The sequence below is a fragment of the Thalia democratica genome, chromosome 1 (genome assembly GCF_965202585.1).
Source record: "Thalia democratica chromosome 1, ktThaDemo2.hap1.1, whole genome shotgun sequence".
Lineage (NCBI taxonomy): Eukaryota > Metazoa > Chordata > Thaliacea > Salpida > Salpidae > Thalia > Thalia democratica.
In genome coordinates this window covers 66225176-66278011 of record NC_139165.1, presented here as the reverse complement: position 1 = coordinate 66278011, position 52836 = coordinate 66225176, and the positions used below count along the sequence as shown (strand labels likewise).

The window sequence follows — 52836 nt, the reverse complement described above, 5'->3', positions numbered from 1 at the left end:
AAGAAAACAGTTATACGTTTTATAAAAAAAGTAACTTAGTAGCCCAAATTGTATACATGTCATATTATACTTTAAGTAATATGAAATAGTTGCTGAAATTTCTATAAGTTATTTCTTAAAAGTTTAAAAATATTTAACAAATGAACCTTTTAAGTTTTTGATTATTTAGCAAAACTAGGTTTAAAAGGGGAGGCAGAACTATTTTATTTTTATCAAAAACTATCTTGTTAATTTTTTTGTCGAATTTTTGAAAATCGAATTTTCCATCACAATAATACAAGTTAAAATCTCAATGAAAGTTAGATTTTATAAAATTGAATTTTTTTCACCTATTTGCTTTCTTCTTAATTTATTTTTACAATAGTTTTTATAAAAATATTTTGAAAAATAAAAGTTTTATTGATCACACAAATTTTGATTCCTCATATATTTTATACAAGTTTCTTTAATTATTTTTTAGGCTTTAAAATTTATTTCGCTAAGAATCAACAAAATAGACGAACTACTTGAAAAAAAAAGTAAGACCCCTGTGACCTTAAGAAATACCTAGTTTTAAAAGAATCATTTACATGAACAATAATTTATGAAGTACACAACAGTTTCTTAGATAAAACTTAATTAGTGATTTCACACTTACTAAAACTACAAAATTCAGTGATGTTTTCAAAAACTTTAATTTTCCAACTTTTTTTAAATTTCCATGACTAAAAATGATTATTTATATCTTATTAGCTTACGTTGTCGTCAGTTTTGCTGTCATTAGTGTTTAAGCAACTTTTTTCTTTGTATTAATAGTTTCTTAGCTTTCTTTTAATCAGGAATGTCAATATATATATAGAATAACAATTTAGACAAAAAAAAATTGAGAATTTTTATAAAAACACCTGGAATTTTGAACGCAAATCACTAAAAAAAAAAAAAAAACTTCCAAACAACTTTTACATGTGAAATTATGTAACTTAGCTTAGAAACGAAAAGTCTATAACATAACTTTTTTTAAATTTATTTAAATTTTTTTTAAACACATTTAAAGTATTAAAACAGTGTCTTTTCAACATTTTTATACCTTACATTTAGTATTATACTAAAAATAGACTAAAAACCTTGAATTTTTAAAAACCTGTTAGAAGTTCAGAAAACCTGAAAAAAATTTCAAAAAACTTTTGGCAACCCTGTTTTATTTATACTTTAAAATTCACATTTGTTTAAAGTAGCTTTTTAATTCATTAGTATCAAAAGTTTAAGTTGAAACTTATTTTCAACAAATGCTAACACAAAATTTCTAAAATTTTTCTCCAGTAAACGTTTTGAAATTGAATTTATCTCTCAGCGTTTACAAACTAAGTATAAGTGCATAAAAGTGAAATTTTTCAAAATTAAAGAACTCAAACAAAAGCAGTTTAATTTTGAGAGCCATGATGTACTGTAACATCTTTTTGTACTAACTATAAGATAATTATTTTAATTAATATTTTAGGTTTGTTTCGTGCTGGAAAATAAATATTTTTTTAAATGTTTATAAAAATGCAAATCTTTATTAAAATAACAAAATAAGTTCATCAAGTTTTTGAAACTAACTGAATTGTATAATCGGGTGAATTATACAATTGAGTGAATATTTTATTACTCTAAGTAGAAAAAAAAAGTTATTTTGTTGTCATGTAATGCTATTTAAATAAGCTATTTTTAATTTGTTATAAGTTAAAAGTAATAATTATTAACTGTTTTTTAGAGAACGGGTCAAAGTTGTGTGACGATCGCTCGGCCCTTCGGTACTTTCCCTAAACGGAGCCGGCGGTCGAGACTTCTCTGTTTCGCTAACAACGGGTTCAGGCGCGTTGGCTGACTCAGAGCGAGTAGTCATTTTGGCCAACTTTTTGGCAACTTGTTTCGAATTCATATCGCGCTATTTATTGATTAATATACCGCGAATGAATGGTCAAGTAATCTAAGTTAAAACACAAAAACGTTTAAACACAATTATTTATTAAAAGAACTCACAACATAAAATATAAAACACCAAATACACTCTATAATCGTAAATAAATGAACACAAATATAATATAATACTAAACTAGCAAAAAGTAAACACTGACTTTTGTATACTCGTCTATGTGATCAAGAAGCGCATGCGATAAAAAGCATGCGATACAAAAGCGACGTAATCGTTCATGCGTAGTATATATAGAGTGCTTTAACAACCCCTTTTTCCCAATTCTCTCAATTTATAACAGAGCATGTCTGTTAGACTGCTACACTCCGTCTAGCCCGAAGAAGAAATGACTGTGGAGGCTTAGGGATTTCAATAACGCATTTTCCGAGCGCTCCCCTTCCCCCACTCCAGTCAATTTTTTTTTTGAATTAAATGAGAGTATGGAAATTTTAAGGATGTTATTATCACTTATACCACGAAATTCGATTACGTGCAATACTAAACAAGTTTAATACACAAAGCATAAAGCTTAAAATAACGTTGATGTAGTGTTTACTTGTAATGTAAGCTAAAAAAAACTGTTTTGAAAAAAATTAAAGCTATAAGCATAAAAAATTAAAAACACGAAGGAGTAAAATCTTAAAGCTTACGGTTCCTTCTGTTAAAAACGTACCAATAACATGTTAGTAGTGTAAAGCATGCACTTATTTAAAACTTGACATTGCAAATTTAAAGTAGCAGTTAATAATGTAAAATTAATACTTGTAACAACACACATAAAAATTTACTTTCGTGTACAATTTCTATTTTATTTTTAAAGTATTATAATTATTTTTATTTATTTTTTTTTTTTTTTTTTCATATACAATAAAAATGAATGTCACATACTAATTACTTGAAAAAAGTAATAGAAAAATAAAAAAATTAAAACTTAGTTGCAAAATTTGTTAAATATTTACAAACCCTAAATGTTATACAATTTGTTTGTACTCGGCAACTTGAGTCAGTTTTAAAGTTCTGCAGCCAAATCTTCCTTCTTTCCACTTCTCATCAAGACGAAACGAGTGGTGCTTGCTATGAATATCACAGTTGTAATGAACAAACCGGATGCAAAAACAACAATTAATTTCCACTGAATGGTAGGAAATGTTAGCAAGGTCTTATCTACATCGTGATCCTCGTGGAAAAATGACGTATCAGCAATTTTCAGTGTTTTCTCACGTTCAAGAGTATTGAGTAAACAGGCAAATCTCCATTTGCTAGCAAAACAAGAATTGTTGTGACAACTGAGTTCTTCAAACGAAAGATGAAAGTGTTTCTTCATGGTGCTATATTTAACGATTTTAAAATATGCTAAATGAAAGTTAACCGTTTTAATCTCTAACGTCATTGGCCACCGAAACGTTGGCTTAAATCTGTTCGTAGTGGCAAATGTCGCGTTACTTACTGCGACTAAATTTCCTTCTTTGCTTCGTTTGAAACTTGCTGCACGTTTGCATGACTCTGTATCAACAGTGGTTCTGAACGTTCGAAGTCTGACACATTCTTTTTGACCAAAAAAGAATTTTGTACATTTGTGCACAGAAGTTTCAAGACAGCATGCGAGGGCTATAACTTCTCCATAAGCTTTGGGTGTTTTCAACCCAAACTCAATCGGTTTATGTTTAGAATTTTTATCTTCTGGGATTTTGCTTAAGAGAAGATTTGTCTCATTTGCAGTACAAATAGGTAACACAATGTTGTTAACCTTAAGTTCTGCTTTCACACATAAGAGCGATACCAACAATAGCAGAAAATGTACAGTTTTCATTTCTGTTTCCAACTAAACAATTTGAATAGTTATAAAAAGCGTTCCATTGGATATATAGGCAACAGAAGAAAAAAAGAATAGATGAAGTGAGAACGGGAGTAGTGTTGATCGTGACGTCAAGACTTCCAACCATTGTGATTGTTTATTTATAATCATATAAAAAGAAAAAAATGTTAAATATAGCATAAACATTAAAATAGTTTAATAAAATAGTTTAGTTTATTAACCAAACACTGTATTTATAATGGCATTTACTATTTTTATCGTTTATCGTAAAAAATGAAGTAAGCACTGATGTCATACAATAACTGAAAGAATGCTTCAACCGGCCGATATAATTTTTGTTTTAAAAATTTAATTGCAGTCTTATTGTTTTTGAAATAACTTCAGTTTTACCTTTTTAACAGTTATCTAAATATCACAACAATAATTAGCTTTCAATTTGCTTAACGAGGTATAATATTTATTTAACAATAGCAACAATTATTGCTACACGTCGTAAAAAAACCGTTAAAGTCGTTAAGTCGTTAAGGTCGTTAACAATAGCAATAATTATCGCTGCACGTCGTAAAAAACCTTATTGTTGAAGCCTTCTCGCAATATTACGATTATACAAGAAAAAATGATAATTATGGCAAACAGGTTAATAATTTACAACTCGTTTTATTGACTTTGAACTGATACAGAAAAAAAAAACTCTAACTGATTTTTTAAAGACCTTAACAGTTAAAAAAATTCATTTGTTACAAAAAAGTTTAAAAATTGTGTTTTGGTAAAAACACTGCTCCTAATTAACTCAGTCAGAATTCTCATCGATCGCAGTTCAGAATTATTGTCGCATAATTTCACTACAACAATGCAGGATTTTGTGACTGGATATATTAAGTTTGAAATAGGCTTCATTTTAATTTCATAGTATATTTACTTTTTAACTTATTTCATATAATCAGAAGTAAAACAACAATTAAGAAATAAATTGTCAAAAAACATATTATAGTATATAAAATGTGGGAGTTAAAATCAAAGCACTTGTTTTGCATTAATTTTAAAACAAATACAGGAAATAAGTTGTTTTGAAACAATAATTGAACAACAACTCCTATTTATTTAAAAAATATATCAAAAGTAAACATTTGATATTTAAACAAAAAAGTCTTAATATATGCTTGTTTACTTACGTACATAGACTTATCATATTTTCTTACATGACTTGTTTAACAATTTTATTTATATATAGCATAATTTTGAAATAATAAAAAATTTGGTAATTCAAGGTAAAAAAGAATTCTTAGTTACTACACTTGAAATTTGTAACAATTTCAAACCTATTTAAGGCTCAATTCTATGTTAAAAACTGTATAACAAATAAAAAAATACTTTTTACGTTTAAACAAAAAGAAGAATAAAAATATTAATGTTTAAGTAAAAATATAAAAAAAAATTAACACAAACAATAAACAACACTGACATTAATTGAAATTAATTTTTAAACTTTGCAAGCATTTTAAAGGAAACAGACTAATTTCTAAAGAATGTAGATCATAATACAAACAAGGAAAATAACAAACATGTATTCAACATTTTCTTAAAACTCGACCCTTCATTCAAGGAAGAAAAAATGCGTTAATTTTGCTAAAAGACTAAACTTGTAAGTAACGTTTCTTTTTATTAAGAAAAACATCAACGCGTGTTTGATAAGTTGCAAGTTTAAAATACACGACCTTAAATGTGAGTTTTTGTTTTGCTGCACATAGCTAAACAAAAACTAAATTAGTATTATTGCTCAACGCTAAAACTCAAGTGCCGCTGAAAATAATTTAATTGCTTTGTAGAATTAGTCATCGCTCGGTTCGTCAGCGTAATTAATCGTGAACTTGTATTTTACGCAAACTTATAAGGTTGGCTTATTTTATTTACTGGCTCATTGTAAATAATGTTTCGCTGCTGATATCGCTTAAGATGACGTATATTTTTAAATGGTTTACTTGTGGACGAATTATTGTTTACAAGTAATGAACTTGAATTGTAATTATTTTTAGAAGGATTGATACAATCTGTATTGTCAATAACTTCAGAATTTTGATACGGTTCTCCGGGACGTTGTTTTTTTAGCTCGTTATTGACTATATGCGTTTCTGCACTTGTCATATTAACGGATTTTACGGTCGGCACGGGTAGCCTTTCCACAGTCGAAGGCTGCTTTGTTATGACGTCACAATAGGCTTCTGCGCTATTAACCTCGTTACTATCTTCAACCGGCACGAAAGACGTCGACTGTTGTTCAGCATCAACCTGAACATCATCTGTCTTGCTAAAATTTTCTGACTCTGTTAACTCGTTTTCCGATTTTAGAGAAGTCTTAAGGTTACTAATATCGCCGCTAAGGTGCGTTAACTCGGTTGATTCTGAGTCGGAATCAGTTTGCTCAGATGTTTTAAACACACAGCCGACTGTCTTAACAAGAGGTGGATCTCCCCTCTCCTCCCTACCTCTTACTGTTGGGAGGAGGGGTGCGCGTTTTTTGGATTAAAGGAGCCCTGCCGATTATGAAAATTTTGGTTGTTTGGGGGATGCCCTTGACTTGGTAGGTTGATTTGATTATTAAACGGAGGCCCTTGATTATGAAAACCTTGATTAAATGGAGGACCTTGTCCCTGGAAATTACTCGGACCATTGGTATACCCTGAATTATTATATCTATTGTTAACCTGAACGGGTTTCTGGTTAAAAACTTGGCCGTTTGGTGGTATTAAATTCTGATACTGCATATGGTTCGGCTGAACGTTGCCGAACCCCATGTTATTGTTCGCTACGTTCTGATAGTTTATATTACTGTCGTAACGCGCGTTTTGATTATTATAATCGTTTTGTTGATCGTATTCAACTTGATTACTTTGATTATGTCTATAAGGGCGACGCGAAGATTGCTGTACATGCGAATTTTTATTATTATTTTGTTTCTTTTTATAAAAATTCTGCGATCTTTGCTCGTAACGAAATTCTTGAGCTTTTTCTAGAATCTCCGAGTGAGATCCATTGTAAATCTGTTCTATTTTCACTAAAAAATCATCTATTTTAAGCGTAAAAGCTTCTTCAACTTTCTTTTTTAGTTCGATTGGACATATAGCTGACATAAAATACTTTATCATACTATCCTTATCAGCTTTAGACAACTTTTCAGCTAGGCACTTATCTGACTGGAAAGACGCCTGCCCTAAGGTACTCTGTTTAAATCGAAGTATGTGTGGCAAACTAGATTTTTTGCCAATAAGATAAGTTTTTAAATTAGAGTAGTTGAAATGACACTCGCTATTAGTTTCGCGAAAATTAATTATGTCATCTCGAGGCCAAATATGTATTAATAACTCAAGTTTCTCACGATCACTATCGATATTAAACGACTTACAACGTGACTCAAATAATTCGAGTTCCGCGCGAGGTTCCGAAATATTTCGAAGTTGTCTAAATAGCTTAGCATTTTCTACTATCTTTCGGCGCAATCGATCTTGTTCAGTTTCAACACATCGAGCGCCATTTTCTAAATTATAAACATTGCTATTATCTGACAAGGATTCTGTCATTAGCGCACGTAACTCATTACGTAAAGCGTTTGTGCGACGATTTTGTTTTATCGTTGCTATTCTTAGCTCTAAATCTGTTTGGCTAAGGTTGTCTATATCGTCCTGCCTAAAACTAAGGTGCGGACTAGCTTGAACACTTTCAGCTGTGTTTCTTGGATAAAGCGAAGAGTGCGAATTTTCTACGCTCGCTGTATACAAATCGTGCGTATTTTGTGGACGCAAAGAAGCGTTATAGTCCTCCTTTGCTCCTGGTACGCTATTAATATTTTGTTGCCTCTGCAACAGATGCCTCTGCATACCCGCTTCGCAATTCTGTCTTCTCGATAAGGTTTGCTTTTTTGTTATAAAAACGGGTTCGGACCCGGGGAGGACGCCACTGTGACGATCGCTCGGCCCTTCGGTACTTTCCCTAAACGGAGCCGGCGGTCGAGACTTCTCTGTTTCGCTAACAACGGGTTCAGGCGCGTTGGCTGACTCAGAGCGAGTAGTCATTTTGGCCAACTTTTTGGCAACTTGTTTCGAATTCATATCGCGCTATTTATTGATTAATATACCGCGAATGAATGGTCAAGTAATCTAAGTTAAAACACAAAAACGTTTAAACACAATTATTTATTAAAAGAACTCACAACATAAAATATAAAACACCAAATACACTCTATAATCGTAAATAAATGAACACAAATATAATATAATACTAAACTAGCAAAAAGTAAACACTGACTTTTGTATACTCGTCTATGTGATCAAGAAGCGCATGCGATAAAAAGCATGCGATACAAAAGCGACGTAATCGTTCATGCGTAGTATATATAGAGTGCTTTAACAACCCCTTTTTCCCAATTCTCTCAATTTATAACAGAGCATGTCTGTTAGACTGCTACAGTTGCACTAAGACAAAATTGCACGAGAGGACTAAATTGCACGAAGACATTTTTGCACGAGAGTAAAATAAAAATAAAAAAAGAAAATGTATAAAAAAAACAGAAAAAAAAAGATAAAAAAAAAATTACTGACCGAGGGTAAGAGTTAGGGGTAACAATGAAAGTAAAAATGAAAATAACTAATAAAAAAAAAGTTACCGACCCAGGGTTAGGGTAAATAGTGAAAGTAAAAAAAAAGAATAATAAAAATAAACTAGAATAGATAAAAAAAATAATTAATTAACCCTTGCAGTTTAGTCCCCTCATACAAAAGTGTCTTCGTGCGTAAGTATCTTCGTGCAATTTAGTCTCCTCGTGCAATTTTGTCTTCGTTTTCGGCAAACTCGGTAAAAGTATTTTGCGATATCAGATAAAAAAATACGTTCTGTAAAGTTTTAAAGCTTGTTATTCTTTGAACTTTGATTATTACAAGTAAAAAGTTTGCATTTTGAGAAACCTGTTTTTTTTTTTCAGTGGTAAGTAATTGAATGCGTGTTTATTTGTTTTACTTTTAATTTTACTAATTTATTGTTTAAACGTAAGTATACTTTGTATGAAGTTTTTATACTTTTTTTCTTAATACAGGTTTTCTCTAATTTTAAGCTTATATTTAAAACAATATCTCATAAAGTTGTAGTTGTGTTTCATTTTAACTACAAAAACAGCAAACAGTTTTGAAATATATATACGCTACTTTTTTTTTATTACCTTCCTTTGTAGTATATGTATATATGTTTTTAAAACTTAAATCAAATAAACAAAACAAAAAAAATATATTCGATGGTTATTGTACAGCAGAATGCTTTACCGTATCAATAAAAGTTTTAAAATCGATTAAGCATCGAAAAATAGTCAGAATAAAATATAAACTTTATGAGGATAATAACAGCGAGAATGCAGATTAATTTAAATAAAGAGTTTTATAGTAAACAAGGCATTAAATACTTTTATAAGAAAAATTACTTAATTTTTATTGTAACATTTTAAGCTGAAACATAAAACATTTTATTACGTTTTCGGAATCATCTATTTGCGGTATTCTTGTGCTGGACTATTATATTATTAATAATTCATCTCATATATATAAAAATATTTTCACTGATTTTGAACAAAATGTTACGACAAAAAATGGTGTTTTTATCACTATACATAAACTAAAATTCAATTTTCAATTATGTTTTCTAAAGTATATTATTTCAGTTTTTTTTTGTAAAATTATGATACAAGTTTTACAAAAATTTTGTAATGTTGACGGGATTCCACTTAAACTTTAAAAACTTCAGGAGGCCGGTTTACTCTGCGGGCCGGATCCTGCCCGCGGGCCGTACGTTGCCCACCCCTACTCTAAACCGATTATGCTTATAAAATTTGAACAAATTGAAGTATAGAATAAGTTTAAAGCTGTTTTTATAGCTGTCGAAAGCGATACCACTTCTGCATGTGAAACTTGAGAGACTGTATCTCAAAATAACAATAAGATAAGTTTGCATTAATTTTTAAAAACGAGTAGGGACGTACGGTGATAAAGTTGGAGCCGAAATTGTATAATACTTTACTTCTGACTCACATTTATTTCTAACTTCATATCTTTTAGCTTTGTACGTTTCTTCTTAGTGAGTCTTATAATTAAGACTAGTTAGTAGTTATTAATCAATAAATATAATAGCATTCATGTATTTTATTCTAAGCTAAGATTTTGTTAGTCTTTTATATAACACATAGTCAATTACTTTTTCAATATCACTGTATTTTACTTTGATACACTTATTTCTAAGGTAATTTATTACCCAATAATGTAAATAGATCTGCACTTAAATGCATGATTAACGTTTTAGAACAAATCAAAATTATTTATGTTTTATAGTATTATTATTGAAAAGGTGATTAAAATTTTTGTAGATACAACGTGTTTAAAAGTTATAGAAAATCCACTAGAAGTACTACTTTGGTATATCTGGTATGCAAGAGAATAGTTGAAATTTAGTTTTAAAGGAAATAACAGTGAAGAATTTGTATGTTTATTAAAATATTACGGAGTGTTTTTGGGTATTATAACATTTTTAACTAATAAAAGATAAATTGAATGTTCCCATAACTTATAAAAAAGTTTCAATTTTCCCGCAGATCTTGAAAGCTGGTTTAAGGTATAGAATCTTTAGAATAAACTCTAAAAATCTATTTCGTTTGAAAACTATTATTAACTTGTAATAAGAATTTTGACCATCGTCGGCAAAGCCAAGATGTTTTCCCGCCAACACAATTGACAACAAACTGAACTTGAAACCATGGCAGAAAGTCACATGGATTGGTGTTCATAGTCGTGCGGTTCAGTTTATTACTTTAATTTAAAAAAATACATATTCCACATTAAAACAAAAAACTTTTCTACAACTTTTATTAGACTTAATTAAACAAACAAGCTTTTTGTGTCGTTTATGATCTTAATGGTTTTATACAAGAATAATTTTTAGTTGTTTATTAAATGCAATATGCAATATTTAATGCAATAATCTTATTTAAAAACTAGTATCCGGTTGGATCCAGATAATGTTAAAAAGTTAGGATCCGGATCTAAAAAAGGCATAATCCGGTAGATCCCTCATTCAAACGCTTCGGCCCCAAAAGGACTAAAATTTTACGGTTCCGGTCTGCCGATCAAAAACGTTGCCCACCCCTAGTTTAGAGTAACTAACAATACTTAGCTAACTGTAAGTAAAAGTGTCAAGAAATTAAAGTTCTTAAAAATGTTGCTTTTTATGTTAAATTAAGAATAATTTGAATATTTATAATACGAAAGAGTTAGTCGTTAATAGAAATTTATTTTTTAAGACTATTTAAAAAAAAAAAATTTTTTGACTAAGTTAAGTTTAATTATTGGCATGATATTTTTAAATGTTTAATTTCAAAGAAGTCTATTTCAAAAAGAAAATAATATTTGAAAAAAATAAAATAAAACAAAGTTAAGAACAAAAGAATAAAAATAAAAAACAAAAAACATATTTGCATTTATCTCCTTTAACTCAAGTTGAGAACCCGAATAGTTGCAATTAAAACTAAAAGTACTTTATGATATTTGTAAAAAAATATTAAAAAAATCATTACTTTCCTTTAAAACAGTTAAAATGAGAGTATCAAGGTATGTTTTTTGAAATTCTTACATAGGTTATTGTTTTAATGACCATCAGAAATTCTAGCTATTCATATTGAGATGTATGTTTAATTCAATACATGTTTCATAATATGCTGAACCCACAAAGATACAATTATAAAAGTTCTAATAATTTTACAAATGTTAATAAATGGAAACTAAAAATTAAGTTTATTTAAAAAAATGTTCTCTTTTATTTACATAATTTATTTTTCACTTATAGAACAGTCAATGCTTTCAAAATTCAGTGAAGAAAAATTCAAAAGAAACAACTTTGTATAACGCACAAATAAAAAAAAAATCTTTTTACATCAATTTTACAACTTACTTTCATGCAAATACGAAATAACGTAAACTATTCTTTATAAAACATAAATTGTTCCGTTTTTAATCTTTTTTTGTAATACTTTGTATTTAGGTCAAACAACTATAGTTCTCAACTTAAAATTTAGTGAAATAATGTGCGAGACTTATTATTTTAGAATTTATAGCAAAACCGAGTAACACCTAAAAGATCATCAGTTACTAAACATTTTTTAATTAAACAGAAAAAAAAATTGTTTAATAAATTTAGACCTATCATAAAAACCTAAATAAAATTGATCTAAAATAAACAATCTAAAACGGCAGTTAAACTTTTTTTAAAACGGACACTTTTCTAGAATAGACTTGTAACATAAATTTATAAAATATAATACATCAAAATTAAACTACAAATAATAACGTTAAAATGAATTAACTAAATAAATTTCCTAAAATAATATTCTTTAGTTAATATAATTAAAAGCCTACTCGTTTTTTCTTCTTTTTAACTTTTGACTTTGTATTGGAATCCATAGGCCTTTTGATGGACTGTTTTATAAGAGGTAAACTGTTCATCAAAACATTATTCCTTGGTTTGAATTCGCTATAATTTCTGTTAAAACTTTGCAAAATTTTATTATTTATATTTTTTGTAACAACACTTGTTCTTTCTTCGGTTTTTTCAACAATTGAAACCTGTAGATCATCGTTTGTCCAAGCGTTTAAAAGTTTTTCTCGCTCAATATCTTGCTGATACTCATCCAAAGAAGCATCGATCAACTTTAACTCGGGCTCAACAATTTCATCAAGACAACTGAACTTAGTTCCATCGAGATCTAACCTCAACATTTTTCTATGCTTTTTGGGTACTTCAACGTAAGCAAGGTGCTCTTTATATTTCTTAGATTTTTTGGCTTCACTACAGTCAATATTGCTTTCAGTATGCAATAAATTTTCGGAAGCATACTTAAGCATATTGTGTTTGTTATTTTTATCGACTAAATTCAATCTTTGTTCAATAATGTTTCCAGTTCGATCAATTTGCAGAACCTTCCAACTTTCATCAGACGTCTGGTATGCTGTAATCCCTGTTTTTTGATTATAGCTTGTTATCGTGTTTAAAGCAGGTAAACTTAAAGTATAAAGTAATGAGAAATAAAAACACATTTTGTGCTTTAAATATTTATAACAAGATGAACTACAAGTGATAAAACATTTAATAAGTCAACTTTAACTTTTATAAGATAAAGAAGTCGAAAAATTTGTTATAAAACTATTTCAAACTACATGTAACTGAATTAAGTTTAATTGGTTAGCTTAAGTTTATATGCTTGGTGATTTTTTTGTAAGATAGATACTTGTAAGATAAGATACAACTACAGATTTTTGATCTTGTTTAAAATTATAAAATAAAATTACAAACTCTTAATAATCAAACAGCTGTTTGAAGAACATGATTACTAAAAACATCTTAAATAGTTTATAAACTGTAGATATAAAAAATAGATCTACCTGTAGTCATTGGTACAGCTTCTTTATATGATCGTGCAAATTTAAAAGAAGCAATTTTGAGGGGAAGAGTTGACTTCATTGGGGGTAAAACTTGGTTTTCATTGCAACCCCAATCGTAGTGTAGACATCTGACATGATGACGGTTACCCATAGCTACTATGATGTCATAGTTATAATCGTATTTGCTTGTTTTTCTAAGTGTTGAAGTGCTACACATTTGCTTGCACGGATGGCTGTTTGGTGTAATGCACAAAGTTCAATACAATTATACTATTATAATTAGTATAACTATAATAGATTAATTATTACTACGCCTATTTGACTGAACCGTTTTTTTTAATGTAAACCTGCTAATAAACTTTAAAGTTTAAAGTATATCTTTAAAAATAGTAAAATTTTATTTAATTATTTTTTTCTGAAAACTTTTATAATTAACTTTTATAGTTTAAGAAAAAAAAAACTTAAAAGCTTTTTCTACTACTCATTACTTAAAACTGAAACAAACTATTTTTAGCTTACATCAGGGATCGGCAAAGTGCATCCCAAAAAGTAAATTTTGCAACTTAAACTAGATATTCTGGAGTTTGAAACTATAAGTAAAAAAAGCCTTCTGTAGAATTTTAGCAAAGCTTAATATTTATACTAAATATTTCGGGGTCTTTAATAAAGATTAAAGATTTAACTTTCAGCCCGCGAATATTTTATTTTCGAAGTTTGGCCTGCGGCCACTAAATGCTGGCCGAGTCGGTTTTTTTTTTTACTAAAAAAAAAACAATCAAGTACCTTAAATACAAAAAAAAACTAAGATAACATCATTAAACTTTTAACTTTTTTTTAATATGTTTTGACAAAATATACTTTTAGAGAATAATAAAAGTTTTAAAATAGCCATTTTAAACTTTATATAAAAGAACTCACTCCGTATTAACTGCCCACTTTAGTAGCGAGTGGCGTGGGTATCTTTGATCAACGAGATGCAAATGATCGCAAGTTGAAACGAGTAGTTGGTAGGAGCAAGCAATATTGCAACCTCCTTGTATTTTATTGCCTGGTAAAATCATCCTGATGTGATCATCTGCTGAGTTGAATATGGACCTATATTTTTATTTTTTCAAAACTTAAGTCTACAGGTTAAGTGTATCAAGAAAAACAATTTTATTTTTAATGATCTTTATTTATTTTTTCGGAGATAAAAAACAGCACATATTATTTTTACTTTTTGAGCCAATTTCAGCTAATTTAAAATTTGGACTAATTAAAAGTTAATATCTACCGAAGTAAATAAACTAGAATTTTGCTGATATTAAACTAAAAAGTTTTAGTTGTAAAAAGTATAAACCTTTCTCTGAGATTTTTTCCTCTTACATCACACAAAAACACATCATTTTTATCACTGAAATATAGTTGCCTTGGATTTGAGGAAAATTCTACTTGTAAGTTCAACTTGTTTTTGTTATCATCAAAGTTTCTTATCACCTAAGAATCAATTATTTTATAAAACCAGTACTTCAATTAACTTTAAATAATAATCAAGTAATTTTTAATATATAAAACAGTAACTTTTCATTATATGGCTTGTATTAAAATTCAATGAATTAGTTTAAAGTTAAAACTACAAAATGAACACAAAAATAAAATATATACAATAATAAAAAAAAATATAATAGTATTTTTCAAACGTAAGCTAATAGAACTCGCGATAAAAGTTATCCTTAAAAAACTTAAAAACATTTAGAACAATTTATCAAGCAAATATTGATATAAATACAGATCTCTAACATGTTATTACTATATATCTCAGGAAAAACCCAGACTTTGCTAATTATTTAAAATATAAATAACAATCTACTTAAAGGAGCTACTAGTTGTTATTATAAAGATTAAAGGCGGTAATAATACTGTTTAATGAATTTTTTTCTATAATTTTACTTAATACACTTTGGATAGCAGTTTATTGGTTTTGTTCTTATCGTAGAGTTTTGTACTTTTTTTTAAGTTTTGTTATAGTTACGATTTTTTTTCTTCACCTAGAATCTCAGATTACAACAATACAGAATTGTCTGCAGCTTGAGATTAATAGTATGTATAATCATCAGTATAAAATTTTTTTTTTTTTTTTTTGTCTTTATATAATGGTAATGTTCAGGGACTTCAACTGTTGGGTTTATTGTACTTTTAATAATCGTTCGATTTACTTGTTGATACATTCTGTATCTGAAACAAAATTCACTTAGGCAACTTTTCGCTTTTTATGATTAACTCAGCTGGCTAAACACGATTAGCATGCACACTGTGAACCAAAACCGCGCTTAACAAGAATTATGAATTTTTGAACTTGAAATTATGTCAAATAGAACATAATTATAAAATCGTATCAATAATTAAATTACAGTTAGCTTTAAAATTCATTAGAGCCATTCTTAAAAAAGAAAAATTGTAAATACATTCACAAATGTCTAGATATAAATAACAATATAACTAATAACCAAAAATAAATGAACTCGCACCAAAGAGCACTAATTTATTTGTAGATTTAAATTTTTAATTCGTTTGAGCTTCTGAGCTACAGGACTTTATGATAACTAACTTTCAAAAAAAAATTTAAAAAAATACTTAATCTATAATTTCCACTTTAGGGTTCACAGTGATGAATGTAGTATTTTACTAGTTTTTTTGACACTGTAGAAGTATTATATGGATTAGTGCAAATAATAACACTCTTTTAACTTTTACTTTTAAAAATGACCAAGTCTAGTTCTTTTCGAGGTATTATGGCAGGGGTCGGCAAACTGCGGCCCGCGGGCCAATTGCGGCCCGCGAAGGGTAAATCTGCGGCCCGCGAGCATGTTATTTTTTAGAATGGAATGCGGCCCGCGAAAGAAATTTTTGTGGCCCGCGAGCATGTAAATGTGGCCCGCTGAGCAAAATTATATTTCTAGTTAAATTTTTTCGGTAATTCGACTAAATTTGATTAGTTTGATTTTAAGTCTCTCTATAAGATTTTAAAATAATTTCAAGAAATTACTGCTTTAGTTTAAAAATGTGAAAAAGACAGATTAGGGTTCTAACAGGATATGTTTCTCAGTTTCATAATTACTTCTTTTTTACAGCAGTAAGTAATTATCTGAAAAAAGAGTGTCAAGAGTGCTTGGATTTAATAAGTCGGTTATATAATACCTATTTTTAAATAAACTAAATGCAAATATTTTCCATTTTTTGCAAAAGTAATGCACAGTAATTAACTAAAGTGTTATTTCTTTACAGCTTAGATATTCTTTTTCAATATTTTTTATACCTCAGTTTCTTTTATAATTTTTTTATTTGTAAATGTTATATTAATGTTATATTATAACATTTAAAATAACATAGTAATAAGAAATAAGGTTCATTTGATTTTTGTTTTGACACATTTTAATTTTTTATAAGTTTTCTATGCACACCAACTTCAAAAAATGCTCATACTTTAAACCACTTTTTTTTAATACTTTAGTTAGTTTAAGTTTAGTTTATGCATACTTTTCTAACATTTTATTTATACATGTCATATCTAAATTTGTACAGACACATTTAAAACAATATATATGACATAAGTTAATATAATTTTTGTTAGGTATACATTCCATTTTTCAAACATTGTTTTTTTCAAGCTAAGTTAATTTTTATGCTTTGCATATCAATACACACAATTGCTGTTTTTTGGAGCTACCTATTTAATATAAACTAGATATAGGAATTGTAAATTTATAAAGTTTGTACATTGTTAATCAAAATAGTTTAAATTCAAGCAAATAAACAACTAAACATTGCCACACATCACTACTTGAAGACTTCAAATCTCAGGCCAACTAAGCCATTTTTTAAGTTTTTGGCTAGAATTGCTTTTTGTATACAAAAATATCTGGAATGTTTTTGTTGACTCAGGCTGGCTTTTTTGCTTTAAAGAGTGGAAAATTAAACTTATGATGTATGTTTTGCTCAATCCACAGTGTTAGTTTGAGTTTTAATATATGTAAAATTTTAAGTCTTGCAGCTGATATAATTCAAATATTATTTATATTATTGTGTACATTAAAGAATGAACAATCAGTGTTGCCAAAAAAGTTGAATCCCGGAAAAGCTTTGAATTTGTGAATATACGGTTAAAAATTCTAGAAAAAAACTTGAATTTGAGAATTTTTGAAAAAACCTGGAATTTCAAACAATTTTTACATAAAAAGTAATGAAATTTCGATTTGACTCAAAAAAAAATTACCAAATAAATGTTTTTTTTATTAAAAAATATGTTATAGTAGCTTAAAATTATTTTTTAATATTGATAAATGTTATAAGACATCTTTTTAAACTTTAACTAAACTTTATACAAAAAAAAAAAAAGGAATTGTACTTTCAAAAACTCCGTATTGGTACATCGCACCTTTACTTGAAAAATTTCACCGATTGTTGTGCTTCGCGTTGGAACTAAACCAAGAAATTCTACTAAAATGTCAAAGTTAGTAAAAATATCTCTAATAAAAATTCTCAGATGAGCAATAGTTTTTCTATCAGTGCTCTCATGTTAACAGTTTGATTAAAGTCCTAATTGGATTTATGCGACTTTATAACCTTAATGCATTTCCTAAACATGACTTCATGTTGTCATTGAAGAAATAAACAAAAGTTTTTCATTACCGCCAACATCAATTCTTTATAAAAGTTTTCAATTATAAACGATATCTCATTTTAGGTAATAAATTTTGCTACTTTATTACTTGCCTTAACAATTTTTTCTGATTATTCTGATGTTACTGAAGATAATAATAACAGTCGAAAATGACTTAGTCGAAAATGAATTTGGTGATATTTTTATTGTTTCTCGCAATAACTCCTAACTAACGCTTTTTTTATTCTTGTAGCTCGTCTTATATTTTACAGTTAATATTTTTAAATGCAATACTCTTATTGCAAATAAAGAATTGCTATCATGGTTAATAAAAAAAAAATTCTACTTTGCTAATGACTCAATAAAATTTTATACTTTTGTTAAACTTGTTTAAGAAACTTAATTGTCCATTCCAGCTGACTTATATATTTTTGGCATGTTTACTTTATATTAACTGGGTTGCTACACAAACAGGTTATTTTAAAAGCTTGAAAACTCAGGTGTGTGTGAAGCTTTTATTTCAAACACTTTAAAGAAATCTTCCAATTCTCAGAATAGTTTTTATGACTGTTGTGTAGTTTACTAACTGCATTTTTTTTTTGTTTTTTACACTTTGTGTACTTTTTGATAATGATGATATTTTAACTAGGTATTTAAGCCTGATTAACAACTATTTATTAGATTTTTAAAATTTTAATAAATTTAAGCTGGTTTGATGCATCTCAGACATTTTTGCTTTTTAAGTGGAAACCATGTAAAAGTCTAATTACTAATAAGATATTTAATTATTAAAGTATTTGAGAATAAATTATCTTAAATTATTTGTTTTAGCTTTCTGGAATACAAACAGGTATTAATTTTATTATGTTAACTAATTACTAAATTTCTTAATGAGTGTAAATTATTTAACTCGCAAAAACTTTTTTCGAAGTAAATATTCTTAGAAATATGAAAAAGTGTTGATGATATAACAAATGTATAAAAGTAACCCATAAATTGACTTTCAAGTTAGGTTTTTATAGAGAGTTAGGTTGTAAGTAAAATTAATAAAGTATTAAGTTTAACTTATTAAGTGCTTATGAAAGTAAACACTTTATCAACAATATTAGTACATATTTATTAAAGTATATTAGTCAATGTGAATCATAATCAATATTAATTTAAATAGGCATTCTATGTATAGCTAAAAGTCATTTTAAATAATAAGGTGAATAAAAGTAAAATTTAGTGTGACTAAAACTAAAACCATAAGATTATTGAAATGTCACTAAAACTAAAATTGCGGCCCGCGAAGACTTTGGAAACTTAAAATTTGGCCCGCGACCACCAACTGCCTGCCGACCCCTGTATTATGGTATGAGTTGAACAATATCTAAATTCTAAACTATCATTTTTTAAATCTTAAAAAAAAAATCCTGCTGTTAAAAAAAGATCAATCCTTAAGAACTTTTATTTATTCCGAAAATTAATCAAAAAAATACTGAGTTTTTTCAAACTTATAGCAAGAACTTAAGCTAAACCGTGGTTAAACAAAAACAAATGAAATACAAAAAATGACACACTATTTGCGATTAACAATTTATATCAAGTTTACTAACAGTCACGGCCTCTTCACTACAGCCTCTATTTACATCCCACAACCTAATAGTGGAATCTTCTGTCATGCTCAGAACTTCTTGCATTTTCCAAGGGTTCAGTGAAAAATGAGAAAACTGTTTGTTTGTAACAGTTGGGTGTTGTATTCGCGAGCTACATTGGCCGGGACTGAAAAAATACTTTAAATAAAAATTTAAGGTGAGAAATAAATAGGCATGAACAAAGATAGCAGTAAAAGAAACAAATAAAGTTAATTAAAAACTAAGAAATACTTCACTTAAAATTTTTATTAAATTAGATGAAGTTTTATTTCTTTTTATATAAAAACATTAAAATAAAAACATAAAGTAAATTGAAAATAACAGTAAAACCTTTTGAAATCATCCACAAAAAAAATTTCGATAAAGTATTGTGTTCTTGCTGCAATACTGATAGCATTTTTATTCCACTTTGAAATTTCTGTTTGTCGTATTTCTGACCACTTATCTTTTAGTTGAAACCTAAAATTAAAGTTATTTGAAACTGTTATCAAAGATAATAGAATTCCCTTATTTCAACATTTTATCAAAAACAATGTTGGAAAAATTTAATAAGAATACCAGCTAATTCAAGTAACAATGCTGCTTGCTCAAAACTCTTTGTAATTAAATCTATAGTTGTCAAAACCTTTTTAGGCTGTGTATAATAAATTACTAGATATGAAACCCTATTCTTTTTTAATAATTGAAATGACAAAGATTGTTTCAATGCAAACCAACAATACTAGTATTTCTATTCGATTTATCTATAAATATGTTAGAACTTTAAATAGATAGAAAAGCCTTTAAAAGCGAGAGGATAAAAATTCAACTCCGTAAAAAATAGTTTTTATACTCATTGAGTTTCATGTAAGCATTACAATAAATTTGTGTATAGGTTAGAATAAAGAGAAAAACTGGTGTATATCAGAAAAAAAACTTACTTTTTTATTTCTTCAATTCGATTACTGTTTCCCAAGCTTTTCTGTAAAAATTGTTTTACTTTGTTTATAATATTTTTATATGCATTAGAAATAAAAACTAGCTTTTTATCAGTAAAAAAAAATTATACTTTTTAAAATAAAACATTATAATTAAAAACTATGTAAAAAGATAACTTTTTTAATCTTTTACCAATATCACTTTTAAGATAATAACTTTTGAAACTAAAATAAATTTTAAACAGGTAACAAATTTAAGTGTTTACTAAAAAAGAGTAGGAATTTGTTTGTTCCTAAAATTTATTCCTAAATCAAAGCCAGGAAGTTGTAAATCATATATACATTGCAAGTTGTAAACTAATTTGTTTGCTTAAATGTTATCAAAAAAAAATCATATGATTTAACAAAAAAGTAGAAATGTTCATCACAACTTAAACTCAGGTTTAACTTAACATATCATAATACTGTAGAAAACTTAATAGTTAGAAATAAAAATGTAGGAAAAGAAAAAAAATCAAATACTAATAAAGATCAGTTTGATAACTTATTTATAATAATAGTAAAGATAAGTTTTATAACGTTTACCGTCGATTAAACTGTAAGTTTAGTTGTAATCTTCAATAAAGAATTCATTTATTAAATATTTCTTTAAGGAAAAAATTACACCTACTAATATAAAATTATAAAATTAGGTGTATATGATACTATAACTTTAATAAGATATTTAACCTATCTAACTTACAAGTTCATTTATCCGTGAAATACTAAGATTATCCATGTTTTCACCGGAAGGATAAACAATGTACGTTGATTTGTCAGGATTGCAACTGAAAACATATAACTTATTTTACATAAACAATTCATCTTGTAGTAACACTTTAATGAAAGAAAAAGATTAATTGTATTTTGAATTGTGATTGTATATTAAATAGATTAAGGTACATACAAAATGTTTATAATTTAAAAAGAAACCTTTATTATTTCAAAAAGTAAAATTTGACTAAATCCAATATTTATAGTTAGTAGAAAAGTGTTCTCATAAAAGTTATTGATTTTTTTTATATAAACAAATACAGTACTAGTGAGTAAAGCTTAAAACATTTTAGACAATCACCCTTTAAAAAGTCTTTCAAAGGTTTAATGAATGTTATTTTTAAATGGTTTAAAAAACCAACCTTAATGGACTACTTATTTAAAAACTATGTAGTTTTCATATAAAAAAATATTTATTTAGTATTCATTACTTCTATCCTCGCTATTTGTATAAATAAGACAATAAATCTAATAGTAAATGTAGTAAATTATAAAAAAAAATTAACGATATATACTTAAACGAAGAAATATAACATTTTTTTTTGAATTAAGGCAATATAGAATAAAAGCATTAAAAAATAAATAACACTTTTATATAAAAGCTTTAAGTACTATTACAAATAACTTTTTATCTAACATATTAAAAAATTAACTAAAACTTGACGGTTTAGTAAATATTTAAAAAAGTTCTCTAATAACGGAAAATTTTAAGTAAATGTCTTTTAATTTTTTTTCAAAACTAAACTAAAACTAAAAATGTTGGTTTTAAAACTCCAAAAAATTCTCATATCTACTAAAAAAAGTGACCTTGTCTAAATTACTAAAATTTTGAGAAAAATTTACGGAGAAAACTAGTAAAAAATAACCTGTTAAAATTTAAAAAAGTATGCTTAAAAAACAAGGATAAAATTAAAAAACATCTTTTTAGTTCATTCAATACATCACCTATTAAACTTACCAACTTAAATTTGTTTTATCTCAAATTTTTTTTGATTCTATTACCTTGTCAAAAATATCCGGTAGCTCAATTAAAAGTACACAAATACGATGTAACAAAAAGTAGAATTCAACTATGGTTTCAACAACATGATTGTGAAAAACAATAGAAGTGTCAATTAAAACAAAATAAACTTTAATTGCGTTGGCAAGGTTGCCACAGATCGAGCTAAAAAAATCCCTGACTTTTTGATCAAATTCTTTATTAAAACTGTTTCATAAATACATAAACAAAGATTTGAAACTATGTAAAGTTTCCATTATCAATATATACAGGCTAAAACAACAGTTATTTCGCTGGTTTCAATCATCAAACTTCCATTGCACCATTTGAACCATCTGTGTATGATCGATGTATGTGCAATAAACAGCTCTATTAGAAAAATTCTTTACCACATAGTAAATACACAGGTAAGATCAAAGAAAATTTTAATCTATTCAAAAAATTCAACAAGAAGCTGAAAAAAAATATTGCAAAAGCAATCTTCTTTTGAAAATAACATTAGCAAAAATCAGTTTATTATGATCATAAAAATTCTTATTTAGAACATGTTTATATCAAATTTCCGGACTTTTCCTGACATTTTTTCCAAATTCCTCATTTTTTCCAGACTTAGTCTTTTTTTTTCATTTTTCCTGACTTTGTGGAAACACTGCGTTAGTATCTATACTCTAATAAACTAGTTGAATAAAACGAGTTCCTAAATAAAACAAATCTGTAAATCTACTAAATGTAAGTATAACAAAAAACTTTATCAAACTAAGATGAAAATATTTTATTAATACAAAAACTTAATAAAACAATATAAAGCAAAAGCGGTTGTAATATATTATAGGAACTATAATAAAATTAATTTTTTATTTAACTTACTTGAAACTTTTTATGGTACCGCCATTGTATGACTGATCATCATAAATATTTACAAAATCACTTTTGACCTCTTCTTCTAAAATATCACAGAGCAATTTTTTAGGAACATCGAAAATAGTATCATCAAATTGCAAGTGCTTGTGGCCAAATGTTGCGAAATTTCCTCCACTTTTGAAATGCTGACTGCATTTTTTAACAGAATTGAGACCAGTATTTTTGCGCATGTAAACCTGAAAATAATCAAATACTGTTATATCAATTAATAAAAATTCTCAGTTTGCTCATGTTTTTAATTTTATTTACTATATAAAATATAAATAGTAGATACATCATTTGCAACATATATAGGGTTGCCAGAGGTTAAATTTTTTTAAAGGTTTTGGAAGTACAAGTTTTTTTTTGTCCACTTTTAGTATTAAATTAAATTCAAGATAAAAACTGTCTTAAATAGTGTAAAAGTTTTGAAAATATACTGTAATGGTATTTTAAATGATTCTATTGTCGGAAGGATTTTTATTATATTTAGTCACCACTGGCAACTTAACAGCAATATATCTTTAATTAAATTGTAAAACTTAAAGCCTTTTGAATCTACTTGATTCTTTTTCAAATGTTAAACGAATTGTAAAATTGTTTTAAAGATTGATATAAAAATTTAAACTAGCTATGACGTAGTTATACAAAGTTATTAAAAAAACTTGCTAGTAAAACAAAAATTTATAACAATAGTTCCAGTTAATATAGTGTTAGTTTAGTAGAGCTACTTTTTCATTTCCGGAAAATTGCGTATTTTGTTTTGATTTTTCTTATTCAATAAGCATTGATTCCAAACTATAAAGCTCACCTAGAGTAAACTTTTTATGACTTAAAAATTATCATCCGTATTGCAGTTTTTACATTGTATTCAATGATGCAAGTGCTCGAAAATAGCACTGCGGGAGACCTCGAGTCAAAAGTTTAAAAGATTTACTGACCACAAAGGAAATGATAAACGCAGTGCTATTTTTGAACACTTGAACTATTGTATACATTAAATTTATAATTAAAGATTCATCATTTTACATATAAAATTATTAAAAATTTTAAGACTTTCGAAGATTACAGGTTTTATGACAACCCTGATAATAAAATTATAAAAAAAAGCTTTGAGTTTTAATTAACCTAAAAACGATATAACTAACGCTTATAAATAAACAATTAGCTTACTAAAACGGTAAAGAAACTACTAATTTGAAAATAAAATAATATAATTTTGAATAAATTGTACATTACTGCAAGTGCACTTAATTTTCAACATGCAAAATGAAACCAATTTTGAATTTACTGCAAGGAAAATTTGTAAAAAAATTACTTACATATAATAAATCTATAAAAGCAAATATTTTTTTCAAGTTTATAATGTTTAATCCAAGGGTTATGTTATTTTTAGCAGAAAAGGAACTAATATCAAATCAAATATTATATATACTTTTTGACATTTAGTTAAAGATTGTAAAAAAGATAAAGGCAGGCAGTTATGTAAAAAATAAAATTTTAAGGTTAGAAACATCAATAAGGTAGGCACTTTAAGATATAAGCACTAAAGTAAGGTACGCACTAAACTATTTTTGGAAAAAAATCTAATACTTTATGAAACAAACTAAAACATGATTTTGATAAAATTCAAAAATGAAAGACAAGTATCCTTGTAAAATTGTTAAAAGTATAGATCATTGTTGCCACAGATCAAGCTGAGAAAAATTTCCTGACTTTTTACCAAAATTTTCCTGACTTTTTTATATCAAACTCTTAATTTAAAATTATTCTAAAGTACATAATCTAACACTTGAAACTATATAAAGCTTTCAATCTAATTTTAATATAGGTAAAAACAACAGTTTTTTTGCTGAATTCAATCATCAAACTTCCTTTACATCACTTGAACCATATGTGTATGATTGATGTATTTGCAATAAACAGGTCAATCAGCGAAATACTTGTATTATTACCTTATAAACACAGCTTGTCCATTATTATTCCAGTAAGATGTTTTCGAAATGTGTTCCAAGGCTAAAATTTATCATGTATGATATTTTTGTTCGGGCCATCTGACATGACTGTGCTACTGCACTGTCAGGAAGCATTTTTTTGTTCAGCTTTGACAGTTTGTTACAAAAACCCCATTTTTTTCTGAATTTTGTCATTTTTTATATTTTTTCCTGACTTCCTGATCATGTGGCAACCCTGATAGATGGTAGTAATATATAAAATATTCTAAAAAAATAAGTAGACAATGCGTACCAATTGGTGTGAAAAGGATACACACTTTACTTAACGTTTAAAACTTTGATGGGATTAAAGTTGCATACCTTATTGTTGCCCCTACTGCATTTTATTTATTACTAAAAAAAACTTAGTATTAGACATGTACAAGAAAAAACCTATTTCATTTATATTAAATATAATACAAAGTATCAACTGGGTAAAATTATAACCCTCTGCTGTTGATTCTCTGTTTTCAACTTTGTTTGTTTGGTTATTTTGTATATTGTTGGGTTCTGCTTTGAATGTTTCCTGATTTGTAGTTGCAGTTTGAGCAGTATTAGATATTGATGTTGGAACGTGAGAATCTGCTAACAGCTCGGAGTTACTTTGTTGGTCTCGCCTCTTAAAGCTTGACGCTTTATCGGCCGAGTGTGCACGCTTTGTGTGCTTCTTGACCATGTCAGAGATGTGGGTTGTTGACATGGCCTTGGGATTCTTATTTTTGGAACTCATTCTTCCAGGGAATAGCTAACCGCAGAATTTCCGTGAAGAAATCGATTGCAATTAGCCGAGATAGAACTCAGAAATGCAAACAGATAAGAATTCTCCGCAAATAACCAAGTCAACGCTCAGTAATGCGAATTGGTGCGAATTCTTACGCAATTAACCAAGTTGGAACTCAGTAATGCGATCTGTTGATTTTTAACCGCACTTAACCGAGAATGAGCTCAGTAGTGCGAACTGGAAACGAGGTATAGCTAGTCGAGGCTCGACTTAGTGTAATAATGACCACTTACCGTAGTCTATTAAAAATTAAAAAATACTTAACAAATGCTACTTTCGTAATCTACCGTTAACTTACTATATTCTAACTTAGATAAATGTAAACTTAGTTAGTTAAACTAAACTGTTAGATAGAGAATTGCTAACACAAAGTTTATTTTACACCAGAAAACTATTATTACGATACAATAAAAGACACTCACACTCGTGCAGGACAAAAGCTCAGGAACTAAGTTACCACAACAAATCACTGGGCTGACTACTACAAGACGTCTCGAGCTGGTTTCTAACGCCGGTATTCGTTTCGGGTTGAAACTCAATCTCTCGATCAAACGTTTTTGCGGACTGGCTACGTGAAAAACAAGCCTCTACGCTTAAAGTGTAATCAAACAAAGCCCTCTCTAAGTGATAACAAATGCCTAATACGAAAAACCTTCGTTGGCTGTAAACGTAAAATGCCTACCTATATTGTGTAAGTAAAATGTCTCTTCGTTGAGTGTTATTATCTAAAGCCTTACGCCGAATGTATTCGTTAAGTGAGTCAAAACTAAAAGCCCACGCCCTTCTTGCGACGTCTATTTTTATGCAGTCTGCTTCTCGAAGAAAAAAGATTTCTCTTCTCTTCACAAAAGCAGTGCGAAGCAGGCGCAATGCTTACAAAATAGAGAAAGTTGAAATAATCTATAAACTTAGTTTAAAATAATCTTTTAAACTTTTATCATATAAGTTAAACGCAAATAAAATAATAACTCATTTTATTTCAAATAAAACAATACCTAATCATTAGTCCTAAAGAAAAATACTAGGTAACTTTCTAAATATATACTTACTTCTTTAGGATGAAAGACAGCATTCTTTTTAATACTAGTATTTCTTTTAGCATTGAAAAAAGTAAAATAGTTAGCAAATTGGCTGAACGTTTGGCTACAAATATCAGGATGATCACGCATCATGTTCATTACTTGCCCAGAAACGTTCAAATCTAAAAACATATACATTTCACTGTTAATATTAACAAGACATAATTCAAATATAATGAATATTTGACTAATTTAAGATTTATAGTCTCTAATTATACAAATTTATATAGACTACGTGAGGAAAAATTAAGAGTTTTGTATGATTCGTTCTGTTTTATTGGAAAACTATTTAAAAAGACTAAGCTTACATCATGTTTTATTTTTCAAATTTATTGTTTTTTTACTAACTTAATCCATCAGTTGAAGTAACAAGACAAAGATCACTGATATTTTGAGGGGAATAGAACTCTTGGGAGCCACAGCCTTCAACAACACACTGGGATGTTCCATCTAAACTGAGGAACCTGAAGTATTTTGTTGTTTTATTTTCTTTAAAATTGAATTAATGATTAAGATTTATACTTTAACTAATGTAAAAAAGTATATAAAAGTTTTATAAAATTGGTATGTAAAGGACAAAATAGAAAGTCTTTAATATGTTAACAAAATTTCTAAAAAACAAAAAAAAAACATTTTGAGAAAATTATTTAATTATGTTTTTTAAGTTATAGAATATGTTTAATTTCATTAAAAAAATTAACTAGTAATATTTTACTTCAGGCAATAAAATTATATCAAAAGTAGTTACAAAAACAATTAATAAATTTATGAATAATTAATGAACTTTACAGCAAGATCAACAACAACAACAGCATCCGAGACAACCTACAACCGATTTCGTCCTAATTAGGACTCATCAGGCAGGCATATTCGCGAGAAACTGCTGTTTCGGATGCTGTTGTTGTTGATCTTGCCGTAAAATTCATTAATTATTATTGATGGCGCAAAACATCTCAACTCTGTTAATGATGGCCGTAATAACTACTGGTTAGAACTGGTCAAACGAGCGCAGACTATAATCTCACAATAAGCTGACAATGTCTAACACGTGGGCTGTGAATGATTTAGCTGTGTCAATTTTTTTAACTTTACCACAAACGGTCGCTTCAGTGCTTCGTAAATTTATGAACTAATAAGTTTTATTTAATCAACTAATAGTAATAAAGATATATATTTTCGAGCTTATACAAATACATTAGAAAAACTAAGTGCTTTAGTAAAAAGAAACATCTTAACTCTTTTTTTGTAAATTGAGTAAAACTTTTCATACAGAAATTAACAACATGAAAACATTCAACAGATCTGTAACTTTTAAAGCAAAATAAACTTCCCTGAGTTAACATGTAAATAAGTAGTATTTACATCGAATAACTTATTTTAGACTTCTTATACAGGGCTGCTACAAATGATTATTAATATTATGTTTGTCATAAATTTAAAAATAAAACATTTTATAAGTAAAAAAATTCTTGTTTAAAACTCTGAACTGTGTGTTTATTAAAAAGTATTTTTTTGTTATTGACAGTTTTTTCAACTAATACAAGAATGAATAAAATCAGTAAACAAAAAAACACCAATTAACATTTCAAACACACTAGTGTATGTAGATGGGCCTAAATTTTCTCTCCTAGATTTTATCTTCTAGCAAGATAATATAGTCTATTGACCTAATCTAAAGCTTACTAACTTCAACTTACAATAAAATTTGGTTTATTCTAAAAACAAGTTGTAAACTCTAATTTGGTTTCCAGTTTTAAAGACTACAAAAATAAGACTTAAAATCTGAAAAACATAGAGAATTATAACTTAAGGCCATAGGGGGGGGGGTCCAACTTTTTTTTTTACAAAAAATAAATTTGGGTTTTATATGAAAGCTTTAAATACAAACTACAAGCCTGTTTTTATAGAATTCAAAAATATAATTTAACTTTTGAGATATTTTATTTTTTGTAAAAAGTTTCCGATACAAACGTATGGACCGCAAATTTTTTGGAGTCAATTTTCTCGGAAATTTAAAAATTCACTAAAAACCTATCTCCTCCTTCATTTTTTGACCTAGAGACTTCAAATTTTCAGGAAATGTTCCTTTTAATATTTTGAAGAATCTGAATGTTGGAATTTTTGAAATTTTGAAGAATAAAAATTTTATCTACAAAAAACTGAAAAAAGGGTAGTTTTTTGACAATAATTTTTTTTTTACTCAAAATAAAACAAAATCCTACAATAGATCTCTTTAAAGTTTAATGATACACATTCTGTAAAAATTTGAGAAAGATTACTCAAAAAATGAAGGAGGAGATAGATTTTTAGTGAAATAGTCTTTTTTCGCATTTTTAGTTTTCGCCTTCCATAAGGAACCTATTGAACGCCCTTTCTTTGATCGCTTATATCTCAAAAGTTACTTTGAGTTTTTTTAAGCGGTTAAAAGTGTCTGATAGCTCAGATTAAATTCTACAAAATAAGATCAAGTTGTAAAAAACAAAGTGGACCCCCCTATGGCCTTAATTTAGGTTACTTCTGGCTTTGAAGCTCTAAATAAACAAAGTTTAACATTAAAGCAACTATATATTTAAACTGGAATAAAAATATTACAACACCACTACTTTAGATAAGAAATCTAAATAGCTAAACAAAAACAGTTTATTTAAGTAAAAGTAACAAAGTAAATTACAATTTATATAGGGTTATGAGTACAATTTTTGGTGTCACAAACTTTTATGTTATAGTATTACAAAACGCAGCTCATTCACTGGTAAAAAAACCAGATAAGCAATCATTTCTAAACTTTGACCAGCATTAATTTAGTTTTTCAATAAAAATTCTGCACTGCCTTAAGCCAGGGGTCAGCAGGTCAAAAAAGGAACACTTTTAATATACTTAAAAAACATATTTTTAACTGATTTATTTCAAGAAAAAGAAGTGATAGATTATATTTCATGGATAAACTTAAAATTTTGCCAACCTCTGCCTTAGCTTTAGTGATAAACCTGAATTTCTGTGTTGCTTTTGCTTAAAACTGCCTGTTGAGATGACACAGTTTTTTAGACCTTTTTTGTTTATCATAGGTAAATTCTACTATTCAACCATTTAAAAACTACTTCTTGTCATTAAAGACTTTCTTGTGTCTTTGACATTTTTGGACTGGCTGCACTTTACAAGAAGATACTCCGACCAAGCTGGTGCAAGTTTTATATATGAACTTATGAAGCTTCTTGTAAATTTACCACTACTAAAGTTTGAACAAAAGTTTAAACTAGCCTGAGTTATTTTTTGCAGCCTTAATGTAAGGCAACCCAATAAAAAATTTAGTAGCTAGATATAAAAAAACTTAATACAAAAAATTGATACCTTAGTTTACAAGTTAAAAATAATATTTTGAAATCTATAAAAAATTAATGATCATAGATTTATACAAAATTAAAATAAATACTTAAATACTACTTAACTTAAAAAATACTCTAGTACAATAAATGACAACTGAGAATATAATAAATACTACTAACTCAGAATTATATTAAAACGTTTTGTTTCTAAAACATTTACTTAATAATTAAATAAATAGAATGAAAGTTAAATTTGCAAACTTGTTTAGAGAACTGTTTTGTTTATTGAGAAGTCCATTGTTTTTTGAACACCATGTGAATTGGTTTCCTTCCTAACAAAAAAAAAACAATTTATAGAAGTATTATATTATGTTTATTGTATAGTATTATTTACAAGTTACAAACACCTGTTGTTTCAAAAAATTAAAACTGAAAAACTTATGAAAATAACAGACTTCAAAAACACTAGTTTTAAAACTCATTCAAAGTTTTAAACTTTAAATTAAAAAACAAAGTTATGACTTACTAAAATTTGTGGTAGTACAGCTTCTTGAGTACCATAGTTATGAAAAAGTAAGTTAAGTTTTTGCTTCCTTTTTTCTTGAGTCAACAAATTTTCAAGGTTTGGAAAGTTTTGAAAGGGAAACTTGGAATAATTGTATTCTTCCATTCAAAAGATATATAGCAGTATTTTTATTTTTTGAAAACAATAAATTTTACACTAAAAAACATTTTGAAATTAAGTTTATTTCATTTTAAAACAAATAAGTTAGTAAATTTTAGAAACAATTAAAATAAACAAATACTTTTTATCAAAAATACGAACTTAACACATGGATATATTGTTTATTCATTAAATTATTTTTCAAACTTAAACAAATGTGGTTTATCATATACAAAACTCAAAAAAATTATTATGTTTTTAGTTGTATATAACATTTTTTTGTCATTAGTCTAAATTTAATTGTTTTATCAATAAAGTTATTCAAAATTTCAGGTTTTTTTTCATGAATTTTCAATCTCTAGGTGTTTTCAAGTAAAATTGCCACTCTAAAAAAATATTTAACAAAAACATGAACTTAAAATATCATTTTTTATGTTTTTTCTGTTTTAAAATATATGGATTACAAAATTTATTTAAAAACAATTATAATATTAGTAGCTAGATAATTTATAACATATAAATTACAAAAAAAAAAAAAGGACTTCAAGAAAACCCTTAGATGAATATTGTTAAAACAAAAACAAGACAATTTATTTTGACTGCGTTTTATTTTAAGAAACTAAAATTTATTTATTTTTTCAATATATTAAACTAGCTACTAGGGTTATAGTCTTAAAAGATGTTTTTTTACAATAATCTAGTTGTTAATTTAATAATTATTTACTTTTAACTTTAAAACAATTATAAAAATTAAATTTCAGAAAGATTGCAAGTTCATTTCCATACATTTTGATGTGTTGATTTAGTTACAAAAGATCATAAGGAAGGTAATAGACTTAAGTAAAACTTTAGTGTGTTGTATGTATATGAGTACATGTTAACTTACTTAACAACTGTAACTTAGGATGATTTGGTTTTAACCTAATCCAAAAAGATCATTAGAAAACTGGGCTATATTAAAGCATATACCTAATAGGGTGCTTATTTTTTTAGCTGCTATTTATTTCCCGCTGGAAAATTTTTTATGGTTTGGGAATATCATAAAAACACCCTGTGCAAAACTTTAGAATATTTGAAGAAAATTTCACCTTGGCTCTTACCAATTTTTTAAACCCCTACTGTTTTATTATGTTACATTATAGAGTAATAGGATAGTTTTAGTCCAAGTAATAAAAATTAATAAATATGTTATAAGCTCTTGTGACTGCTGGTATACATATAATAATAATAATAAAAATAATAATAATAATAAAAAGTCTAGTAAAACAACTAGCAACAATTTATAATTTAAGTAAATATTTTATATCAGATTTCATAAGCTCTAAGTAAGTCTTATTATAACTTTATATATTTTATAGGTTCTATTTATAATTCATATATATGTGTTAACTTTAATAATGAATTAGTTTAATTTAACTTGTTGTGTATAGAACAACTTTTTTTTAATTTGGTAAAGTCAAAGTTTCAAAAATTGGAAAAATTGTTACTTTCAACAACAGTCAGGTAGTAAAAATAGTATTCTTCTTCCATTTACTACAACAAACAAATTTTAAAGGTCAAGCTAGTAAGGTAGATCATCTAAATTCTACTTGCTCCTTTTTAATTAACATAAAATTAGAAATCTGATGAAAAAGAAAATCTTTTGTAAATTGTCAACAAAAATCCTACCAACCACAAAATGTGGGTAAATTATGTAGCTAAAATCCTAAGTTTGTGAAATAATAAAAAAGCAACCCTTAAAATATTTGGTCCAAGGACATGGTCTTCAAAAAAACTTTTAATTATCAAAGTAAAGTAAGTATTTTCCAAGCATGTAACAAAAAATCAACATACTTTAAACTAACTACTCAAGTGGTAGGTTAAAAACAATAAATTAAATGTTGATTCTTCTCAATTTTTTATATTGTACTTCAAAATGTAAAGTATGTAATATGTATTGTTATGGTACTATAAAGAGGACTAATTTTTAAGTATCTTAAAGGCCTCATGAATTACTACAGTAAAAAAGAAATCCCCATAGTTGATACTTTAATACTAGGCTTCAAAAGGTCGGCTGCTGTTGTAAGTTTTTGGAAACTTTTTCTTTTATAACATTGTGTAAATTTATGCAAATAAGGTAAATTGATAATACAGCAAAATATTAAGAATATTTATACACTTATACCTAACCTAACCCATCTTACCTAAAAATATAAAAACATTTAATCTTCACCCTTAAATTATTTAAAACAAAAATAAGTAAAATATTAGCCAATCAGAAGCGACCTTAAAACTGCAGCCGACGTTATTTTCATTACATGAGCTTGTTTTACAAAACTGTACTTTGAAAGATCATTAATTTAACAGTGTCATTGTCATAGGAGTCGGCTGCAGTTCTAAGGTTGCTTCTAATTAGCTAATGTTTTACTTATTTTTGTTTTAAGTTTCAAGTAATTTAAGAGTGTAGATTAAAAACTTTGGGTAAGGTGGGTTGAAGATAAGGTTATAAATGTTCTAAATATTCAGCTGTATTATTAATTTACCTCATTTGTTCAAACTTGCATAATGTTATGAATAAAAACATTTCTAAAAACTTACAACTGCAACCAGATCATGAAAATTTATACACAAGACTTTTTGCTCTTTCAATATATTGTTTTACTTATATAAGTTAATTTGATAAAGTCTTTTTAGAATAGTTCAATATGCTTTTATAGAAGAAAATTCTGTCAAGTATATGATGCACAATTATTACTTTTTTTTTCATTATTTTCTTATTTTCTTTAATTTACACTTAGTATTATTTTTTCACAAGTTACAAAAACTAGTAAAAACTTAATTGATTAAAATTTAAAGTATTTTTTTAATTTTTATGTTGTTTGATCATCGATAGAATAAAGCACTAAAAATAACTAGTACTAGGACCTGGTGTCTAAAAAAAACTTTTGGTTGTCTAATCGTACGTACACCACTTATCGTACGTACACCACGATACAGTTTAATGTCTTTTTCAGGACATAAAAAAAAAAGTTATTTTATCTTTTAGATTTATTTTGAAATAAAGGAAAAATAAAAATATTTGTTTACTTAAAACATTATATTCAGATTGATTTTTTTTTTTGATAATTTTTCTTGTAAAATTTATAAAATAAGTTTTATACTTTATAGCTTAAAAAAACAATTCTTTTTTAATTTTTTTTAATGTTTGATACTTTACTTCAGATTTTATTCTGATCTTATTTCATAAACATGAAATTATATTTAAAAGACTTAGATTTTAATAAGAAAAACGTGTTAATAAAACAATGCCAAAGATAATTATGTTATTTTTAAAAACAATACATCTCATATTTAAACTTTTTTTGATTTTACGTACAAGCTATGCAAATGAAAACATTAATGAAAACATTAAGTAACAATTTGAAATAAATTAACATACATTCTTACCTAGAAATCGACTACAAAATTTATACTTGTTAAAATGTTTTAGACGCAAGAATAATTTTTTTACATCTGTGTATAAAAAGAAAATTTTTACTGGAAACAGTTTAAACTTTCATTCGTTTTGTAGTATGAAAATAAAAACAAATTTTATAAGAATGCTTTGCCATTGTGCACATAAAATTTGTTTAAAATAATTATTTGCTGATGAAAAAAAATCAGATAAAATTGATACTAAATTAAAATTGCTATCCACAAGAACGAGTAAACGAAATTATTAATTTGCACATTAAAATTTTAAAACAAAATAAAGCCAGCAGGACCGGAAAAATGTTGGATTACTTTATTACTACCGTTTTTCAATAAGAGCTCAAGAATTATAGAGAAAAATATCAACTAATTAATAAATAAACCTTATTACTCAGCAAAACCGAGAGTTATTTTCATATCTATACCATTGATTAGACCTGGGAGAAAAGATCCAATATCAGAATATAAAAAAAGTCTGGTAGTTTAACTGCTTTTGTGAAGAGAGCTATATCGGTAGGACTTAATTGCAATTTGGTAAAAGGATAAAAGAACAAGTTCTAAAAATTATTAATGAATTTTGTAAATTGAGTACATAAGAAAATAAATCTAAAAGATTAGTAAACGCTTCAAAAATATTTGCTCTTGCAGAAAACCTACTTAATCACCCTGATTGTGCAAATAATTATAATTTTAAAAGATTTAAAAATATTAAAAACTGTTATAGCCTTTTTAATTTAATCATACTTGAGGCTAAATGTTTTTTTTAAAGAAAACCTGAGTAGTGTAAACAAAGAGATTTTGACTATACTGTTTCTTTGTTTTCAAAAATAATTTCATAAGTTGTTACGAATGTTTTATTCATTTTAATGAAAACTACTCATGTATTGCTAATTAATTTTTATTATTTCTTTGAATTGTTTTAAATTGTACAGAATGTGTTCCACATGTAAAAGATTTACAGCTTAAAACTCCAAGGTCGAATTTTTTGATCCCAAACATTTTGCATCGGGGTGGTTTTTAGAAAATCGGTTGGAGCCAGGGTGAAATTTTCTTCAAATCATCTAAAATTTTGCACAGAGTGTTTTTATGGTATTTCCAAAACAGGAATTTTTTTTATAGCTCGAAAATCAAAAGGAGCTGTAAAAATAAGCACCCTAATGTAGGTTTAGCGAATTGAATAGTTTACAAGTACTTTAATAAAAATAAATAACGCAAAGACTTTAGACTAGGGTTTCATAAAATTGGCGGCTTATTTTAGCATGTTAGTGGGCAATAACAAGTAGTAGATTGAAAATTTTTATTCCTTTGTGTTACTAAAATCTTAGTTAAGTACCAACTTTTTTTTCCGAGGTATAAATAACGTATAAAAGTAATCAATAAGTTTTCATAATTTAATAGTACTAGAAACAACAGTTTTGTGTTGTATAACTCTATAATAAAAAATGAACTTCACCACACGACCATCAACAACAGCATCCGAGAAAACCTACAATATTATATGTCTAAAATTTGCACGCAAAATATTTCTAAAATCTTCAAAAGTATATTTTACTGAATAATGAAAATCTGTTAATTAGAGTTTGCATAAAATTTTAAGTATTGTAAGCTCTTTAATTTTAGTCGTTGAAATATGTATTTGAGTATAATATTTCTATTAGCATCTAAAAATAAAAATTTACAAGATATTTTTGAGTTTTAAACATTCAACTAAAATTAAACTCTGTCAAGTGTGGAACTTTAATATTTTATTTTTAAAGCAGCCGATCAATTCAATTACTTTAGGAAGTCCTGATTTAGACTTAACTATATGAACTATTAAAAACAAAATATTAAAGTTCCACACTTGACAGAATTTAATTTTAGTTGATTGTTTAAAACTCAAAAATATGTTGTACAGTTTTGATTTTAGATGTTTGTAGAAATATTTTACTCAAATACATAGTTTTTAAGACTAAAAAATAAAGAGCTTTATTTTTTTTTAGTAAAGCTTTTTGTTTACTGTTTTTACTGTTAAAAGCTGTTTTTCACCGACATCATTCAGTACAATTATTATTTTTTAAATAATTATTTTCTATTTACTAAAAATAATTAGAATAACATATTTTTATCTCTTCAATCTTTTTAGCTAAAAGAGTAAAAAAATACTGTTTAGAAAATAACGTAAAATTTCTAAATTAATGTTGCTTTGGTGGTAAATTTATTGACAACAAAAATGAAAAATAGTAATTTATTATTACTAAATATTTTCATCTGGTGCATAGTATACATTAAAAAAATAACTACTCAATTTTTTCAGTGTAAAGAAGTAATAGATTTGCCTAAAATATTTTATCTTACTTCCACTAACGGTAGTTTATTAATAAAAATTTGGAAATTTAAAAATTTTTTCTAGAATGCTATTCATCCAAGTGGTAACTTTTATACCAACTCTAGAGTTGCCTTAATTTGAAGTAAAAAAAAAAGTCTGAATCACTTAAAACTAGTAAGAGTTTATGGGTTATCTTAAAATTCAGTCAATATGTGTAAGTTACAAAAAAAAATCAACTGTAAATTAAGTTTAAATAACATATAAAACTAAAAAACTTAACCAATAAAGCTTTAGTAAAAGTGAATGAGATTTATTTTTAAATATTATAATCATAAACCGATTTTTTCCTACAAGAACAAAACAAACTGATATCATTCATAATAGTTCAAATCAATCATACGGTAAGCTAAAAATGATTCGTTTTCATACCAAGACAAAAAATAAAATTTCACAAAAATTTACTATACAGGTTCACCACTTTATACTGATACTTTCAGTTTTTTCAATAGCGTGATAGTCAGTATACACATCTTCTTTGTCTAATATGCTAGTTTGCTGACTTGTTTGTCTGTAAAGTAATTGCGTTAGAAGGTCTTTGTTGTATTCGGTTGATAGTTGGTTGTAAAAATTTTTGACATTTTCTAATTTTTCGTCTTGCTTTTGACGACCTTCACTGCTTCTTATCTGTAAATATAAAGTTTTTAATGGTTTTTTTAGACACTTACAAAATAAAACCTTTAAAAAAAAGATTTAACAAATCTAATTCAACATAGCTTAAGAAAATTCTTATTTTACATATTAAAACGAAATTGTGGCACACTAACATACTAATGAAAGTTTTAAAAGCATACAAGCTTGGTAAATCGCTGTATCTACTTACTGCACATGGAAATTTCAAAGAACGTTAAACAAGTTTTAATTATTAGTGTACTTTTTTGCAAACATCAAAATGTACTTTTGTACATTATAAAGTTTTGAGATACACTAGCTTGAAATTCAGAGCTTATATGACTAACTTCTTAACCAAGACAAATGTAATAATAAAAAACAGAAAAAAAACAATTTAAACTGAACTCTATTGTTTCTTAAATTATATACTTTAAAAATTTTAATCTAAACCAGTGCGTTTATATTCAATCAAAGATGAATTATGTAAACTTAAAAACTAGTCAAAAAATATATTATAGGGAAACGACAACAACTAATACAGCTTTATAACTAGTTTTTATATCTTTGTAATGTTTTTTTTTGTTTTTTTATTAAAAGTTTAACTAATACTAATAAGTTTTGAGATAACAAAAAGGGTAGAAATCATAGCGATATTTTTAAGTTGTACTTTATATAGAAGAAAGTTGTAGAAGTTTTGAACAATCAACAATATTATCTCAAAATAATTTAAACTTATCTAACATTTGAAAAAGAATAAATCTGCTTGTAATCTCAACCTTCTTTAACGTATGTCAAAACCCCCTTAATATTCTGGTTGAAAATAATTCAAAAAGTTTTAGACTAATCGTTAAAATTCAAATTTTGATGCATATGATAATACAGTTTTAGTGTATGATAACGTATTTCAAACTGTTTGTATTTTTTTCCACTTTAACAACATTTATTGTCTTTCGTTATTTTTTTTTAAATATCTTAATTAAAGTTTTATAATAAAATACAAATTTGTTTTAGTTTAAATAAGTTAAACATTTTCTTACTGGATGTTTAGTTGTTGACCTTATAACTTTACTCATTTTTTATAAATTCAATAGCATTGTCTGTTACTGACAACTCTCTTGTTTGTTCAATAACTTTAATTTTTGTCAGAAGTATTTATGTTATGCAACATTTTAAAAACAAAAAAAGTTATAACATAAGCAATAAAAATATAATGTACAATTATTACAAGTTAACCGTGAAAGTACCTTTAAATCTACTATAATAAGCGATATATTGTCATTGATCAAAATTTAATCGAAATCTTTACACTAGGTTTTTAGTCTAAAAATTGTATCAGTTACACTCAAAACAAAAAAAAAAGTGGACTAATCGTTGTTGTTAAAGCATTTTTTTTAACACTTTAAATAACAGTTCGTTCAAAACAAAACTCTGAGATAATACATTTCACTTATAGGAATGTAACTGTTCCACTATTTTTTTTTTCATTACTTTATTAAACAACTAACAACAACTTTAACAATTTTAAACTATAAATAAAACTAGGCTAACTTGTCCACCGCCGTTCAAGCAGCCTTCCGGGCAAGCCATGACTTCAATGTAGTCATAATTGCACTTTCCCCTCTTCATTTTCAGTATGAGATTTTGGATGCTTCTGAACCCGTACGCCTGTGCAAACGTGAGCAAAACTTCCCCTTCACTATTTTCTAATTTTACTTCTTTGAAATCATTGTTTCTCCTGTTAAATATTATCTGTTGTGGAAATTCTTAACACAACTCAATACAATTTTGAAAACACTTTACATCTTAAATTAATTAATAAGAATAAATAATTGAGTTAACTATGTACTTTTTAACAGTCATATCTATTTGTAAGTTATGTCATAAACAGCCTGTTAAAATCATTAGATTTTTAATAAAAATAAAATTAGTATATACCTAATACTTAAAACAAGTCATTATGACATTAATCTTTTGTAAAAGTTTTTCTTTAGACTAAATATTACTGCTTCAGCTGCAAACCAAAAATATTGTACACATTGAAACTTAAATAAATATTAGTCAGAAATATAAATTAGTATTACAAGTCTATAAAACTTTTTTTAATAAAAAACTATTTTTCAGTCAGACTAAATTTTCAATAGTAAATTGGGATGTATGTTATAATTTAGTTAAAGTGTTAGCAAAAAGGTTTTATTAAAAATCAATAGAGTTATAATTTAGTATCGATTTTAGAACTTTTTTTGCTACTTCCAACAAATCAACATCGACATTAGCTATTAGTTATGTACGGTATTTTGTATCCATATTACTTGGAAATGCTCACTTAAAATCAGCATTTCTAAAAACTACTATGGTACTCCACTGTGGGACACCATTGTGGGAGAACTTGAAAATTAAAAAAAAATTTGAAAGCAGTATAAATTTAAAGTGTCACTGAAACTTTAAAACTATTTATAAAAGGTTAAACTTGATAAGGTACTTGCATAAGTTATATTTACATATATAGCAACTGAATTACTAAATACATCAATTTAGACTTTTAGAGTGCCCTAACATTTAGTGAATAATAATAGTATGTAATAATAATCAGATAAGGTTTGCTTTAAAAAAGAAATAACTTTTGTATTTCAATAAACTTGATTGAACACTGTCAAATATTACTAAGAACCGATTCAGTAACAAGCAGGAACTTATAATGGAGCTATTTGGTTCTTATAATTTGATTACTTTTAACAGCATGTCATTGAATAAAAAAACATATATGCAAACTACGTTTTAAACATACTTTTGTTTTAACAAAAAGTACTGCAATTACGATTTATATTGATACAAAATACGCCACAAGTTAAAACTATCAGGAAAACTAAGATTAAACAATTTTTTTTAAATATAAAAAAGTAATTAAGTTTTCTGTTTATTATCAACGTGAACATTCATTTGCTCTTTTTAGGAAAAACTATTGTAAAAAATATAGATTTAACAAAATAGTATATTGATAGCAATCATTTTAAAAACCATAAAAAAGTTTTGATCATAATTTTGTTTAAATAAGTCGAATTATATAGTACTTTGAGTTTTGACAATAAATTTCACTAATACTAAAACTTTTTTTATACTTTTTCAATTGTACAGTAAACTAAAGCTTGGTAATTATGATGAGTTCTAATTAAATTTAGTCTTTTAAATTATTTATAAACCACGATAAATAAAGGATCTCTATAAGTTTTAACCATAAGCTGTTTACAAAAATTTTAACATAACTAATTTTTACTTACTTTTAGATAAACAAACTCAAATTAAATTATTTACATATCATGCCTCTATTTAAAATTAAAAACATTTAGACTTAAAAAGATATAGCTACAAAATTAAATGTTTTAACTTAAACTATGATATCTTTAACAAACAATTCTAAAAAAAAGTTTAACATCGAAAAATAATGTCTTCACAATATCTGAAAGTTAGCTGTTATCTTTTAACTTGTTAAAATAATTGAGCACAATAAAATTAAAACTACTGAATTAAAGTTTTAATGAATGACGGAAAAATAAGTACAACTGTAGATTTAATTTAAAATTTATAAATATCTAAGTTTGACCACTTAAAAACAAAGTCTGACCTAGTTGGGACGTATTCAATCTCATCAACTTGTAAACCAAAAAGTTTTTCAGCAGCACTTTTGAACACAAACTCAAGATACCCACCAGATCCTCCATTGTGAGTTGTAGGCAAGCTCGTTTTATTTATACTGCTCAATAACGTTTCGTTTAAAAAATCATTTCCAACACTACTTTCCTTTTGTCTGTAAGACCAAGAAACAATCATTTTAATTTTTTTATGAATACTTTCTTTAATTAATAGAACGTTATGAAAGATAAAATAAATGAGTTGAATTTATCTTACAAAATCTTGAAAAAACCAAAATTATTTCTGATTAATATTTATACAATTATTAAGTTTTCTTAATAACTTTTTTTTTTCAGAAATCTGGATATCCTGACTAATGGTTATAAAATTTGGAATATAAATTTTTAAATGTTTTTAGTCTTAAAAAAACTAATTAAAAATTAAAAAAATTATTCTAAGTATATTTTTCAAGCATACAAAAATTATTTTTGATATGTTTAAAAAATCTTTTTATCATTATAAAGTGTTGTACACCAAATAGAATGTGATTGATACTTAAACTGAACTAGCTAAATACTCACAACAAATTGTTTTCTTGATGATCTTTGTACAAGTACTCAGTCAAATTGCTCCCATCTTCCTTCAAAGCGTCAAAAATTTCGCCAGGAGTCAATACTAGATCAACTTCTTTGGTCTTTAACACATCATTGTAGAAGTCTTCCCTAGAAGCTTCTAACTTTTTGTCATAGCAAGGCATCAAAGTCACGTGATAAACTTGCGAGGGTTTAATTTTGTGGTGATCTGCAACCACTTTTTTAACAAGAGAACCCATAATTTGCTGCTCCGATTTTACTTTGCTCATGTAAGGAATAACTAGCTTTCCATGAGTTTTTTCAACGTAACACACCCAACCAGGGCAAGATGAAGTGAAAAGAGGAAGATTTTTGTTTTGATCACTCTCTCCCATTTGCTTGCTAGCTTTATACCTGTGATTTAAGCTTTGACTTAAAAATTTTTGTAGAATTCAACGAAAATTAGCAAGAATTTATAATTTATGGAGTTACTTAAACAGCGAAAATCTGAATAATTATAGGTTTCATGTTTGAAAACCTTTTATAAATTTTTTTAAATTTCTATCAAAAGCCACAACGCAAAGTATAGATCAAAATAATCTAAAACTTAATTTATCTGTGTTACTTTCTAGAAATATAACAACTTTAATACCTTTCAATAAATTCATTTGAACTTTCAAGTAATGAAATTTGACGAGCGAAGTTTGTATCCAAAACGTAGGAAACATTGTATTTATTTTTAAAGTAGTTCGTCATTGCAAATAAAGCTTGTTCATGTGAAAGTTTATACTCAACAGCTATTGAAGCTAGTGCTTGGGGTAAACAAGATGCCACAAAAACCATACGTTCTTCTTCTTTAGAGTTCATTGATTTTTTCACAACACTTCAAAACAGTTCGGTTTAGATTTTTTTCAATAACAAAGTTTAAAAAAAATTAAATATGTTAAGTTTTTACTTAACTATTACTATAAATAATTTTATCTATAGTCTAAGTATCTATAGTCTAAGTAAACTAATAGCGAAATTATTCTAAGTATGTTTAGACTTAGCTTAGAGACAAAAATAATTCTTTAGTTTTTTTATGATTATACTTTAAGAAAATACATTCAAGTTTTTATTTTAAAATTTAGAGTAATTGGGTTTAATAAAATGTAATATACAACTATAAAATACTGTGCAATAATTTTCTATATTTTAATACCATAAAACTGAAGTCAATAATTAAAATAAACTTAAACAAAACTATTAAGTGCATAAAGCCAATGAATTAAATTAATATTTCCATACATACGAAATTTGTTGGAAATCTGAATAAGCAGATCAAAAAAAAAAAACTTTTTTGTTTGTTTAAAAATGCTTCAAAATAAGTTAATCGTAAGAAAGGTATAAATTAAATAAAAGTTTTAAAATAAATTTTAAACTATTACAAAAATTGTTATCACAATTAGGTATGTTTTTTTTTTTTTTGTTTTACAAAATGTTTTTTGTAGGAATAATTTAGACTATAATACTTGTGATTAACAATATTTAGCTTTAATAGCTAACTCCTATTTATTTACAGGAAAGTAATTATATTAGTTATATAGTTATTTTATTATTATGTTTCCTGACAAATTGTGATTGTCAATTAATTGTTTATATATACAACGAAGCTTTCTGCAGACTTTAACAACTGTTGGTGACTTTGCGAAGTGACTAGTACAGTTTCAGCGCTTGTAATACATCCAGAGCACGCCAGGCAGTCATTCAATGTAATCTGAAAGTTTTATAAAATTTTCTTATAATTTTTTTAACAGTCTAAATTTTAATATACAGAGTATTTCTTTTCTATCAAATAAAATAAAGAAAAATTCAACTAATTTTTTTATTTATTTAACTAACTGGACTTAAAACACATATATTAAATCTGAGAAAAACTTTTAATCATTAAAAAATAAGTTAACATTTCAGAGCTGGTTATAACACAAACAAAAAAAAATGTTCCTACTTCGATAATCTGTTTTTATGTAAATAGATTTATTAAGAAACTCAGAAGATTTAGACATTGTTTTACATTTTTTTAATAAAAGTATCAACATTCTTGTATAACTTAAATATATAATATCATTTATTTAAAAGGATAAAAAATTGCAAAAAATTTTCTAAAATATGTTATAAACCCCATGAATAAGTGCACTTAAACTAGTTCCAACCATGTCAGTTTAACATATTCATTTTCAAAGTAAGAAACTTAAGACTTAATAAATGTTTCTGTACAGTAGTTAAAATTTTTTTATCAATTTTAAATAACCTTTTTAAATAAAAGAAAAGAAAAAAATAATTATTTATTGTTTTACTGTAAAAAAACACTACTCAAAATATAAGAAAAATTCTTAAAAGCTTCTTATGATATGCTTTAAATCAGAGTTTCCCAAAGTGGGCCAAGTAACCCACTTGGGGGCCCTGAGCAGCAAAGGAGCCACTAGGTCATAATGTGAAACTACTTACACTAGATATTCTGGAGTTAATGATGAAGAACAAAAAAAAAGGTCTTAGGTGTTTTTAATGGTAATTTTTTGAGTAATCTTGTTGGAGGGGGCCATAGCTTTCTAATTTCTTTAAAGGGGGTCTTTTGAAAAAAAGTTTGGGAACCCTGCTTTAAATGATAACAACTTGTACAACAGAAATAAAAAAATAATGTGAAAAACTTTTTTTATTTCTTTAGTTTGCTCCTCCTATAAAAACCTTTTTTTTTTATACTAGTGCAGTACATTTAAAAACTATTTTGAATCTTTCCCAGCTGTAAAAGGGACTCGGTAGAACAAATTAAATAAAAAACATTTAGTATAGTATATCTCTTTAAAGCAATGATGCATCATAGCTTAATTATATAAGAAAGTAATGTTTTAAACACTTAAACATTTTAAGAATTAATACATACAACAAATTTTATTTTCTAAACATGATTGAGTCAGTTGGAGGAATAATTATTTTTCGAATATATTTAAAAATCTACTAAACTGATTGACATTTTACTAATTTATTCTTAAACTTTTGTTTTAATCTACTTTTAAACAAACAAGAAATAAAGGTTAGAGTTAAAAAGTATTTGGTATATTAGACTAAAATTATATATAATAATATACTATAAACAGGGTGGCCAATGATTTTTGAGAAATTTCTTCAAGGTTTTATGACTTTCATCCAGGTTTTTGAAAGTACATGCTTTTGGGTCTATTTCTAGTTTAAAGCCATAGGGGAGATAAGCCATGTTTTTTTACAAGTTGATCTAACTTTATAGAGTTTTTTCTAAGCTTCAAGATGCTTTTTATAGTTTAAATTATTTTCTAATTATTTTTTGAAATATGACGGGTCAAAGTTGGGCCTCATAATAGGTTGCCTATGGAAAGAGAAAACTAAAACCGCAAAAAAAAACTATTTAATTTAAAATCTATCTCCTCCTACATTTTTCCATCGATCTTCTTCAAACTTTCACAGTCTAATCTTAATACAATAACAAAAAAACGTTACATTGGACTTAAAAAAGTTTAAAGTAAAAAGCATGGTTGCCACTGATCAAGGTGAGAAAAATTTCCTGACTTTTTCCTGACTTTTTACCAAAATTTTCCTGACTTTTCTAAATTAAACTCTTAAATTAAACTTATTCTAAAAAACATATTCTAACACTTGAAACTATATAAAACTTTCAATCTAATTTTATTACAGGTAAAAAACAACAGTTTTTTTGCTGAATTCCATCATCAAACTTCCAGTACATCACTTAAACCATCTGTGTATGATTGATGTTTGTAATAAACAGCTCTATCAGCAAAATACTTGTATTATTACCTTATAAACACAGCTTGTCTAAAAAAAGACACAATTTTTTAGCATTTCCTAACATAAGTGTATCTAGATAATCAAACGACATATAAGGAACTTTTACAATTAAAACCTTGAATTAATAACGAACTTTCACAACTAAAATCTTAAAACAATAACTAATTTTTACACTTGAAACCTTAAAACAATAAAGAACACAATTTTTTAGAATTTCCTGGCATAAACTTATCTAAATAAACGAAACAACATAAATGAACTTTTACAAATAAAACCTTAAATCAATAAGGAACTTTCACAACTCAAACCTTGAAACAATAACGAACTTTTACAGTTAAAACATTAAAACAATAAAGAACTAAGTCAAATACTGTTTTTTTAAATGATGTACTAAAATTTATTTTCTTCGTTTTTTTATTAGCACTTCGACCTCTTCATCTAATGAAGATATGGTTTCCATCATCTGAACTGCATTCCGCTTCATTTTCTTGGCAGTTAAAATTATTTGCCTCATTTTACTAAATTGCTCTCATCTGCTGCCCCTACACTTGTTGAAGAGAATCTTTTCTCTAAATCAAGCCACAGCTTGTGGGCTTCATTTCTTTTCTTTTGGCACTCATTTATTTTTACTTTCGTTTATAAAATATTTCCTCTTATCATTTTAAAATTTGTAACAAATAAATATACTCTTATTTACTTTAAAAACTTAAGTTACTCTACAAAAAATACAAATAATAAGTAAACTTATTCTTGGCATATACCTCTTTTATAACTTATTTTATAAATTTAAACAACTTTGAAAAAATTATAAAGAGGTAAATTATACACATTAACTTGTTACATAAAATACTAAACTAACTGCTTAGTTATAAAGAACTCAATTATTAAATTAAACAAAAAACACTTTGATTCTAAAATTATGCTAGATAAACTTTTGTGTATATATCACAGTTTCACTATGGAAGTGTCCTTGCTACAGATCATCAATACTAAAAAGCTTACAAAATCTGCTTGTTTAAGTAGGGTACTTGTTCAATATGTTAATAGAAAATTTTTGCAGTTTTGTAAAGGATATTTTACTAATTCATACCAGATGAAGGCATTGGAAATACAATTAAATATTTTTGTAAATTAATAGGAATTTTGCAATTTTTTTCTGACTTTATAGGACTTTTAATTAATTTATTCCATTTGAAGGGTTTGGAAAACAAGAAATTTTGTTAATTTAAACTGACAAAATCTGACTTTTTTTTAAGTATTATCAAATTTCCTGACTTTTGTCATTTTTTTAAATTTTTCCAGACTTTTCCTGATTTCCTGACTGAGTGGCAACCCTGAAAAAGGACTGTTTTTTTTTTTTAAATTTTTGTCATAAAATTTTTACTTATTTAAATTATTAAAATTGATAAGTAACATTTTTTATTATAATACAAGGAATATTTCCTGAAAATTTGAAGAATATTGCTTAAAAAATGAAGGAGGAGATACTATTTTTGTGGTTTTTAAAATTTTGACCCCAAAAAATTTGTGGTCCATACGTTTGTAATGGAAACTTTTTACAAAAAATAAAGTATCTCAAAAGTTAAATGATATTTTTGAATTCTATAAAAACTGGCATCTAGTTTGTACTTTAAGCTTTCATTAGTTAAAGTAAAGCTAAAGTTAATTTTTGTAAAAAAAGTGTTGGACCCCCTATGGCCTTGAAGTTAAGTTTTTGATCAAAAACTGTGTTAAGTAGTATTTCAACATTGAAAAGATACTGTTAAGCTACTTCAAAAATGTTTTTTAATAAAAAATATTGATGATGAGAAAAACTTTTATTTATATGATATATTTTTGCTTCAAATTAAAATTTTACCGCTTAAAGGGTTTCCAAATCTTTTTGACAAATTTTCTCCAGGTTTTATAAATTTCTTTTAAGTTTTTTAAATTACAAGTTTTAGAGTCTATTTTTAGTTTAAAATTAAGGTTAAGGTATAAAACTATGTTAAATAGTACAACGACATTGAAAAGATACTGTAAAGCTACTTAAAATGTGGTTATTACTAAAAAACGTTTGATGATGATAAATTTTTTATAAATACGCCATAGATTTTTTGTATCAAATCAAAATTTTAAATTTTAAAATGTAAAAGTTGTTTATATTTCCAGGGTTTTCTAGGTTTTTTAGTTATTTTTGTTCAAAAATCCATGTTTTTTAATTTTTCTCAAATTCCTGTTTTTTTTGGCAAACCTGTAATTAAAATGTAAAAATTGTTTAAAATTTTAGGTTATTCCAGTTTTTTTAGTGATTTTTGTTTAAAATTACAAATCTTTTTTTTCAAAAAATTTTAAACTCCAGGTTTTTTCAGCCTAAATTGTCAAATTCCTGATTTTATGAGGATTCCAGATTTAGTGGTTACCCTTTATAATTTGTTCAAGCTTAAAGCAGTGGTAAATCTAACTTTAAGTACTTAGCAATTATATCACTGTTGTACTAATGCATCGAAAACATACATAAACTGAAGTCTATTTGTTTTTAGATTTATTAATAAAAACATACTTCTACTTTTTGTAGTCCTTTAGATTTATTAATTCCTACACTTGAACTCTTTTTGGTATTGACTGGTTTTATGCATTCCAAACCAGGTGAAATGAAGTCTTCAAATCCATCACCAATCTTTAATGTTGAACTAAATTTTTCCATAACTTTATTCAAACTGAAATTAACTAAAACTCTTAATCTACTAAAAAACAAATAATTGCACAAAAACATACTAAAAAATATAATTACTAGAACTTTTATGTTATTGTAAAAATCTATATTAATAACCAATCAACTAGATATGCTAAATCAAATGATTTAGTAGTAATTTAAAAAAATATTTTGTACTTTTTATTATATGAATGAAACTTATCAACTAAAACTGACAGAAACCATGGTCTTGAATAAATTGGTTAAAATATTAAACAAAGCTTATAAACTTTAATATATATTTCTACTTATAATGGTTTGAGCTTTATTAAAATGTTCAATCTTATTACAACAAGAAATTAAAACTATTTGAAATAAATATTTAAGTTATCTTTTCTCCTTTAAGTTATAAACATAATTTGTTAATTTTTTGACAAAAAAAACAAAAGCTGTTTTTTGAACATAGTTATCTGGTTATAAATAAATCATAAATTTAATGATAGTATCACATAAAATTAATGCTATATGATTTGAGACTGTAAAATATAGTTTTAAAGTTGTAAAAGATTTCAATTTTCTATAAGCTACAAATATTTTTTATTATAAATTTTTTTAAAACTATAAGCAAAGCTTTCCCCAATAACACTCAAAAAGTAAGATAAAACTATTTTTCAATTAACTTAATAAGCTTTTGCTTCACCCTCTGAAGTTTTTTTGGTAATGATAGAGAAAAAATATCATTTAACACATTTGCTTGATTGAAAAATTGATCATAGTTTTAGACATTTACATTAGATAAGATTTAGATAGCAAAAGTCTATGAAACAAAAATTCATAAATATCCTTAGTGCTTATTATTTAAGAAAATTTAACATATTTTACTAGTTAAACATCTTTTTTTTATCAAAAATTGTTTGTATAATCAAAATCAGTAGATATAGAATTATGTTACAACTATAACAAAAAATGTTTGTGTTAATTATAGCTTAAGTGAAGCAATACTGAAACAGTCACCACAGTTTTCAGCAATATGCTGCAACAACTTTGTTCTTTTGACTTGATGTTTACTACTTTCTAACTCATAGGAAGTAACAAGATTTGCACAAACTCCTTCAAATGACTGCTGTTTGTGCTTTGAATATGTACGCAAGCTGTCAATCAAAGGTTTATTATCATAAACTGCCTTTTCAAGAGTTTTTATAGCATCTTTTAACTTACACATGTATAACAAGCATACAGCAGCATTGTTATGTGCTTCAATGTTTGTACTATCAATGGATATAGCTTTGTTAAAATTTACAAGTGATTCTTTCCAGTTATTAGCACCCAAGTATAAAAATCCTTTATTCATAACTAGTACAGTTTGTACTGCAACTAAGTTTGTGTTTGAAGAAGCTTTTTCTGCTAATACAAACCTGTTTTGAGCTTGCTTAATATCCCCTAATTGAAGTAAGGACCTCCCTATACAGCTGTGTATGTTAACAATAGACAAAACTTTTACTTCTGGCAAGATGTAACTTTTTTCTAGTAGCAAAACTATTTTATCATACACTTTAAATGAAGATTCATACTCTTTCATTACTAGTAATATGTTAGATATTGCTTGTAGTATACTTATAAGTCTTTTAGACCACAGATTTATTGATTCTTTTTTGTCATTGTCATTTAATTGAACGTTAAATCCTTCTTCACATGTGTTAGCATCAAGGTTTTGTAAAATTTTTTCTGCAACTGCTTTCAGTTTGTAAAGTCTAGTTATACTTTGAGCACAATTTAATGTGCTAACAGTGACAGGAAGCACTGCATGAAGTAAGCGCATGGTAAAAGGTACCATACAACCACGTTTTGCTGGGTACAAAGTGGGATAAAACTCAAAGTAAAAATCTGCAGTATTGAAATCATTGAATAGTTCTAGCTCTGATTGTAAAGTAGAGTATAACTTTAGTTTAAACATCAAATTAAATCGAGCATTATACCAGTTAAGTATATTCGATGCTATAGTCTGATTATCATTTTCATTAGTGAGTTTTGATATAACTTTTGTGGTAAGGTCTATTGCAGCATAGAGATTACCTCCTGACACTATTTTTTGAAATCCTTCTAAATCATTGCTGATATTGTCACTTTCAAAATTATTTTTTGAATTGGTGTTGGAGACAATCCCATACTTTTGAAGTTGTTGATTCATTGGTTTGATAATAGTTTGTGAATTTAAAACTTTAGGTTTAGAAAGCTTAAATTTTACAGACTTTTTGCTGTTATCATCAGATATATTATCAAGTACCTTCCTTATATCTTTAGATGGAATCCAAGCTTGTTGTCTTCTTTCTGCTTCACTAGTATTAAGAGCAGATGTAAAAAGGTCTTTGCCGTCAGTTAAACTTCCAACTAAATTATCAAAAGGACTTTGATCTGAAGTTTCAAATAAAGCACTAGCTACATTAGGTCCAGAAAATATTTCTGATGAAGTTAAATTTACACTTTCAACTTCTTTTTTAGCAGTATCTAAGTTATCCTTATCCTTTGAAATTGCATTTTTTTCATTAACATTTTCAGTGTCTAAATTTTGTGACTTACTTATATTAGTCTCATTTGAAACTAAACATTCAAGACTATTATTGCTTGGATTTGTATCAGTAGAATTTTTTACTAAAACTTCTTTATCTCGTTTTATTACTTCATTTTTATTTGATGGACTTTCTGAACAGATTTTATTGTTAGCTTTCTCCTCTTTTATTGATAAATTGTCAAATATACTATTTAAATTTTGTACGGAATCACCAACTTTTTGATTTTTACTAAAAAAATCACTCCCGTCTTCATTTGTAGTAGAATTGAAAAGGTCTGAGGCTGGTATAGGTTGTTTTTCAGTATTCATTCTATATAAATTATTATGCTACAGGTAAAAACTTAAGTATTAATACCTACAACTAAAATGTTTAAAGCTCAAGTAAAAGCAAAACAATATAAATCTTTTTCTTACACTTAGTTAAGCAATTTATAATTTAAAAAAAACTTTCAGTACTTATATACTGCAGTTTTATTTGAAGTTAAGTCAGGGTTGCCACTCGTCGAGTCAAAAAACTGTCTGAGTGACCAAAAAGCGTCTTGAGTTAAACTGAATTAATTTTAGGTGTTTTTAAATCTTAAAAAAAAATTAAAGCCCTTAGAAATCAATAAAATCTAGTTGTTTAAAATAATTAGTTACAAATGAATTTATTCTTTCAAGAATTTATTTTACAAACTAAGTTTTGGTCAAAGACCTTGTCAGTGCTTAAATAAATCTAAAAAAGATATGTGCATGGTTGCCACTGATCAAGCTGAGAAAAATTTCCTGACTTTTCCTGACTTTTTACCAAAATTTTCCTGACTTTTCTCAATCAGTTTTACTTATATTAATTGTTCACTTAGTTTAATAAAATATTACCTAAACTATTTAATATAAAATCCTTAAATTAAAAATCAATTAAAAAAGAATATACTAAAGTAACTGTATAAAAAAGACATAAAAAAGTAAACTATATATCTGTTGTATAAAATATTTCCTCTTATCATTTAGTATAAAACTTGTAACAAATAAATATACTCTTATTTACTTTAAAAACTTAAGTTACTCAACATAAAATACAAAAAATAAATAAACTTAATCTTGGCATATACCTCTCTTATAACTTATTTTATAAATTTAAACAACTTTGAAAAATTATAAAGAGGTAAAGTATACACATTAACTTGTCACATAAAACACTAAACTAACTGCTTAGTTATAAAGAACTCAATTATTTAAACAAAAAACACTTTGATTCTAAAACTAAGATAAACTTTTGTGTATATATCACAGTTTCACTATGGAAGTGTCCTTGCTACAGATCATCAATACTAAAAAGCTTACAAAATCTGCTTGTTCAAGTAGGGTACAAATTCAATATATTAATATAAAAATTTTGCAGTTTCATAAAGGATATTTAATTTTACTAATTTATACCAGGTGAAGGCATCAGAAATAAAATTAAAAATTTTTGTAAATTTCCAGGAAAATTTTTTCTGACTCTAAAGGAGTTTTAATTAGTATTTACCATTTGAAGGCTTTGGAAAACAAGGAATTTTGTAAATTTAAACTGACAAAATCTGACTTTTATTTTTAATTTTATCAAATTTCCTGACTTTTTTTCAAAACCCTTCATTTTTCCTGACTTTTGTCATTTAAAAAAAAATTTCCTAACTTTTCCTGATTTCCTGACCGAGGGCAACCCTGTATGTGACAGTCATGGAAAATAGCATTTAAACAATTAAATTAAAATAAAACCAAATTTTAACCCAAAATTTTTACTTAAGTAACTAAACGTATTTCTCCTTTAGTAGTTGAGACCTCTCTATTTGTATTCTTAAAACCAAAACATATAATAATTAGTTACAAAACAACAAAATATTGAAACTATATCAACTACATCTAATTCAAAATGTAAAAATAACTGGCCAGAGATTTACAGCAATCTTAAAACTATCATGAGTTTTTATAAAAAAAAACTGAACTATCTTGAGTCAGTCTGAATTTTAAAAAACAAATTTAAAATATCCTGAGTGTGTGGCAACCCAGTAAAGTGCATAACTTTATTTTTAAACTTTAAAGATGTATTTTATTCAACTAAACATGTAAAGCTTTAATTAAAGTTAATACTTATTAAGTCAAACTATCCTGGGTGACCAAAAACTATCCTTAGTTATCCTGAATTTTTTCAAATCCTTATAAATATTTGTCC

General features: G+C 26.4%; 3 protein-coding genes across 3 annotated transcripts; all 3 read right to left on the bottom strand.

Annotated features, from left to right (window-relative positions):
- Window positions 1-12168: 12168 nt before the first annotated feature.
- On the bottom strand, window positions 12169-30963 carry LOC145838137 (uncharacterized). Its single transcript, XM_082945687.1, has 13 exons — window positions 30820-30963; window positions 30555-30625; window positions 27319-27434; window positions 26941-27092; window positions 23084-23313; window positions 21146-21230; window positions 20407-20447; window positions 19817-19945; window positions 19448-19613; window positions 14550-14686; window positions 14129-14305; window positions 13211-13443; window positions 12169-12786 (listed from the first exon to the last, which is right to left on the bottom strand). The coding sequence occupies exons 1-13, from the start codon at window positions 30961-30963 to the stop codon at window positions 12176-12178; spliced, it is 2292 nt and encodes a 763-aa protein (XP_082801813.1). The 3' UTR covers window positions 12169-12175.
- A 5641-nt stretch (window positions 30964-36604) lies between these two features.
- LOC145831193 (cytosolic Fe-S cluster assembly factor narfl-like) lies at window positions 36605-48123 on the bottom strand. The gene is made up of 7 exons (XM_082938330.1): window positions 47945-48123; window positions 43248-43339; window positions 42236-42466; window positions 41593-41997; window positions 41004-41186; window positions 38933-39119; window positions 36605-37399 (listed from the first exon to the last, which is right to left on the bottom strand). Exons 1-7 carry the CDS (start codon window positions 48086-48088, stop codon window positions 37187-37189), a joined length of 1455 nt encoding a protein of 484 aa, XP_082794456.1. The 5' UTR covers window positions 48089-48123; the 3' UTR covers window positions 36605-37186.
- A 413-nt stretch (window positions 48124-48536) lies between these two features.
- Window positions 48537-50990, bottom strand: LOC145850004 (trafficking protein particle complex subunit 12-like). Its single transcript, XM_082955142.1, has one exon. The coding sequence runs from the start codon at window positions 50952-50954 to the stop codon at window positions 49056-49058; it is 1899 nt and encodes a 632-aa protein (XP_082811268.1). The 5' UTR covers window positions 50955-50990; the 3' UTR covers window positions 48537-49055.
- Window positions 50991-52836: the final 1846 nt, after the last annotated feature.

What these genes read in the sequence shown, in the direction of transcription:
- LOC145831193 (XM_082938330.1), bottom strand. Translation starts at nt 48,088, where the DNA reads ATGGAAAAATTTAGTTCAACATTAAAGATTGGTGATGGATTTGAAGAC. An exon ending in AAGGACTACAAAAAGTAGAA is followed by an intron (nt 43,340 to 47,944) that starts GTATGTTTTTAT and finishes TAAAACTTTCAG; the next exon opens with ATTACATTGAATGACTGCCT. An exon ending in CATCAAGAAAACAATTTGTT is followed by an intron (nt 41,187 to 41,592) that starts GTGAGTATTTAG and finishes TTGGTCTTACAG; the next exon opens with ACAAAAGGAAAGTAGTGTTG.
- LOC145850004 (XM_082955142.1), bottom strand. Translation starts at nt 50,954, where the DNA reads ATGAATACTGAAAAACAACCTATACCAGCCTCAGACCTTTTCAATTCT.
- LOC145838137 (XM_082945687.1), bottom strand. Translation starts at nt 30,963, where the DNA reads ATGGAAGAATACAATTATTCCAAGTTTCCCTTTCAAAACTTTCCAAAC. An exon ending in TTTGTGGATGATTTCAAAAG is followed by an intron (nt 19,614 to 19,816) that starts GTTTTACTGTTA and finishes GTATTTTTTCAG; the next exon opens with TCCCGGCCAATGTAGCTCGC. An exon ending in GGAAAAAATCTCAGAGAAAG is followed by an intron (nt 14,306 to 14,549) that starts GTTTATACTTTT and finishes ATAAAAATATAG; the next exon opens with GTCCATATTCAACTCAGCAG.